Below are 70,432 nucleotides of genomic sequence, written 5' to 3'. Positions count from 1 at the left end.
CTTAGAAATTAACCACGTATACAAACGAACAGCGCCCAAGCCCCCTCTCCATTAAACAATAAAAAATCTGTGACATTAGCATTTAACTTTTAATGGCCAAACTTTATTAACATTACAAAGGATAAAACTTTGCTCTCTTAATTGTAATGTAATTGGTGTTATACATTATCAAATGGGAAAGGATTTAAATGGGCGAAAATATATTATTTTACATTTGATTTTAATTGACACATTTTCATCCATGTTTAATTTTCTTGATAATGTTATCTAATGAATGTTTTTTTATTGATATATTTGTATATATATATATATATATATATATATATATATATATATATATATATATATATATATATGTATATGTATATATATATATATATATATATATATATATATATATATATATAATATATATATATATATGTGTGTGTGTGTATTTATATGTTAATATATATATATACACATATATGTATGTATGAACAGTATATACTATATATGAATAAGTATAAGGGAGAGAGAGAGAGAGAGAGAGAGAGAGAGAGAGAGAGAGAGAGAGAGAGAGAGAGAGAGAGAGAGAGAGAGAGCATATGCGACTGTACGGAAGATAGTTAAATATTTATATGAAATTGATGTTCTCTAATCGGTGCTAATTCAAGGTCCCTTTATAATTCTAAAAACTAAATGTGGGTGAAAGAATACGAGACTTAATGATAGTAATTGGAAATGATTGCTCAATCTAATTGCTTTCAACTTGAGTTAGATCAGAATGTCTTTTATTTACATCTTTGTCTCTATATTTTACTAGTTTATATTTTTTTGAAATATATTTCAACTTGCTTCCTAGATTAGCGAATCAATATACTTAGATATCTGTATGATGTTTTGGTACAATATGTAACGTAACTTGCTCATTTTACCAGTAATATTTTTCATATGGAACTTACCTTGAAAGCAAAAATAAACAATTTAACTCAAGTACTCTTTTAATTATATTTTTCAGGGCTAAATTTCTTGGGAATTTCCTTTGTCTTACAAGTATTCACTTTTATATTACAGTGCATAGTAAGCTAAGTTAAATTATAAGAAAATTAGTCAATGTAGAGTCTAGAATATATTATTTTATCTTACAGTCGTCCAAAGATTAAAAACATTAATAAAAAGAACCAATCATACTGTGTTTTGGAAACAGTTATGTATTATTCCTTAAAGAAAAATTACTCAACAGTCTTCCTGAAATATAACGTAAAAAAGAAAGGAAAAAAAAACATCACGATTAAAGAAAACTAATATCTTCATTTCAAGAATTTCAGAAATTTTACATTTCTGGTACCTGGTTATTCCGCTTTTCTTGAAGTGAAAATGTTTCATAATTCACTGAATTATGCATCGACATTTTGCATGCGCGGCCGCAGAACAGCTGGAAAATTTCTTCCTGCCAGTAAGCTTTGTCATATTTCCTTTTTGCATGCAAAATGATAGTGGCAGAGATGTGGAAATTTGAATTCTTGGGAAATAATATATTTGTTTTGCACCAGAAAATTTTCTTTCTTTTTTGAGAAACAATATAACTGTCGTGATTTAATTTCTTTGGATTCAGTTGATGAAGAATTTTACTTAATGATTAATTTAGTTGGGAAACAATAATAATAATAATAATAATAAAAATAATAATAATAATAATAATAATAATAATTATTATTATTATTATTATTATTATTATTATCATTATTATTATTATTATTATTATTATTATTATTATTATTATTATTGTTCTACATGATCCGTAAAAATGACAGCTAAATATATAGACAGATATGCACACTTATTATTATTATTATTATTATTATTATTATTATTATTATTATTATTATTATTATTGTACAAGGTCGTAAAAAATTACGGCTAAATATTCAGACATATCTGCACACACGCACCCCCTTCATACTAGGGTATGAGTACTCCTTTCCCCTAGCCAAGGTGTGGGGAGAGACAGATTGGTTATACGTCTGGCAATGCCCCCTCTGCGTCACCGGATATATATATATATATATATATATATATATATATATGTATATATATATATATATATATATATATATATATATATATATATATATATATATATATATATATATATATATATATATATATATATATATAGCCTATCTATATATACATATACATATACACACCCACATATATATATATATATATATATATATATATATATATATATATATATATATATATATATAGCGAGACACTAGCTCTTTATTATACGTGGGAATTCATTATTATTATTGTTATTATTATTATTATTATTATTATACGTATATCTTGCGATTATGTATTCATAAGATATGGAAATAGTTATCGTGATTTGATACTATTCGCCTTACGAACTTAACCAGATTACTATTTTTACCGAATCAAACCATCTTGCCCATAAATACTAGATTCACGCTACGTAAACCAATAATGAAAGGGTGTCGAAGCTCAAACTTATAACATAGATTAAGTACCTTTAATTAATCCTCATTGTATTTATGAAAGCATTCATTCAAATACATGATACATCCTAGTAAGCAACCTTAAATTTCACAGACCTCATCAACAGTAGCCTTTATGGAAAACAAAACAAATTCATTAACAATTATGGACAACAATATCAAAGTATCATACTCAGCTGTAAGTGAAAGAGAAAAGTTGCCGTAATTATCAGCGCGATGTCTACATGTTTCGTCATTCGATATCTTGCTGACGTCAGAGCTGACTTCTGCCCTTTTCATTGTCATTAAGAGGACTGATTAGGTGCTAAATCTGTAATAATGATCTGAAACCACAATAATGAATATCACAAAAGGCACAGAGAAGGAAGATTTCTTTAGGACTAATATGGAGAATTATGATAAAGGTTATAAAGGCTTGAAGGCCGCTCATCAATAGCAGAGGAAAGAGACAGTAATTTCCCTAGAGACTGACCATATATACACATGGTCAGCATCCAAGCCTCTTCTCCACCCAAGTTAGGACCAGGGAAGGCCACACAATGGCTTTTGATGACTCAAAGGTAGACCTGTAGGCTCCCCCAAACCCCGCCATGAATAGCTTACACGGATAGTGAGGCTGCAGACACTACAAGAAGCTATCGAGCTTGAGCGGTACTTGAACTCCGGTATGGCAGAATGCCAAGCATGGACGTTTTCTATGGGCTAGTTAGATAGTCTTTGGATACCTGTTATTAGAGTGGAGAATTTCTTAACATTATATTTGACTTGGATAACTTATGGTTTTGATCATTATTTTAGGCAATCCTATACAATTCATTTTACAGATGACTGACACCAGGTAAGAAAAACTACCAGAAACGCCCCAAGCTATCGTCAAAGATGACGCTGCGAAGAGGGAATGGTTCAACAGGAAATGTGTTAGTTGTAGCAAATTGAGATCAGGAGTTATAACGGCTTACTTGCCCACGTATCCTACCCTCTACCTCATCCTTCGAGACAAGGTTAACTCTATTCGGGAAAGGATAACCATGGCTTGTTATTGACACATCCCTGAGTTATACAGGATGTCTCTCCGGATACTCACTCTGGAGGTCAGAACTGCGTTGATACCTCTAAGGTAAAATTTCTCTGGTTATCACCTGCAGAAATATCCCAAGAAGGAGAAGCTGCCAATGAAGAACTTCCTTCAGGACGACATGGCTCGAGCTTAAAAATGCAAGGTAAGAAATGTAAAACGAGATGAAGGAATACTTCAAAAGTGTAGGAAATTGTATTTCACATTAGGTGTGGGCCTCTGAAATAAACAGATTTTGAAATTTGTGCTTAATGTCCCATTGCAAAGAGGAATGAGGAAATACTCTTTTGAAGAGAATTTTCTTGGGGGGATGGGGGGAGGGGGAACCTTGGGGTCACAGGCTTTGAATGACTCTTACGTGTTCAAATGATAATAATAATAATAATAATAATAATAATAATAATAATAATAATAATAATAATGCTTCTATGAGGAATTTGCGAAAGGCAAATTATAAGTACCTAAGTTCCAGCAACACTTCATTGACTCCCTTTGCTATATACTTTTGAGTAAACCCACAAATTCTAAATTTCATCAATTCCAAAAACAAATAAAAGAAAATACCCCACAGTGTAATAAAGATGACCAAGTAAACGGTTCCCGAGATTATAAGTGTAATCAATTTCAGGGGTTACCTCAAATTATGCCAAAGAGCTTAAAATTCAGTTACGGCTCATTCTGGACATTACGTGGATTCCAGGCCAACGGAATGGAATAATTTACTCGGTAATGTATCCAATATAAAGTGTTATTATAGTTGTTAAAGTAGCCGTCGCTGTCAGTAAAAGGAGAGGCTAAATGAGTTGGATTGTTGAGTGCCATTATTGGCATAATATTGTGCTTATGATAATTATGTAATTGTTGGAAATACAAATCTGTAATTGCTAAAAAAAAAAGCGGAGAGGGAATATTATCCTTAGTTTAAAACTATTTCTATATAATGGACGTTTATATTACTTTGCCGGGAAGGGTATAAATGAGGTTACTCTGAAAAAAAAAAAAAGTTATTTTACATGTACAGTTGAACACTCCAATCCATGGGATACCTCGCTCCGAAGAAGTGAACCCTGTCACGCCCTTACTTCACGTCGAGTAACCAAATAGATGGTGTAAGGAGAGATGGAATAGGAACTCGTTGCGTAGTATAGGTGTGGCTATAGTCAATTCTTTTTAGTGAGGCAAATTTACACCGACTCGCAGGGGTGCTCTTTTATCTCGGAAAAGTTTCCTGATAGCTGATTGGTTGGACAAGATCATTCAAACCAATCAGATAGCAGGAAACTTTTCCGAGCTAAAAGGACACCACTGCGAGTCGGAGCAAATGCGCATCATTAAAAAAATGAGTATAGGTGAATTTCTTCAAGAGCGAGGCGTGCCAGGAATTCCTGCGTCCAACTGTACGTTAAAGACATAGATGTCAATTTAGAAAATTATTATAATAATGAGATATGTTAGTTTATCATACATAAATTGAAACCATAAACCCCTTTTAAGAAAAGTTCCCCTGTTGCTAAAATGGATAATGTAAAATGAATAGATACATACATGAATTGATATATAGATAAATATATGAATGAATTAACAAATGAAAAAAAAAAGAATGAAAATACAATATGCGAAATTAAAATTAATACATATATGAATAAATAAATCAGTACATGAGTACATTTTCTATTGATAAATGAATAATCATTAACAATTAGTTACCTTTGAACATTTTTTAAAATTAGCCTTAAATTTATATTGCTTTTTAGATATGAAAGCCTTGTTATCGTATTATGAAAATTTATTTTATTTTATATTGAACTTGAAATATTCCCGTAAATAAGCTGGCGTATTATTATTATTATTATTATTATTATTATTATTATTATTATTATTATTATTATTACTAAAAACCCTTAAAACGCAAATAGGGAAGTAAGCGTTTTTGAAAAAGGATTTTCTATGTAAAACAAAAAAGCTGACATATAAGAAATATTATAAAAGTCAGGTAAAAAATAGTTATAATACATAGATCCACATATCAACTATTATAGTAAATTACACTTTAGAATAGTATCATAGTCTTTCTTATTCTAGTTATTCTTTCGCATACTTATATGTTAACGCTTTTTTTAATCCATTAATTGGATTTATATTTACCCCAATATTACAAAGAACAAGATTAGTATCTCTCTCTCTCTCTCTCTCTCTCTCTCTCTCTCTCTCTCTCTCTCTCTCTCTCTCTCTCTCTCTCTCTCTCTCTCTCTCTCTATATATATATATATATATATATATATATATATATATATATATATATATATATATATATATATATATATATGTACATGTATATTAAATGTATGTATTATTACTACCCTGCTACGACTGGGTAGTTTTTGTAACACCCTGTTTTGTTGGTTAAGATCAACAGATCTTGCTATAATATATTCATAGTTTAGTGTTAATTATAGTTGCAGTCAAAAGGAGGATTATTTGCATTCGTTAATCATAAATTAGGTCTACACTTATTACATCTAAGATATTTAATTAGACCTTGTTCAGAAAACAATAAATGTTGATTGCATTTCATGAATTAAAGTATTTGTGACACCCTGTATCTGGTATGTTTTCTTTGACGGCCCTACAGTTTGTTACAGGACACAAAGCTTTGATTTTATTTTACATAACCCTGTATTTGCCTGCCTGAGTATATAATCATTTGAATGGCCAAGGAGTCTAAAATACTACGTCTTTTGTTTTGATGAAAATCTGTTTCCTGTTAAATTAAGTGTTTTATGGCCTTGGAGAATTAGTTGAGACATTCAAATTAGCTCTCGTATTAATAGGGTTTCTTTTAGTAGCAATGAAAGGACTTTTTCAGTAATGTAAGCCGGTGGTATTGTAACTTCTCTTTGAATTTTTTGTTTTGTGTTACCCTGTAGAAGGAGTGTCTATTCATAAGGACCAAAAAGAACAACTTTTATCCTATTTTTTTTTCAAAACGTAATGAATGAGAAGACCCCAAATGCTTTCAACTTTATTTTTTTGAAAAATTTTAAATCACACTTTTATCAAATTTATAATTCAAGAGGTGACAATCAAACAATAAATATGAGGTTAATGTATTACTGATGACTTTTGTATCACCCTGTCAAGATGTACCGGCAATGATACTGGAGTGCCGAGTACACACTCCAATACTACTTAAGTACACGTATATTTATATCCTTAAGATGCTTATAAGTACAACAGATTTCTTCTTGATATGATAGTTGCATAAATGACATTTTTTCCCACTGATAATAACTTTGTTAGGAATTCACGGACAAATACTAAAGATCCCTGCTGACATTGGAGGGTTTTTGTATCACCCTGTTTTGTTGGTGAAGATGAGATCTTATAAAACTTTATTTCTAAATAGTTCATTACTGATTATATTTATAATTAAGAGGAAGCTCACCTGAATTTTATTAATAATTTATCATAGATTAGACATACATTACGCATAGGATACTAATATCGACTTTGTTTTCAAAACACATACATTTGGGTTGCTCTTCATGGAATACAGTATTTGTGACACCCTGTACCCGGTGCTTTTTTTTATGGCCTTACACCTCGAGCTTTAAACAATAGATTTTTACGTAACCCTGTATTCTTCTGCTTGAAAGATTGTTATTCAAATGGCCAAGGATTCTAGAATACTACGCCTTTGTTTTGATGAGAATATGTTTCCTTATAAATTAGATATCTTATAGTATTGGGAAATTATAAGAGACATTAACTGTATCTCTTTTATCAAAAAGGTTTCATTTGGTTGCAATGAATGAAGTTCATTTGAAATATAAGCCAGTGGTACTGAAACTGAAAATTTAGTTTTTCATTTTGTGTTACCCTGTAGTAGGAGTGTATTCACAAGGAACAAAAAGCAGAGGCTTTTATACAAATCGGATTTAATATTATTCAAGATATAATGGAAGGGAAGACCCTGAATGATTTTAAAGCTTCCGGAAAATGTAAGATCAAACCTTTTCTTCAATCCATAAATTTGAGATACACAATTAGACGAAATCTATGAGGTTTCTATGTACAGCTAACTTTTGTATCACCCTGTCGGGAGGTACCATCAATGATGCTCGAGTGACAACTACTTGCTTTTAAACAACTTCAGAAATAAACTGTATTTCTATCCTAGATATGTTTGTACGTATTACGGATGCCTTCGTAATAAGATTCTATTGCATAGCAGGTGATTTCTCTGTTGATAATAAGTATGTTAAGAATTGATTGACAAGTCTCGTGAACCCGGTTGTCATTAGTTAGTTTTTTGTATCACCCTGTTTTGTGGATGATTATAAATTTTTTCAATATGTATCCATATTGCATAGACTATATTTACGTTCAAATGGAAACTTGTTTATTGTTCTAATTAGAAATTAGGCGTGTTTTTCACTAAATACAATAGTTTAGATATTTGCCTGAAAAGCCAACCACTTTTTATTTACGGCATGTTAAACATTTTGGCAACACCCTGTATCCAGTACATTTTCTTTGATGTCCATAGAGCACACCAGCGTTTCAGAAATGGAATAACATAAGAGGACAGTATTGAGTTTTAATTTGAAAATTGTTTCCTCTTTTTTGTGCTGATGTTCTGTTTAACTATCGAAGATGTAGCTCGGTCATGCAGACATTGACTATCCCTTACAAAGACCTAAGATTTCCCGACATGAGGTTGGTTTGTAATAATAATAATTAGACGTGAGCAGATGATTTTGCTCCACCCTGTATTTCTTGATTTCTACGGTGTGTGTGATTTGAAGGGTGTGAGGAATCTAATATTTTTTTTCTTTCTTAATTATAATAGTCAAGCACAATGTTTATAAAACACTATATTGTACAATCTTTCATTACTGGTTGTCATGTCAACAAGTTTTGGTAGGAGATTTTTTAGGCTTTGCGGCAAATAGATTTTAAGTCACCCTGTATCCGGCGGAATGGCGATGGTATGTTTATTCAAATGACCAGAGCGATTTATCCAATAAATGTGAAATTTGTCATCCAAAGTGAGGATTTATTTTACTTGGAAAAATACCTAAAACTTTCAGTATGGCCTCACGCCTACAGTATGCAACACATGACAAAAATACTGAATATATTATCCTTAACTTTGTTTTGCGTTACCCTGTAGTTGGAGTCTTAGTATTTTGGCAAAGAATACAAAGCATGTGGTATTACCCCCATGTAGAGCTGCTTTCATAACATGACTCAAAAGCTGGAAGTAAGTCGTCTGTTTTTTCCAGAACATTCAGTTAACATTGGTTTGAAGATTTTCTTCAAATACGGAAGCGAGAAGACATTCAACTACTGCAAAGTCTCTTATATTTGCACACCATCTACATCAGCCTGTTCTTCGATTGCCATCAATTAAATTTTCTGAGAAAGGTATCTGATTAGAACCTGCATATGCATGTAATCACACTGAAGGTCTGCCTCATATGATATATATGATACGTAATTTTTCCCAGCCAAAATAGCATCAATGACCATTGCTGTAACGATGCAAGATATTATCTAATAATCAACCAATTGTGCAGGATGTTTTTTCTTTTTTTTCATATCTGATATATATATATATATATATATATATATATATATATATATATATATGTATGTATATATATATGTATATATATGTATATATGTATGTATGTATATATATATATATATATATATATATATATATATATATATATATATATATATATATATATATATATATATATACATATATATATATATATATATATATATATATATATATATATATATATATATATATATATATATATATATATATCAGATGTGGAAAAAAAAGAAAAAAAAAGAATAAGAATAATGAAGAACGCTAAGGAGGTGCCGATGGAAAGGTGAATCCCTTCGCTCAGGCAGATACTGAACTGAGCTGAACTGAACCACCCTGTTGATCTTTATGAAGGTTTTATTTGGACGGCGAAAGATTTCCACGACCTATACTAGATTTATTGTATTAAATCTTTATTGTTATTATCATTATTATTATTATTATTATTATTATTATTAGCCAAGCTACAACCCTAGTTGGAATACTAATAAAGAGCTGATTTTTATAGGAATTTGGTTACCAGTTGTAATATTTTATTGAGATTGAGAATCAAGTGTAAATAGTTTCCGGAATAATATTTTTTAAAGCTTTGTATGATCTAGAATTTATATATCTAATATTGATTGACTAGGGGAAAAACATTCATTATATTATATTGATATTTGTTGTAATTTAGACATCATTTGCTCATAAAAATATCGTTCCAAAGTACCTGACATGATAAATAAACCTTTATTTTCATTTTATGTGACCCTGTACAATGTGAGCAGACGCATGCATTTACAATTAAGCTTATATACATTTTTTTTACTATTATAGTCTAAATAACTTCGGAATACTAGGAAGATACAATTTGATAATTTTTTTCCTCAAATATTATAACTATTATCCAAAAATATATATTCAGGTTATACAAACTGATATCTTAGTTGACCTGTTAACAATCTTGTTATGAAGGTTTGGTGATATATACATACATATATATATATATATATATATATATATATATATATATATATATATATATATATATATATATATATATATATATATATATATATATATATATATATATTAATTGTATTGATTAAAAGGCTAATCCAGATGGATCAAGTTCGTATGTCACTACAATGATAACCTTTTTTTATAAAATATTTCTTTTAATTTTAGTTTAATATATTAAATTGCGATCATTTTGTCAATTTTGTTTTTACAATGGAACTTTTTTTCCACTTTGGTCATAGTTTATTACGATTAGATCCTAACTTTGTCGTAAGAATGTGTACTTTCAGTTAAATTTCGTAATTCCTATTTAAGCTATATTTTATAGTGCGACAAGTACCATCTTTTACATTTTGATGTGATATTATGACATGACAATTTTACACTCATATCTAAAATATAGTAAAGTTAACGAGAATTTTACCACGAACATTTTAATCTTTCAGCAAATTATTGGAACTTGTTTACAAAACAATCTGTTGACTTTGTCGAGGTGGTGACTCTCATTAGTATTTCGACATTCAGTGGGTGCGTTCTGTTCATCGTCTTATTTCTTGTGTTCGTCCACCGACCGTCATATTTCTACACACAAGTTGTTCCTCTGCTCATATTAGTGGGAAGGTAAGTCTTATACAAATATTTTCTTATTCGTAACTAGAATGGAAGCTTAAAGTCTCTCGCATATAGGTTTTAAGTTTACAGATTAGATAGGTGCTTATAGAAAACTGTTCCATGCATCCACAGCCACCGGGCCAAACATAATGATGCCTGCTTAGTCTGATTGTTTAATTTATAAACCTTGGAAAGTGTGTATTATATCTTAAGTAGTTGTGTGAAATGTAAATGAATTTATCTTCCCACACTGATTGTCAAGAGACTGTTTAGTAGACATAGATTATGATTGTCTGTTAGCTTCGATATATTCTATTCGGTGTCGAATTTTTAATGTAATATAAATTATAGGTAAAATTAGTTTCAAACGGTCAAATTTATCATAATAGAATGTATGTTACCTACCTTATACTGTGTTTTGAATTAATTTGCCATGTCTGAAATGAATAAGTTTAGATATGAGACCCCTCAAAAAAACAACAATAGCGGGGGACCATAGTGGGAAATTAGAATTTTCAAGTAGGTCAAGAAATATAAATAAAACAAGGGAAACTAGAAGCCCTCGTAGTTCATTGAGAGTTTAAGTTTTTCCAGGGGGGTGGGGGGTGCTTAAAATGAATAAAGTAAGAGATCTGTGTAACCTAACCACAGCCACCTAAACTAACCTAGGGAGCCGGTGTCTCCTTACTTGCCTCGGGAGAGGTAGTGGTGTTGGCTGTTGTGTTGTGACACATATCCCATGGTTATTCTCTCCCATAATGCCGCTAAACCGTCTATTGGGAAACACAGGACAAGTAAAATAAGGAAACTTGTCTAACTTAACCTTGCCTACCTAGCCTAACCTAGGAACTGGGACCTCATTACTTATTAGCCCATTTGGCATCTCCTTCCTTCCCTAACCCCCATAAAACTTTGCAGAACTCTCAGAGGGGAAAAATAAACTACATATTATGGTTATCCGTTTCACTTCCATTATATGGAATCATAAGTTGCAAAGATGCAGAAGCGTGGAATCAGTTGCCTCTGAGCATTTCCATGAAAAGAAGGAAAATGCTGTGAGCTGGACTGTAGAGATGAGAGGCAACTGGTGGTGATAAGAAATGGTAAAGAAGTAATGATATTTGTAGATAACAATAAGCCAAAATAAATATTATTGGACATATTCTGACATATTACTTAACCCCATCTTTCACCTTACACCAAAGACTTTAAATATTTAAGGGTAGGCCTATCTAAACTAGCTGCAAAGTCTTATCTATGAGTTGTGCAGGATGTAATTTGATTAGACTGTATGATTGCATTGTTTGCATATCCATATTGAATAGAATACTGCAGCCTAGTTTGAAGGGTAAATGTGTTTATGGCACTTTATTGTAACCATGTTGAATAAGGGCGTTTCAGAATATTTTCATTTGTTTCAATCAATTCTGAGATACATTTGTACAGGAAATTTGATGTGTTTTGGAGTTTTGGGTGATATTTTTTCCTACTCCAGAACCGTCAATTTTTATCTCATCACATGTCTAGACTGTAGGTGTAAGTTTCCAATGCTTCTTTCTGCAAATATACCATTTGTGAACTATCCTTAACATTTTCATCACCTGTCTCTTGGATTATGCCATCAACAGTAGTCCGTCTGTAAAAAATTTCTCCCTGATCCCCTTTTCCTGCTGTGTTTTTGTATTTTCCACCCTTACTATAGTAGACTAGAGGCCGACATTGCTTTGGTGCATTACCTTGGCCCCAAAATTTGAGGATTTACCGGAATCATAAAACACGTCCATCTCACATACTGTGATACTGGTTTATTACTCATCTACATTGCTTTGTTCATAGTTTCATATATTCATTTAGTTAGCTTTTATCGCTGTTAGCAGGATTATCATGTTATTTTATTTTATTAGATGCTAACAAACCTCCATTGAAGCTAAAACAAGGAATTGCAGTAGTTTTTGAAATGACAATAAAATAAATCTATTGTTTGCCTTCCAGTGTCACATTCCTGCATGTAAAATACAAAAATTGTCGACACTACACATCAAACTGCACATGAGGATTAAGTACATTTTTACAGACATTGCTGACTTCTTATCTGGTTTAACTTCTTTGCCGCTTATATTTTCAATCCTCGCCCAGTTTATTAAATTTTCAGCCCTCGCCCATTTTATTGAATTTTCAACCCTTGCCTGATTTATTAAATTTTCAGCCCTCACCCATTTTATTGAATTTTCAACCCTTGCCCAGTTTATTAAATTTTCAGCCCTCACCCATTTTATTGAATTTTCAACCCTTGCCCGATTTATTAAGTTTTCAGCCCTCACCCATTTTATTGAATTTTCAACCCTTGCCCGGTTTGTCAAATTTTCAGCCCTCACCCATTTTTTTGAATTTTCAACCCTTGCCCAGTTTATTGAATTTTCAGACCTCGCCCATTTTATTGAATTTTCAACCCCTGCCCGGTTTATTAAATTTTCAGCCCTCACCCATTTTATTTAATTTTCAACCCCTGCCTGGTTTATTAAATATTCAGCCCTCACCCCTTTTATTTAATTTTCAACCCTTGCCCGGTTTATTAAATTTTCAGCCCTCACCTATTTTATTGAATTTTCTACACTTGCCCGGTTTATTAAATTTTCAGCCCTCATCTATTTTATTGAATTTTCAACCCTTGCCCAGATTATCAAATTTTCAGCCTTCACCCATTTTATTGAATTTTTAACCCTTGCCCGGCTTATTAAATTTTCAGCCCTTGCCTGTTTCTTTAATTTTCAACCTTTGCCCGGTTTCTTGAATCTTTAACCCTCCCCAGGTTTCTTAAATTTCCAACCCCCGCCCAATTTCTTGAATTTTCAACCGTCGCCTGGTTTCTTGAATTTTCAATCCTCGCCTGGTTTATTGAATTTTCAACCCTCGCCCAGTTTCTTGAATTTTCCATCGTTGCCTGGTATCCTGAAATTTCAACCCTAGCCCGGTTTCTTGGATTTTTAACCCTCGCCTGGTTTCTTGAATTTTACACTCTCGCGTGGTTTCTTGAATTTTACATCCTCGCCCGGTTTCTTAAATTTTCAACCCTCGACCGGTTTCTTGAATTTTCAATGCTCGCCCATTTTCTTGAATTTTCAACCCTCTCCTAGTTTCTTGAATTTTCTACCCTTGCCTGGTTTCTTGAATTTTCAACCCTTGCCTGGTTTCTTGAATTTTCAACCCTTGCCTGGTTTATTGAATTTTCAACCCTTGCCTGGTTTCTTGAATTTTCAACGCTCGCCCGTTTTCTTGAATATCCAACCTTCTCCTAGTTTCTTGAATTTTCAACCCTTGCCTGGTTTCCTGAATTTTCAACCCTTGCCTGGTTTCTTGAATTTTCAACTCTTGCCTGGTTTCTTGAATTTTTAACCCTCTACTAGTTTCTTGAATTTTCAACCCTTGCCTGGTTTCTTGAATTTTCAACCCTCTCCTAGTTTCTTGAATTTTCAACCCTTGCCTGGTTTCTTGAATTTTCAACCCTTGCCTGGTTTCTTGAATTTTCAACGCTCGCCTGGTTTCTTGAATTTTCAACGCTCGCCTGGTTTCTTGAATTCTCAACCCTCTCCTAGTTTCTTGAATTTTCAACCCTATCCTAGTTTCTTGAATTTTCAACCCTTGCCTTGTTTCTTGAGTTTTTAACCCTTGCCTGGTTTCTTGAATTTTCAACCCTTGCCTGGTTTCTTGAATTTTTAACCCTTGCCTGGTTTCTTGAATTTTCAACGCTCGCCCGGTTTCTTGAATTTTCAACACTCTCCTAGTTTCTTGAATTTTCAACCCTTGACTGGTTTCTTGAATTTTCAACCCTTGACTGGTTTCTTGAATTTTCAACCCTTGCCTGGTTTCTTGAATTTTCAACCCTTGTCTGGTTTCTTGAATTTTTAACCCTTGCCTGGTTTTTTGAATTTTCAACCCTTGCCTGGTTTCTTGGATTTTCAACCCTTGCCTGGTTTCTTGAATTTTCAACCCTTGCCTGGTTTCTTGAATTTTCAACCCTTGCCTGGTATCTTGAATTTTCAACCCTCGCCCGGTTTCTTAAATTTTTAACCCTCGCCCCGTTTCTTAAATTTTCAACCCTCGCCCCGTTTCTTAAATTTTCAACCCTCACCCGGTTTCTTGAATTTTCAACCCTTGCCCGGTTTCTTGAATTTTCAACCCTCGCCCGGTTTCTTGAATTTTCAAGCCTCGACCGGTTTCTTGAATTTTTAACCCTCGCCTGGTTTCTTAAATTTTTAACCCTCGGCCGTTTTCTTAAATTTTCAACCCTCGCCCGGTTTCTTGAATTTTTAACCCTTGCCTGGTTTCTTGAATTTTTAACCCTTGCCTGGTTTCTTTAATTTTCAACCCTTGCCTGGTTTCTTGAATTTTCAACCCTCACCTGGTTTCTTAAATTTTTAACCCTCGCCCGGTTTCTTAAATTTTCATCCCTCGCCCAGTTTCTTAAATTTTCATCCCTCGCCCGGTTTCTTGAATTTTTCAACCCTCGCCCGGTTTCTTGAATTTTCAACCCTCGCCCGGTTTCTTGAATTTTAAAGCCTCGCCCGATTTCTTGAATTTTCTGCCCTCGCCTGGTTTCTTGAACTTTCAGCCCTCGCCCGATTTCGGAAATTTTCAAACCTCGCCCAGTTATTTAAATTTTCCACCCTCGCCCGGTTTCTTAAATTTTCAACCCTCACTCTGTTTCTTAAATTTTCAACCCTCACCCGGTTTCTATTTTCAACCCTCACCCGGTTTCTATTTTCAACCCTTGCCTGATTTCTTCAAGTTTCATCCCTCACCCGGTTTCTTAAATTTTCAACCCTTACCCAGTTTCTTAAATTTTCCTCCCTCGCCCGGTTTCTTCTATTTTCAACCATTGCCTGGATTCTTGAATTTTCATCCCTCACCCGGTTTCTTAAATTTTTAACCCTTGCCCGGTTTCTTAAATTTTCCACCCTCACCCGGTTTCTTCTATTTTCAACCCTTGCTTGGTTTCTTCAATTTTCATCCCTCACCCGGTTTCTAAAATTTTCAACCCTTGCCCAGTTTCTTAAATTTTCCACCCTCGCCCGGTTTCTTTTATTTTCAACCATTGCCCGGTTTCTTAAATTTTCAACCCTCGCCCAGTTTCTTAAATTTTCAACCCTCGCCCAGTTTCTTAAATTTTCAACCCTCGCCCAGTTTCTTAGATTTTCAACCCTCGCCCAGTTTCTTGAATTTTCAACCCTCGCCTTGTTTCTTGAATTTTCAACCCTCGCCCGGTTTCTTAAATTTTCAACCCTCGCCCGGTTTCTTAAATTTTCAACCCTCGCCTGGTTTCTTAAATTTTCATCCCTCGCGCAGTTTCTTGAATTTTTAACCCACGCCCAGTTTCTTGAATTTTCAACCATCTCCCAGTTTCTTAAATTTTCAACCCTCGCCCAGTTTCTTAAAATTTCAACCCTCGCACGGTTTCTTAAATTTTCAACCCTCGCCCAGTTTCTTAAATTTTCAACCGTCGCCCAGTTTCTTGAATTTTCAACCCTCACCCAGTTTCTTAAATTTTCAACCCTCGCCCAGTTTCTTAAATTTTCCACCCTCGCCCGGTTTCTTCTATTTTCAACCATTGCCCGGTTTCTGAAATTTTCAACCCTCGTCCAGTTTCTTAGATTTTCAACCCTCGCCCAGTTTCTTGAATTTTCAACCCTCACCCAGTTTCTTAAATTTTCAACCCTTGCCCAGTTTCTTAAATTTTTAACCCTTGCCCAGTTTCTTAAATTTTCAACCCTCGCCCGGTTTCTTTTATTTTCAACCATTGCCCGGTTTCTTAAATTTTCAACCCTCGCCCAGTTTCCTAAATTTTCAACCCTTGCCCAGTTTCTTAGATCCTCAACCCTCGCCCAGTTTCTTTAATTTCCAACCCTTGCCTAGTTTCTTGAATTTTCAACTCTCGCCCGGTTTCTTAAATTTTCAACCCTCGCCCGGTTTCTTAAATTTTCAACCCTTGCCTGGTTTCTTAAATTTTCATCCCTCGCCCAGTTTCTTGAATTTTTAACCCTCGCTTAGTTTCTTGAATTTTCAAACCTCGCCCAGTTTCTTAAATTTTCAACCCTCGCCCAGTTTCTTAAAATTTCAACCCTTGCCCAGTTTCTTAAATTTTCAACCCTTTCCCAGTTTCTTAAATTTTCAACCCTCGCCTAGTTTCTTGAATTTTCAACCCTCACCCAGTTTCTTAAATTTTCAACCCTCGCCCAGTTTCTTAAATTTTCAACCCTTGCCCAGTTTCTTAAATTTTCAACCCTTGCCCAGTTTCTTAAATTTTTAACCCTAGCCCAGTTTCTTAAATTTTCAACCCTCGCCCGGTTTCTTTTATTTTCAACCATTGCCCGGTTTCTTAAATTTTCAACCCTCGCCCAGTTTCCTAAATTTTCAACCCTTGCCCAGTTTCTTAGATCCTCAACCCTCGCCCAGTTTCTTTAATTTCCAACCCTTGCCTAGTTTCTTGAATTTTCAACTCTCGCCCGGTTTCTTAAATTTTCAACCCTCGCCCGGTTTCTTAAATTTTCAACCCTTGCCTGGTTTCTTAAATTTTCATCCCTCGCCCAGTTTCTTGAATTTTTAACCCTCGCTTAGTTTCTTGAATTTTCAAACCTCGCCCAGTTTCTTAAATTTTCAACCCTCGCCCAGTTTCTTAAAATTTCAACCCTTGCCCAGTTTCTTAAATTTTCAACCCTTTCCCAGTTTCTTAAATTTTCAACCCTCGCCTAGTTTCTTGAATTTTCAACCCTCACCCAGTTTCTTAAATTTTCAACCCTCGCCCAGTTTCTTAAATTTTCAACCCTTGCCCAGTTTCCTAAATTTTCAACCCTCACCCAGTTGCTTAAATTCTCAACCCTTGCCCAGTTTCTTAAGTTCTCAACCCTCGGCCAGTTTCTTGAATTTTAACCCCTCGCCCAGTTTCTTAAATTTTCAACCCTTGTCCAGTTTCTTGAATTTTCAACCCTCGCCCAGTTTCTTGAATTTTCAACCCTCGCCCAGTTTCTTGAATTTTAAACCCTCACCCAGTTTCTTAAATTTTCAACCCTCGCCCAGTTTCTTAAATTTTCAACCCTCGCCCAGTAGTCTTAAATTTTCAACCCTCGCCCAGTTTCTTAAATTTTCAACCCTCTGCCTGTTTCTTCAAATTTTAGCCCTCGCTCTGTTTCTTAGATTTCTAGCCCTCGTCCGATTTCATAAATTTTTTAACCATAGCCTGATTTCCTAAATTTTCAACCCAAACCCGATTTCTTGAATTTTGAACCGTTGCTTGATTTCTTCTATTTTCAACCTTCACCCGGTTTCTTAAATTTTCAGCCCTCGTCGAATTACTTAAATTTTCAACCATTGTCCAGTTTCTTAGATTCTCAACCCTCGCCCAGTTTCTTTAATTTTCAACCCTTGCCTAGTTTCTTGAATTTTCAACTCTCGCCCGGTTTCTTAAATTTTCAACCCTCGCCCGGTTTCTCAAATTTTCAACCCTTGCCTGGTTTCTTAAATTTTCATCCCTCGCCCAGTTTCTCTAATTTTTAACCCTCGCTCAGTTTCTTGAATTTTCAAACCTCGCCCAGTTTCTTAAATTTTCAACCCTCGCCCAGTTTCTTAAAATTTCAACCCTCGTCCTATTTCTTAAATTTTCAACCCTTGCCCAGTTTCTTAAATTTTCAACCCTCGCCCAGTTTCTTGAATTTTCAACCCTCACCCAGTTTCTTAAATTTTCAACCCTCGCCCAGTTTCTTAAATTTTCAACCCTCGTCCAGTTTCTTAAATTTTCAACCCTCACCCAGTTGCTTAAATTCTCAACCCTTGCCCAGTTTTTTAAATTCTCAACCCTCGCCCAGTTTCTTGAATTAAACCCCTCGCCCAGTTTCTGAAATGTTCAACCCTCGCCCAGTTTCTTAAATTTTCAACCCTCGCCCAGTTTCTTAAATTTTCAACCCTCGCCTAGTTTCTTAAATTTTCAACCCTCTGCCTGTTTCTTCAAATTTTAGCCCTCGCTCTGTTTCTTAGATTTCTAGCCCTCGTCCGATTTCTTAAATTTTTTAACCATAGCCTGATTCCCTAAATTTTCAACCCAAACCCGATTTCTTGAATTTTGAACCGTTGCTTGATTTCTTCTATTTTCAACCTTCACCCGGTTTCTTAAATTTTCAGCCCTCGTCGAATTACTTAAATTTTCAACCCTTGTTCGGTTTCTTGAATTTTTTTTTGACCCTCGCTTGGTTTCTTAAATTTTCAATCCTCACCCGGTTTCTTAGATTTTTAGCCCTTACCCGGTTTCTTCAATTTCCAACCCTCGCCCATTTTTTAAATTTTCAGCCATCGCCTGGTATCTTAAATATTCTACCCTTGCCCGTTTTCTTAAATTTTCAACCTCGCTCGGTTTCGGAATTTTTCATATGGAAGGCTATGGGATGTTGATGTAACCCCGCAATTGTGTTTGGCCCCTAATTGAGCTAGAAACTGGAAAAAAAAACGAGCATGTCAGATGTAATGAGAAGAAGCGATTGGTACTTATTTCTAAGGTCCTGGGTAAATCAGTGACCTCAGAGGTCAGGTCAGTGGTCAAATTGAGGCACTTAGTTTTTTTACCGATTACACCTAAACTAATCAAAATATGGAAATGTGGTTTGCATCATCATGCTCCTCTCGCTGAGTCTCATCGAATGATATACCTTTGGACCTCGAAAGGCTGGTCAATTTAACATTTTACCTTGGCTAATGACACGGGTTTGGCACCACTGTTGGGCACTGTATGCAACCATCGAAAACAGTGACCCCAAAAATAAAAGTTTAATGTGTGTTGTATGTCCATAATTTTGTGACCAGTTGCTCTTCTCATCTTTTTATTAGGGCTGACAAAAATAATCCGTCATGGCACAATTAGTATGACTTAACATGTGCCAATCAACCCAAACCAACACCATAAGATTTCCTAGATGTTGGCATGTTGAATGGTGCTACTTCTATGACGACTGACCCAGTCGTTTGGCTTTCAGATACGGAAATGCTTGAACACACCCACCCACACTCCTAAACATCTTAAGCTCAACTTTTCTTTCATCATCCTCTCTAGAAGAAATTTCCCAATCAAAATATTTCCTCCTATTTTGGATTAATATGAAGAGTTTTCTCATTCTTGATACGCATGCCATTACCCTCTCTCTAGATATTTGATTATTAAAGTAACATCATTAGTTGACCAATCTTATTCAAAATTTTGTCTTTTAGGCCATAGATTGCTTTATATTTTATATGTACTGTATATAGTCGTGTGCATATTGTTTCTATCATCATTACTGTTAAGTTTGTTTTCAAGTTTAGAGACCTTTTTGTTGGTTTAATTCTTATTCTGTCTGGAGATATTTAGTAAAATCCAGGATTAGTATACCATAGACTACTGTACACCAGTTATATTCTTTTTTGGGCTCAAGCCATGGCGTCCTGATGGAAGGTTCCTGTTTGGTAGCTTCCTTGGGTATAAGACTACTAAGATATTCCCAGAGAATTTAACCACAGGTTATCACAGAATTCTAACTTCTGGAGCGAGTATCTCAAAGGTTTCCCTTTAAGACATCGTAATACAACAGGGGACACGCATGTCTGATCGTGCCACATAGCTATCTCCACCCCGAACAGAGTTAACGCTTCGGTGTGTAAGGGCTGAGAATAGCTGGGAGCCGTTCCACAGCTAATCTCACTCGTGGCTACTACTGATACTCGAGACGTAAACAAACGGACGCCATTGCTCTAATGACGTCACGCGCGTCTTTATCCTTTGTTTAGTAGCTGCCCTACTTAGACGGATTTTCCCTTGTGTTAACTTTATCGCTTTGCATCTTCGCTATGTCGTTACCTTCAGCCTCGCCTTCTTCTGGAAAGTTGAGTACAAGGTTCTAGTATTGTTTAATTAAGCTCTGGCCGTAAAGTAAATATTATTTCGCGAAATAATTGATGTTTTGTGGCAGAGCTGTGCCTCTACCGGACCCGCCATTTTATGGCGTCGTTGTTGTTTTGCATGTCTTATTTAGTTAGCCACAACAACGCTTCCGGCATTATATACTAATCGAATACATTAGTTTATTTAGTCTTCATAGCTAGGAACTTTTATATCGTGTTTAGACGCTTTTTATCGGTCATCGATTGACCTCATACCAGTCGGCTACTATAGCCCCCAGGCCAGGAGCCTACATACAAGTGTTCATGCATGATTTATTAGTGATCCTAGACTAAGTTATGAAGATAGTGGCATTATTATTTTACAATACTTTTGACTAGTGATGCAAATGTTTTCGCCTTCAGGGACCATATAGGGGATAGGCTAGTCAGTGATTCTTTCTAGCCTAACCTAACCTTAGGACCCCTATATGCTTCCTTCATCCCCTGCCTTGGCACTCCCTCTAATTAGCCTTGATCCCTTTTCTGAGTAAAGGGATTAATTGTCTAATAGAGTATTTATATCGCCTCTCAGTCCTCCCTAAAGGAATGAACCCCCTTTAGGATTGCGTCTGAGAGTGAGGTTAGGCTAGCCTACCTCTATGGCTAGGATAGTCTATGACTTTCCTGCGATAGCGATATGTCTTCTTCCTTGCCTAGTTCAGGACTTTTAGCCCTGATCTAGGCCGGGTTAGGAAGGTTTCTCTGTTCCATGCTGAAACTGTACTCTTGCACCGTTTTAGCCGATCAGCCTAATCTTAGGTTAGGGAGTGTCCTCCCTTCCCTTTGTGGCCGCTCTGGTACAGAAACCCTTCCTGGGAAGACCTCTCTCTTCTCCCTCCCCACCTATCTCTTGTATAGCCTAGCCTATGCTTAGGTTAGTTTATACTCATCTGTCCCCTGTCCTACAAATCCTCCTTAGGGTGGATGAGTAGGGCTACCCGAGCTTCCCTGTGCTGTCCGCTCTGGTACATATACCTTCATAGTGTCCTATAAGGTTAGTTACTAGTGTAGCTCTGCATAGGGGAGTCTCCCCCCCCCCCTCTTGGGTGTTCCCTAGTCCTCCCTTGGGCTTCCTGCTCCCGGTCCCTAGTGACCCCTGCTTATGGATGCTAGAGCCTGTCTCTATCATGGGTACACCCCCTCAGGGAGGGGGAGGGATGTCTGGAACCCTGACGGTACTTCCTGCATCCTTTCCCCCCTCCCCCTGTCTCTCTATCTATCCGGGTGCCGGTCTCTTGCCGCCTCTACTGTCGGCAATACCTGCCTCCCTCTTGGTGACTTCCCTACCCTTGCCGCCAGCCCCCCGTGTACCGAGGGACTGCCGGCTGCCGCCGGCTACTACCGGCAGCTTTCCTACTCCTATCTAATCGTCCGCTTGCCGGTCGATCTCCGGAGTGCCGGCATATACTGCCGGCAACCCGATACTACCTGTACCATCCTTACCCCAGTCACCAATCCGGCATCCTCCGGCTGCCGGAGCCGCCGCTCCCTGCCGGCGTGCCGCCGTTGTGCCGGCGGCCGCCATCCTGGTATCTAACTGACTTTGAAAATTGTCTGTTCTAGTGCCAGAATCTACGCTGGAGCGAGCTCCGGCGTGCCGGCGGCTTGCCGGATGCCCCGGAGGCGTCAAGAATACTTGCACCCCCTCTCTGTAGCTATCATAAGACTAAGATAGCCCTACATTGCAAATAGATAAGCTGCTTTGCTTTTAAGATCAGTACCTAGTACTGCTCTATTAGTGATCATGCTGTCTCTTTGCATTCTTCTATTTCCAGCATGCTATGTGCATCTTAGCGCGGCTGGTTGCCAGAAGCAGTACCCTTAATGAGGCCTTCTGGCTCTTAACTGGGAACCGAATGAATTCGATCCCAACCTTGTCCTTGGCTTTCCATGGAGTGCCAATATAATGGGAATCCTAGGAAACTATATCCAATGATCTCGGTCATTTGGATTATCCCAGGACCAAGCCTATGGTAACCAGCCGGGCGAGATGCATGGAGCGTGTTCTCCTTTACTGTTTCATTCTCTATGCATCACACCTTCTTTAAGTTAAGATTAATGATTAATATTAACTTAATTTAAGAGCCATTCCTATGACTCCCCCATACTCATTTTCTCTTTCTTCCACAGGAGGAGCAGATGAAGTGTGACTTCGCCTACTGTGCTGTGAAACGCTCGCAGTTTTACGGACATACGGCGTGCAGGACTCACGCCCCTTGCTCAGACAAGAAAGGGGATTGGAAGTTCTGGAATCCACTGGAATGTACGGTCTGCCAGGCCTACCTAGTTGAGGCCTTCCATAACCCTCCCTCAGCGGAGGTTAGAGACATTGCTCGTGAAAAACTGCGCAAGTGGGTGCGTGGTTTTCAGAGAAATGCTACTGGACCGTACCTGGCCACCGAAGAACTGAGGTCCCTGTTGTTCCCTAAGGCCTCCCCTGACTCAGTGGTTCCAAAGGAAGCAATCCCCACTGTCCAAATTACGGTGGAACCTGATGTGGTCATGGCTCAGTCCATGCACGAGTGTCGTTTAGATTCCGAGGATGATGAACAGATCTCTGACGTCTCGGAAGACAAGGAGAAGACGCTTATGGCTCAAGGAGCCGAAGAGGACGAAGACAAGGTGGAATACACCGAGTCGGAGATTGGAGCTACTCCCTCGTCCATCCCTCCGCCTACTCCTACACCGACGGAAATGTCCATTCCGTCTACCTCCTCGACCCCGGATCCTTCCTCTTCTACCCAAGAACTGATCCGACTGATTAGAGCTGTCATGGACGACAGACTGAAGGAGAACCAGGAGTCCATCAGGTCTATGATTGGATCCAGAGACCCGAAGAAGATCTCGGTCAAGGATCTCCCAGCTTGCTCTCATGCCAACCCGTGGAGGTATGCAGAGCATATGGTTATTGCGACCGGCAGGATCTTTGTTAGTGACAAAATCGGCACGGTCCCGTTGGAAGATGTGGAGTTCTTCCCAAGCTTCGAGGCCTACCCGGACTGTTACGTCCGGCTTCGTTCCGAACCTGCCTCGAAGGAGGAGACCGAACCTAAAGAAGAGATAGTGTTCAATCTCGCAAAGGCCCAGGCTATGCTAGCCTCCGCATTTAAGAGCAGGGGCTTTACCTGCTCTAAGCTTCCTGCCTTGAGCAAGAAGCATCCTACATATGTCGCACCTGACACTGCGATTCTCCCTTTTTTGGAAAAGGCCTTGGCTGCATGCCTTAAAGCGGCGGAAGAAGGAAAACCCTGCCCTGCACTGGAGGAGTGCAGACCCTTCTCCATCGTGACACCCCCTGACACTAGACAATGGAAAGATGTCCAACATACTTTCGTCGTGGGTAGGCTCGATCCTGACGTCGCCGGACGTCAGTTTAATGAAGACCTCCCTAAGCTCAATGATCACCTCCTTCGCCGGGAACAAGACACGAAGGAGAGGCTTGCGGCATCTCTTTCTCATCAAGTCCAACTTGAAGTTATGGCCTGTGACACAGCAGTACCTGATCACTACATGGTACTGGCCAAATCCCACTTACTCACAGTAATGAAGGACTTGTACCATTTCATAAAGGCTCGTAGAGCCTGTCGTGAATTCGTGTTTGTCGGTGCCACCGTGAAACACGAACCCCGGAGGCTGATTTCCTCCAACATCTGGGGAAAGCACCTGTTTCCTTCTGACCTTGTCAAGGAAATAACTGACAGAGCCGCCACGGAGAATAGGAACCTTCTCCACAAGTGGGGCATGTCCAGAAAAAGGAAAACCTCTCAGGACGATGGACCTCAGCCTAAGAGGAAACCTCAGAAGCCAAAACCCCAGCAACGTCAACAACGACGTCAGTTTCCGGGACCCGCTACCTCCCAAGTGGTTGCCCAACCACAACAGACCTTTCAATTGGTCCCCCAACCGGTGTTGTCACAGTCACCGGTCTTCACCCCTGCCTTTGAGCAGCCATCCACTACCTTTCATGCCAGAGGTAGAGGCTCGTCCAGGGGTGCAAGCAGAGACGCCTCTCGTCGTCCCTCCAGAGGTAGAGGAGGAAAGGGAGCTAGCGGCCGAGGCAACAAGTCCTCGGGACACCAGAAGCAATGAAGTGCTTCCGGTGGGAGGAAGACTCCGCCAATTCCAGGATCGTTGGACCTTCGATCCTTGGGCACACAGCATCATCAAGAACGGTCTAGGCTGGAGTTGGGTGCAACCACCCCCAATCTTCCAGCGGTTCTTTCAACAATCGACCCCCATCCTGGAAGAATACGTTCTAGACCTCTTGAACAAGAAGGTGATAAGGAAGGTAAAGTCCACCAGGTTCCAAGGGAGACTGTTTTGCGTTCCCAAGAAGGACTCAGACAAGCTCAGAGTCATTCTGGACTTATCCCCCCTCAACAAGTTCATAGAGAACAACAAATTCAAGATGCTGACGCTTCAACAAATAAGGACCCTTCTGCCTCAAGGTTCCTACACGGTCTCTATAGACCTGGCGGATGCCTATTGGCACATTCCAATGAACCATCACGCTTCCTCCTACCTAGGATTTCGACTCCAAAGAAAAAGCTACGCCTTCCGGGCCATGCCATTCGGCCTCAATGTGGCCCCTCGGATCTTCACAAAGCTGGCGGATGCCATAGTACAACAGCTCCGCCTAAGAAACGTCCAGGTGATGGCCTACCTCGACGACTGGCTAGTCTGGGCTCCATCGCCCGAAGAGTGTACAAAGTCTTGCGACGAAGTTACCCAGTACCTAGAACACCTGGGATTCAAGATCAACGAGAAGAAATCTCGCCTCTCTCCGGCTCAGAAGTTTCAGTGGCTGGGAATCCACTGGAATCTTCAGTCACACCGCCTTTCCATCCCCCAGAAGAAAAGGAAGGAAATAGCAGGGTCTGTCAAGCGACTACTGAAATCCAAACGCATTTCAAGACGACAGCAGGAACGAGTTCTAGGCTCTCTACAATTCGCCTCAGTGACAAACCCAGTGCTTCGTGCACAGCTAAAGGATGCCGCGGGAGTCTGGAGACGATCGGCATCCATCGCTCGAAGAGACCTCAAGAGACGGCTTCCAAACAGACTTCGACGCCTTCTAAAGCCGTGGTCGGAAGCAATGGGCCTGAAAAGGTCCATTCCTCTCCAACACCCTCCTCCATCACTCAACATCCACACGGATGCCTCACTGGAGGGCTGGGGAGGTCACTCCCACCTGAAACAAGCTCAAGGGACCTGGTCTCCACTATTCAAGACGTTCCACATAAACATCTTGGAGGCCATGGCGGTCCTTCTTACTCTGAAGAAGCTATCCCCGCCGCCCTCGATCCACATCCGTCTAACCCTAGACAACTCGGTGGTAGTTCGTTGTCTCAATCGCCAAGGCTCAAGATCGCCCCAGATAAATCAGGTGCTTCTCCCAATCTTCCGTCTGGCGGAGAAGAAGAAGTGGCACCTGTCTGCAGTTCACCTACAAGGATTCCGCAACGTGACAGCGGATGCTCTATCTCGGACAAACCCGATAGAGTCGGAATGGTCTCTAGACGCAAGATCATTCTCCTTCATCTCTCATCAAGTCCCAGAACTTCAGATAGATCTCTTTGCAACGAGCGACAACAATCAACTTCCTCTGTACGTAGCCCCGTACGAGGACCCCAAAGCAGAAGCGGTGGACGCCATGTCACTGGACTGGAACAGATGGTCGAAGATATACCTGTTCCCTCCCACCAACCTTCTGTTGAAAGTCCTCTCCAAATTGAGAACCTTCAAAGGGACAGCGGCCCTAGTGGCTCCCAAGTGGCCCCGGAGCAACTGGTACCCCCTGGTCCTGGAGCTGCAGCCCAAGCTGATCCCTCTCCCGGGCCCAGTTCTCTCTCAACAAGTACAGAAGTCGACTGTCTTCGCTTCATCATCGAAAATCAAGGACCTTCATCTCATGATTTTCTCTCCCTTGCCGCAAAGAAGAGGTTTGGGATCTCGAAGAAAAGTCTAGACTTCCTAGAGGAATACAAGACCGAATCCACGAGACGGCAATATGAATCATCCTGGAGGAAATGGGTCTCCTTTGTTAAAGCAAAAAATCCTAAAGAAATCACCATTGATTTCTGTATGTCCTTCTTCATTCACCTTCATGGACAAGGATTAGCAGCCAATACGATTTCAACCTGCAAATCGGCTTTGACTAGACCAATTCTATATGCTTTCCAAATTGATCTGTCCAACGACATCTTTAACAAATTGCCGAAAGCATGTGCTCGCCTACGCCCAGCACCCCCTCCGAAACCGATCTCCTGGTCACTAGACAAGGTGCTCCATTTCGCCTCCAACTTGGACAATGATTCATGCCCCCTCAAGGATCTGACTCAGAAAGTTATATTTTTATTTGCTCTCGCCTCGGGAGCTCGAGTCAGCGAAATAGTGGCATTATCAAGAGAAGAGGGACATATCCTGTTTGCTGAGTCAGGAGAAGTGACCCTCTCCCCTGATCCGACGTTTCTCGCCAAAAATGAATTACCCACCAAAAGATGGGGCCCTTGGAGAATATGCCCCCTGAAGGAGGATGTCTCTCTATGTCCAGTAGAGAGTCTCAAGGTCTATCTTCGCAGAACTTCGAACTTTGGTGGAGGCCAACTCTTCAAAGGAGAAACATCGGGCAGCGACCTGTCACTGAAACAATTAAGAGCGAAAATCACCTACTTCATTCGCAGAGCGGATCCGAACAGTACACCCGCTGGTCATGATCCTAGAAAAGTGGCATCTTCTCTGAACTTCTTTCAGAGCATGGACTTTGAGAGCCTTAAAAACTTTACGGGCTGGAAGTCCTCGCGAGTTTTCTTTAAACATTATGCGAAACAAGTGCACGAAATCAAACATTTTGTGGTAGCCGCAGGTAGTGTTATGAAACCTGCACCTAACTCTGCGTAGAACAGTGAGTTACTTGGGACTCTAACTCTTCGGGTGCCTATGTTGACCCTCGAGTGATTCATAGTGATGTCTAAAAACACTTAGTGCTTTTATAACTGTTCTTATCCCAGGTGAAATGTCATAGTGTCACACAAGTGCCGCATGCCTTGAGCATGATGTGTTGTTTAAAGACTTGCGTTCCTCGAGAACGAGTACCTACTAATCCTGAAATTCCTTTTCAGACTCAAGAGCAAGCCTTTATTTCTATGTACATTATTATTACTGTAAATGAACTTTACTTTTGCTGTAAATTATTTAATTTCTGCATTGTGAAATAAAATTTCTATTTTATTACTTATGCGTCTCTTTCAGCTCCTACTTACTATGAAATACATACTGTCATAGTTTTATTTATTCCTCCTTTCCTATGGTCATGAAGAATTTATGATGTCTAATCCTAAATTATATTCACCTTGTCTCAGTAAGGTTCCTACACGAATACTTACTTCGAATAATCAGGAGATGAACTATACACACAGTGCCCAACCACCACTGGCCTACTTCAGAATGTTCCTATACAAATATCAAACATTCTGCTTCATCTCTAAGTTCTAAAAGTTCTTCTGTCAAGATGAATAGCCCTTCAATACCACTTTGACGTCGGCATAGCCCATGGGAACTTCCTACCAATGGGGGGCAGGATACTTTGTTCTTATGGTTCTTACCTAAGATTACTTTGCTGTTTTGTCAATGCCTAGGCACTTAACTCTGGGGGAAAATCTACCACGATACATTGATTCTCTGGTACTCTTCCATCAGGACGCCATGGCTTGAGCCCAAAAAACGGATTTTGAGCGAAGCGAAAAATCTATTTTTGGGTGAGATAGCCATGGCGTCCTGATGGACCCTCCCTACTACTTCGTTCAGTTTGTTCCCACCCTACACAATTGTATCATGGTGATGGGCAGCAACTGGCGCCAGGATAAAGACGCGCGTGACGTCATTAGAGCAATGGCGTCCGTTTGTTTACGTCTCGAGTATCAGTAGTAGCCACGAGTGAGATTAGCTGTGGAACGGCTCCCAGCTATTCTCAGCCCTTACACACCGAAGCGTTAACTCTGTTCGGGGTGGAGATAGCTATGTGGCACGATCAGACATGCGTGTCCCCTGTTGTATTACGATGTCTTAAAGGGAAACCTTTGAGATACTCGCTCCAGAAGTTAGAATTCTGTGATAACCTGTGGTTAAATTCTCTGGGAATATCTTAGTAGTCTTATACCCAAGGAAGCTACCAAACAGGAACCTTCCATCAGGACGCCATGGCTATCTCACCCAAAAATAGATTTTTCGCTTCGCTCAAAATCCGTTTTATGTCCGCTAGATTTGGTTTTTCAAAAAGAGGTTCTTGACTGAGCTGCTTATTTGAAGCTTTAAAAAATGAATAATTCTGAAATAAGATGCCATTCCTAAGGGAAGAGGAATGGCCATGTATATTAGGAATTGGGTACCCTGAGTCTTGTAATTCCTACTGTGTATATAGATGTCTTGAGTTTCCGATTTAATGCGTTTTCAATTTATCAGAATCTAGAATTAGATGATTCTATCTTTGATTGACCTCTTACCACTAGAGCTAAGGTACAAGAAGATTATAGAAAGGCCTCTTTTGTACTTGTTTGGATTTCAATTCTCACTCTATGGAAGGGTTCTATTCTGTTCCTCCTAGCGATCGCCATGGCTGAAGAGCTTTGGATTTTGCTTGAGAATCAGACTGTGAGCAAGTCTTTAATGAAGCTACTCAAATGCGTGGTAACTGCTTAGACCTGGTATACACCAATTCCCATGGTGTTATAACCAGCACAGTTGGTCTTCCAGTTTGGACATTTGATCCGGCCTTGGTTGCGTTAGTAATTACGATTGAGTAGCCTGTCCGTAATGTGTAAGATATTTTTAGAATCTTGGGTAGACTGGAATGTCATTTTGAGTAAGCTTTTGCTTTTGAATTTGTCCCAATTTTATAAAGAGGCTCATCATTCTTGGAATAATAACAGATCAAATTTTATTTGAAAAAAACTATGCTCCACCAGGAGCTGTTATTTGGAAAATTAATGCTTTAATTGCAAATTAATACAATTTTACCGTAAAAGACACCATTTCTCGTATATCCTAGGAATGCAAAGGGTGGGCTTCCCTTAAATTTGCAATCACTGGTGTAAACTTGCTTAACACGGATGGCTCTGTCATTCAATGCTCAAAGGGAAATGCAATGATTTTAGCCGATGTGTTTGACAATAAGCAAGATAATAAAATATTCAGTTCTCATCATAACATTTCCTGAAGCTAAGCTAACTCACTTTTATTAAACCTTGATGCATAATGGTATTTTTCCATTTTTTTTTATTAAGATAGCCTATTCCTTAGGCCCAAATATAGTCTGCTATTTAAGCAAGTTAATGAGAAGAATATCTTTTAACACTTAGAGAGTCTGCATTGTCACTCCATTGGCTCTAACAAAACTGATAACATTCTTTACTTACTACTTTTAGGGGTTTATTTCTCGCCCTCCACCAAACACTAAAGGTCTGTTCAGGCGGGCCTTGGTGTGTGAAAAAAAATAATTTCTTTCCAGTTAATATTTTGCTCTGTATCGTTATCAGTTATTTCGCTAGTATTTGTATTCAGGCTTAATAGTTTTCAGGTCACTATTATAACACTTTCTAAAAAGATAAGTCTTCAGGTTTTTCTTGAAAGCTGCCACATTATTGCTATTCTTGACATCGAGTGGAAAGTCGTTAGAGAGTCTCGGTGCAGCATAACTGAACGTTCTTCCTCCTATTGCATGATTCACACTAATTTCGAATAGTCTATGTGGGTCGTCAGCATGTCTAACTCTTACAGCGGCGCTGGTAGCTTCAGGGTAGGGGACCAAGCAATCACGAAGATATTTAGGCTTATCACTTGTAAGTGCTTTGTGAGTCAATAAGCAAATTTTAAACTCAATTCTAGCCTTAACAGGTAACCAATGTAGATCGATCAATGCAGGAGTTATTCTCTCCCTTAGTTTAATGCCTTTTATCAGTCTAGCCGCCCGGTTTTGCACATTTTGAAGCTTTCTTAGTAGTGTATTGGGCAATTTGTAGTACAGAGAATTGCAATAATCAAGCCTTGATATTACATGACTCATCACTAAAAATTTTGTACTGCCCTCTGTTAAATATTTTCTAATAAATGCTATGTTTCTCAGGTGATAGTTACACACTTTCACTGTGTTCACAATTTGGTCCCTCATTGACAAATTACAGTCTATCAGTACACCCAATTTTTTTCACAACAGGCACAATCCCAACATCAGCATCACCAATTTTTATACTTTGAATTAACTGGTAATTCTTCAAAGCCACCTTTGTGCCAAAGAACATACATTCTGTTTTATCATCGTTTAATTTGAGCTTTTTCCTCTGCATCCATGTTTTGATTTCCGTCATTATCTCATCAATTTTCTTCTCTGTATCTTGCGTTGTTGAAATTGAGAGGTAAAACTGTGTATCATCTGCATATATTTTAAAACCCACTTTTTGTTTTTTTAAGATGTGTGATAGCTCGATAGTATATTTAAACAAGATAGGGCCCAAAACACTACCCTGTGGTACACCCTTCATAAGAATTCTCTCATTGGATCGGTTTCCAGAAACTTCTACAATAGTCTTCCTGTTCACTAAGTAACTTCGCAAGAATTTCAGTGCTTCCCCGGTCACTCCAATAGACTTTAAGTCGTCAAGTAAGTACTCGTGCACAACAGTGTCAAAAGCAGCACTAAGATCTAACATAATCAAAATTCCACACTTTCCCCCATCAAGAAGACCTATCATATCATTCATTATTGAGCACAAAGTAGTTTCTGTAGAATGATTAGCTCTGTAGGCCGATTGATTTTCCGGGAATACCTCTAACTCGTCAATATGCGCCCATAATTGCTCACTTATGACTTTTTCAATAAGCTTTGACATGTAGGATAAATTTGAAATGGGCCTATATGAATTTAGCTCGTTTACATCACCTTTCCCTTTGTAAATTGGTTTGATCAACGCAGTTTTTTCACAGCTAGGAAAACAGGATTGTGATATACTTAGGTTAATTATGTTCAGGTAAATATTATATACAACTTGCTTGTTTGGAGCTTCACTTATTGAACTGTTTGGGAAAGGGTCGTTACCACAATATGTATTCTTCATCTCTCTCATAACCTTTAACAAGTCGCACATATTTATTTCCTTAAATTTTATTAACTTCTTTCCCTCTTTCACTGGCATAGTAGACTGTCCTTCCAAGTGATTTTGGGGGAAACCTCTATAGATTTTATCATTTTTTCATTAAAGAATATAGCAAAACTCTCTGGACAAACATTGTCAGGCAAGACATATTTTTTCTTTAATCCCATCAAATCATCAAGATTTTTGTGAAAGTCCTTCATGTTATTGGTTTTTTTACATTCGCCGTTGTAGAATTTTCTTTTTGTTTTTTCTAACAGGATGTTATAGTCATTTCTGGCCTTATTATATAGATTTCTGGCTTGTAAGGATTTGGCTCTTTTCTATCTACCTTCCATCTTACGTCTGTGTCTTTTTGCCTTTAATAGCTCACTATTATACCATCTAATATTTTTGCGTACCACTATTTGTTTGTTCTTTATGGGACACATGGTATCGTACAATTTTCCAAAATTGTCGTTGTATTTCTTGGTATAACACCCAACACATTCTATGTCTACCATATGTTCACATTGTGTGTTCACACAAGACATTTGCGCTACACTAGCTTCAATAAAATTCTCTGCATCAAAATTTTCCCGTTCCCTATATGTGATCCATTTTTTCAATACTCTGGTGCAATTTATATTAACATTAAAGGTGATGAGTTTGTGTTTTTGAGATCTCAAAGTCTGGTTCCACTTCAAGGTTTTTTATTAGGTCTGAGTCTTTTCCACATATGACCAAGTCGAGTGTATGACCACCTACTGACGTTGATACCAAAACACTGTTTATCAAATTAAACATCTCAAATACTTCCTTGAGTTCTTTAGCCTTATTATCATTTCCATCATCTACCCAACAGTTGAAGTCTCCACCAATTAATGTATTTTTAATATCGTCCACCACACCCACAAGAATACTAAATTCTTCAATGAATTTCGTCATATTACTCGCTGGTGGTCTATATAATGATATTATATTCAATACCTTATTGTTTCTTGTCAGTTTTAAACAGATATATTCAAACGTTTCAAATACTATTTCATTCATGATAGAAACCCTAGAGAAGGTTTTCGACACAAAGACACCCACTCCTCCTCCAGTTTTGTCCTTTCTTGGTACGTGGTAGAAATCGTGAGTACACGGCGTCATCTCCTGAATCTTTGAGTTATCACTAATATTTCCCTGCAACCAAGTTTCCGTTAATAAGCATAAATCTAATTCTATTTCGTTAATAAGATTTCTAATCTTTATGGTTTTATTCCCAACCGATTGAATATTTATCAGACCACACTTAACCAATGAGGCAAGAGCAGAAAATTCAAAAGCCAAATTTCATACTTTAAATATGTTACTTCTGAAATCGTGTGCCTGCTAGCGCCCTTGCTGTTTGTCTGATGTTCCCACATTTAGGCTATCTATGCTCATTGCCACTCCCTGTTGTGTTCTGGTTAGTGGTTAATAGGTTTGTCTGACCAGTACTGCCATGTCGTGTGGACATAAGAAGGATCTAATGGCTTCTATCACCTAATTATCTATTCCCCATCTGTAAGAGGAAGTATCTTCCCTGAGGTATCATGAAAGGGAGAGGGGTTTGTCCTTATAGGCCTACCTATTCCCACCTCTTCTGAAGAGAATTCTGCTTTTAAGAGGAGCCTGTGGCCAACCATACACGCTCTCCTGCCTCATTCGGGAGAGTTACTAAACAGAATTTGAATTTTAAAGCTGCATTCAGGGATGAGACTCACTTTAAAACAAGCTGATTGGGAGCATGCTAAATTCTGGAATAGGACCCTATCAGCCATGTAGTCTGATTAGGTTGTATGGCGGTTTAAAGAAATAAATTTTTTTACAATTCAAACTATATTTTGCATGAGAAAGGACAAAACACTATTTTATTAGAATATGCAAAACTATGAAACATTTAATGAACAAGCTTCGGAAATTGTTGTTAGTATACGACAATGAATAAAATCCTTAACAATCTATGGCAACTGGGCAATCTTCATAACTAGTAGAGTACATTACCTTCTGGACAATTTTAAAATTGGTGAAACAGTGGTTTATGTCTCCATATCAAATGAAACAGTCGTCGGCGATAAGAGACATTCTTAGCTATTAAAAAGTTATAATTATGAAATAATTTATTTATATTTAGGAAATTTTGTATATAAAAGGCTCGTCTTGAAAATATAACTAATATTTTCAAGTTATCTGTCTTTAGACCTTTAGGCTATCCTTTCACTCAGTACCGAAACTCTTATTACTCCACAGTAATGTATGTTATATATTGTACTTTCAATGAAATTTTTTACATAGTAAAATTTTATTTTATTGTCAATACAGTTGCCTGCTAGTGTCGATGATGTAATATAACCATATTCTGAACACTGTTGTAAATTAACCTGCGTACCAGTAGTTGTTCTCTACATGTCCTGTGTTATATTACATAGAATGACTGTACCAATTCTCTATTCACGATCTTTTCACGCCATGTAGTCATGGTTATATTAGCTGCTGCAGCAGCTTGAATATTTATCACTTACTGCTGTATCATATTTAATCTTTGCTTAGGGTCTGGAAAATTTATAATGGGGTCGAGGAAGGCGGAGTCAGGTGGGAGGTATTTGATATCCAATGCACGAGTATCCCTTTATCTGTGGGGATATCCTATCTTGGTGAAAGGGTTTGCGTATCGCTATGATCAGTAATGCTGTACTAGTCAGGGCCACCCATACTAGGCTGGTCTGCTGTGAGCGATCACACGGAAATCTTCTATCGTCGCCAATCCACACTGCCAACGTGGTGATGAAAACTGGGCAAACACCAGACATAAGTTAACATGTCCAAGTCCCTCGTCCTGCAGTGAACTAGAAACGGCTGCAATTGTTGTAAGAATATCCACAGAAACATTTGAAAGGCAAGGGGCATTGTCTACATTGCTTTTATTCTTTTATTGTCGAGAATAACAGAGAGAGAGGTTAGAAAACTCTTGCAAACTTCTCTGTTTACACTCCTATGAAGGATTTCATGATAGACCAAGCCAACTCTTGTCAGTTATAGCAGCAATCACTGTAAAGTTTCTTCCAAAATTATTGCCTACAATTCGATGTACGCGTTTTCTTATGCGAATTCTCCCGAAGTGATCAAGGTCTCTCTTGGCCTTGGAAGTGACGTCTTGTGAAGATTCAAACCAAGTCTCACCAATGTAAATGCGATGGCATTTTGGACCAAAAGTATACAAACACCCTAACCTAACTAACCTATTGATTTGTAGAATGTACAGAATTACAGTAACTACAGAAATGTGTAGTCCTTTTCCTACTCTACTAGATAATTCAGATTAGCAAGTACATTGCAAGATTTCAAACCATTCAACATTCTATCCAAGGCTATTGCTTTCATCGAATCGTAGACTGCTGGTTTATGGGACCATATTTTACGGAACTTTATATTAAAATTCTTCAAGGTTATGGTTACCGTCTTCAATTATCATGATCAGCAAATCTCTGCTTTCATTACTGAAGGTTCAATTGTCTGATTTCTGATGCAGACCGCAGAGATTTATATATGATACAACACGATGTAGTGCAAACAACATATGCATTCCTGCCGATTCACTGAACTCTTCCCCTGCATTATAGGCGTCTGGGATGTTGTTTATGAACTGCCTATACCCTGGGCGTGATGATAACGAAGCTCTGGCCGGTGACAGGTTCAGAAGATCGAATAACACAAACCTTGTCCAGTGCTGTGTAGTTATACATTATACCTTCCTTACCATCTTCACTAAATTTAGAAAGAAGCAAAGCTTCCTTAGCGAGAGGTAGTTTTACTGATAAGGGTAGTTAAGGACCAAATATAATTGTCATTCGAATACATTCGGTTTTATCTATATTACTTAGTCATAAAAACATATTTTGCTATTTTTTTCCGCTGTGATGATTGTTTTCAATTTTGATGATCATGTTTTACGTAAAAACGCCAATTTTTACCGAACTACGAAAACAGTTTAACTCCTGTTACGATTGTCTTATCATTTATTACGTTTGTTTTTTTTTTTTTAAATATGGAAAATGTAGTTTTGCAAAATGTCTAAAAGATATGGTAGTGTTCACTTAGTGTAATGTGAATAGATTCTTATTTCATGGTGCTACGATGATTATCCAACCAGCTTTGAGATATGTTTATTGATTTGCAGAATGTACAGTAATTGCAATAGGATGTAGTTCTTTTCCTACTCTATTGTGCGTACGATCCATCTCTCTCTCTCTCTCTCTCTCTCTCTCTCTCTCTCTCTCTCTCTCTCTCTCTCTCTCTCTCTCTGTCTCCCACAAATTAGAAGATTGTGAAAAATATCAAAGGAAATCCACTGCATATATATACATTTGTAACAGAAATCCAATGACTTTAAAAAATACTGTTTTACACCCTAAGTGTCTGCGTAGATGAGATTACGTAATTCTTTTACATTGGTGGAAGGTATTTTTTGTTTTGATTTTCAACATTACCATAAAAATTGTCTAAATCGCCAATTCTGACTAAATCTGCAACTGTTTGGCAGTGCACGACATAAAACAGTTGACAAATTATAAGTGATTATATTCATCAATGCTATTCATTTTCTTAGAATTTCAGCTACTGAAGTGAAAGCCTTTGTACTGAGTAGGATTAATTGAAGAAGTTGTGTACTCTACAATCAATCAAAGGATTTACACTACTATTTACATAAGTACAGAAATCCAAAACTTTAGTTTGTACATTATAGAAAAAGTTGATTATAACAATGTAAAAGTTCTCATGCTTGAGGGTTGTACTCGGTCTAACTATTCTATCTTGAGCTTTTTTTTTTTTTTTTTTTTTTTTTTTTTTTTTTTTTGTTTTTAAAATTATGTATGGAAAATTTATTCTAACGTTGTTACTGTTCTCAGAATATTTGAATTGTTCATAACTTTTCTTGTAGTTTATTTCCTTAGTTTCATTTCTTCACTGAGCTATTTTCCCTGTTGGAGCCCTTGGGCTTATAACATCTTGCTTTTTCAACTAGGGTTGTAGCTTAACTTATAATAATAATAATAATAATAATAATAATAATAATAATAATAATAATAATTATTATTATTATTAATAATAATTTATAAAATGGTTCAGTTGATGGCCTCTTAGCCAAGGGGTTCGAGCTTTATGCTATTATATTTTGTGAATTTTCCTTCCAGCCAATGTATTATTATTGAATTTCTGTATTTTATTTTGAAATTTATTTCCGCACTAAATTTACTTTTAAGATTTCCTTGTTTATAAAGATGCAGTTCTAAAGTTTCAGTCAAGATATTAAACAAATGAATGATTTGTGCCTTGTTACAAGCCACAACTAAAAAAATTTCCTATATTATTATTATTATTATTATTATTATTATTATTATTATTATTATTATTATTATTATTATTATTATCATTACTTTTATTCTATTTACGGTACTTTTAAGATATCTTTAATGACCTTGCTATTTGTGTTTATGATTTGCCATATCTCCAGTTACATACAATTAATTGACTGCAGTGTCATTGTCTGTAATTCTAGATTCTAGCGGGAGATACCTGTACCTTCTCTTTGTGGGTCCTGGTCATACCAGTCAAAATCTATTCCAATTACTTGCATGTTGGTGAATAGTAATGGCATAACATTCTAGTGAAATAGTGTAATGTCATGACACTAGGAATGGATTTATAAACGGCACGAAAGGAGAAAAGACAGTCTTCTCTCTCTCTCTCTCTCTCTCTCTCTCTCTCTCTCTCTCTCTCTCTCTCTCTCTCTCTCTCTCTCTCTCTGCCTGGTACTAGGGATTAAACAATTAATTTTTTGGTTGAGCTGATGTTGTATTTTGTATAAGCAAAGATTTACTTAGGATTATTTATCTTGCTTCTTTACTACAGGTATTTAAGATGCCTTCTGAGCATGCCATTCAATTTCAGCCGCCTTATATCTAATGTGTGTCATTTTCCAGGACCTGACCAGGCTGATCTGGACATCTCAAAGGTCTTACTGAAAGGGGATTAGAATTAGGAAAAAACAGATTTATGCGTCTCCAGAAGAGTAAGTTTATTGCATTTATAGTATAAAATATTGCAGTACATTTTTATCGCATAGCAGTCACCATATTTGAATTTAATCATTCCTGCTCTTATCATGTAGTAAATTGAAGTTTTCCCCGTTGGGAGTAGTGCCTACAGTGCACCTCAAGCGTGTGCACTGTAGGTACTACTTATTAAAGTGTCTTGCAGCACTCCATCGGCACCTGCCGTAACTTTACTTTGCTTCAAGGTCCTTTGAATATACTTGGAGTAATATTTAAAGGACCTTGCTTTGCTTTATATCCTTCGAACTCTGACTACGTTTCACATGCCTTTTTACCTTCCTGCTGTACAACCTCTTCTAACTTATTCCCCAATTCCAATTGTGCAATGAATGGCCTTACAGATTCCTGCGCTGGACTATTTAATCTAAATTTATAAATTGCTTCCATTCAGTGTAGCAAATTGAACCTTATGGTAGAAGTAGTTATTACTTATATTGGAATACCAGCTGGAATTATATTTCCTAGACTTGTGCTTTTCCAAGAGGCCTTTTTGTTTATACAAAATATGTAAGAATTTGATTAGGATAAAATGAGAGAGGTTACCTGCCAATCTTATGTGTGAGAGCTACTGTACAGTAAGTATTCAAATATGCGTATCAAAGCTTATTTACAAGTTGTGTTTAGTTAGAACCACATTCCATAACGTTATTGTCTCTATTTATGTTCGGCTTTGATGAATGATAAACTTCATAATTGTTGTATATTCCATTGAAAGAAGTTAATGTTAAATACAAGATTATGAAATATTTATTTCCTCACTGGGCTGCTTTCCCTGTTGGGGCCCCTGGGCTTATAGCATCCTGCTTTTCCAACTAGGGTTGTAGTTTAGCATTTAATAATAATAATGATAATAATGATAATAATAATAATAATAACAATAATAATAATAGGTTGATTGTTTTGATAACTGCCTTTGTATTCAGAGCTCAGAAGTTCACATTTTAACCCACTTTATTAGTTATCTTAACTTAAGTTTCGTTTTTTTAGCTGCACTTGATTTTTTTTTTGTTTCACGATACATCTGTGAACTAAATGTATTAATTTATCACAACAAATTCTATAAAGTCCTTGTTTATAATTGCTGTGTAAGGGGGGGGGGGGGGGATTTCTCTTGAATGAATGTTGAAATCGGTTTTATAATTCTTTATAATGTATAATTTATGGAATTTTGGGTCAAATGCCTGGGTAGTGGGACTCGGTGATGTAAAGAAGGTTAAAAAAACACCAATGATCCAAGAGGAATTTGTAAAATAGTTACACTAATGTCATTGCCCCTCTATATTTTACGTGGTCCATAACAGGACAACTGAAAGAGAATTAAGTCGCTCTCTCAACTGATGTTTTGATCGTGTTTCAGAGTTTCTGCAGAAATTTGTATTTTTATTGAATAGTTTTACATCCAGACTTCTGTAGAGTACCAATTAATTTTAGTTTTAACCCTATGGTAAAGAGTTTTTCCTTCTGATTATAGTTTCCAGTACCTATGCCATATTATTGATGGGATATAGTTTGTTTTCAGTTTGGTATCAAAAAGTGTGTTAGTGGGATTCTTTTCAAATTCTGTTTTCCTGCAGGTCAGTTTCTTCTAGCTGCCCAGCCCCATCTTCTTGAGTAATTGCAGGGTTTCCCCCATCCGTATTTATTCACTTCTTGGTCTCACAGGCACAGACACAGTGTTATATAGCCCAAATTTATAAATCCAATCGTACAGTGATATTATTACACTATTTTTCTAGTATGTTATCTTATTACTAGTCATCTTGATGCAAGTAATTGGAATAGGTTTTAACCGATATATGTAGTGCAATTAACCCAAGCACTAGTTTTTTAAACGTTGGATATAGGGTTTTTAGGAGTTTTTAATTTATTAAATGGTCATTTGTACCGTTCCTTTTAGGCTAAGCCCATGTGAAATAGGTTTTTGTACATTCATTAAGAAATCTTTCAGTCAGATGGTAATCATTTCAAAACAATGTTAATTCGGCCAAGTTTTTCTACTGTAGATTTTCTACATAACAATAGATGCTCAAAAGTTTACTTAGTAAATGTAGTGGATGCCTTACAAAAATGTTAACTGACAATTTGTCCTTTTTATCTTATTCATATTTCTGCTATCAACTTGTGATTCCATTAGCAACAGCAGCATGAGTTTTGTAAATCAGTTTAATGATTAAACTATATTGCAGAAACTATGTTGCTGCTCATGTTAGACTTCTTTTCTTAAATGTTTTTTCATTTATATTTGATTCAAATTGCCAGTAACTCCGACGAAGTAAATACTAAAAGACAATCAGGTGAAGTAAATGGCGTTAAAGCAATAAGAAATGTGGAGGCAAGAATAAATGAACTAATATTTTGATAATTTTTTCCAGATTGGGGGAATTGAAGAAACTATGGTTATGGATACGGTAGTGTTCTTTGGGAAATAATTTTGCACATCTTTTATTGCAAAGATGATTATATCACCATTATGTGTAGTGGAACATGGAACTCTTACGCCTCGGTGTTGTCTTCAAAAATGCAATAAGTATGGAAGGAAAAAGGTTAAGAAAATTACCTGGTAAAGTTGAACCCAATTGCTTTTTATTTTGTAGAAGTATTCTCATAATTTACTAAGAGTTCTATTTACATTTACTATAAAAATAAATTTTAAAATAGTTTTCAATTTTCTACGTTCCCGTATATATCATTTCTAGTATTTATTTTTCCATTGCTGTAGACTCTGGTACAATCTATGTTACTATATCTATTCCTGCAGACAGCTGCAGTCTCCATTGATGTAATGTACTATTTGCCTTCAGTGTCAATTTTTTGTGGCCGTGTACATTATCATACATACCTGTGCCCTCTTGGTAATTAATCCTGTAGCCTTGATATTTCACTTCCTGCTTCTGCTTGAAGTACGGTACTGTAGACAGCTGGTGTTATTCCTGTATTCACCGAGGTTTTCTTGCTGCTACTATCTCGCTACCAACTCCAGTTCTGTTTCCATTTCTTCAAGCAGTTTACTACTGCTTTCATTGCTAATTATCTTCCTGCTACCTTCATTTCTGCAATTATTGTTGGCATTTCTTATTAATAATGTCTTCACAGCTAATAGACAGCTGCTATCTTCTAGCTGTTACCAATGCTAGAATCTCGCCTCGCTGCCTCCATTGCTGTTTATTCTGGTGTCATTTGGTGGCATCTTATAGCCGACTTCAGTACCCTCCATTTTCTTCTTCGTTTAGCTCAATTTTCATTGATCTCAGTTTCCCTGCAGCTCCAACTTCATTGCCCTCTGTTTTCATGCAGCTCCGACAATATGGTCCTCCATCCAGTCCAGATTTTATTGGCCTTTATCTTTGTGCAGCTTAAGACTGTGCTCCTCTGCCTTTGTTGCCCTTCACCTAGCTGCTTGCCCAGCCATCTTTGACATTCATATTGATTATGCTCTGCCTTTATTATATTTCATTGCCCTTCCTCATGTTGCTGCCCAACTTTCATGGTCCTTCATCTTCCGAATTCCCAGCCTTCATTGCCCTTCATATGGGGCTATATTGCTTCTGGTCAGCCCGCATTTTGATGCTGCCTTGCCTTCATTGTCCTATATTTCAACAGCTGGTAAGACTTTCTTACTCTTCAATTTACTGCCCAAGCTTCCTTGCCCTTCATGTTACAATTACTCGGCCCTCATTGGCCTTTATGTGATTCTCCTCAGCCTTCTTTGTCCTTCCTTCATCTTGCTGTTCCACTGCTTTTATTGCCTTTCATGATTTTGCTGGTCTGCCTTTGGTGCCCTTTATGTCGGTGCTGCTTTACCTTCATTGGCCTTCATACTGTGTGTTGCCCATAATCTTGCTGGTGCCCTGCCTTCCTCTTGCTTTTGCCACGCCTTCAGTTTCTTAAATCTATCAGCAGCCCTGCCTTAATTGCCCTTTGTCTTTAAACTACCGTGCCTTAATTTTCTCTTTATTGCCCTTCATATTGGTTCTTCTCAGGTTTCATTGCTAGTAGTATTTCATTACCCTTATTGTCTTGCCCTACATCTTGCTAATGCTCTGCTTTCATTGCCCTTCATGTTGGTGCTGCTATTAATTTAGTGCTCTTTATCTTGCTCTTGCTCTTGCCCAGCCTTCTTTTCCCTTCTTGCTCCATCAAAGCTTTCATTACTTCTCTCAGCCTCTCCTCTTGCTGCTGTTCTGCCTTCATTGCCTTTTTTGCTCTACCTCTTGTCTCCGCTTTTCAGTTGCTCTTTAGACTTTTAGTTGTCCGTCTTGCTATGACTGAGGCTACATTAGACTTCATGATATTGCATCTCGGCCTTCATTGCCCTTCACATTATTACTGTTCCATCGTTATTGCTCTTCATGTTTCTGCAGTCATTCTTTAATTGCCCCTTAGTTTTCTGCTACCAATATTGGTTGCCTTTCCAGCTGGTACTGGTCTGCCATCATTGCTCTTCATCTGGCTACCGACCTGGCTTCATTGCCCTTCATCTGGCCTTTGGATTGACTTCATTGCCCTTCTTTCTTATTGCTGTCCAACCTCTGCTAACTCATTCCCCATTTTCACTTGTGCAATGAATGGCCTCACAAATTTCTGTGGTAAGCTGTTTAGTCCAAATTCATAAATTCACTTCTATTGAATGTAGAAAATATAACTCTACTAAATGTAGAAAAAAAAAAAATATCGAATTCTCCCTGAAATCTTATTTCCTAGACTTGTGCTTTTCCAAGAGAGGTTTTTTTTTTTGTACAATGTGAAATACAGGTATTCAAATCTGTAGCATAGGTTATTTACAAAATGTTAAGTTGCAACTATATTTCATGAGGTTATTGTTTCTTTTATATTCGGGTTTGATTGTATGGTAATCTCATAATTTTTAGTATATGCCATTGAAAGGAGTTTCAATGTTGTACGATTAGGTTGAGTATCTAGATGCTCACTGGATTTTCTTTCAGAGCTATTTTAGTTGACACGATCACTAGGGGTTCAATCGTTAGTTTTAGGAGTTTTTAATTCATTTAGGAGTTTTTAATTCATTATATGATAATTTGTATAGTCCCCCTAAGCCCATGTGATGAAATAGGTTATTGTACAATTAGAAATAGTTCCCTTTCTAAGAAACCTGTTACTGTGAGATGGCAATCATTTTAAAACACGTAAGTTCTGTCAATTTCTTCCACTGTTGATTCTATAACAATAGATGTTCAAAACTTTGCCTGCTAATTGCTGAAATACAAAACCTTGCCTGATAATTGTTGAAATATAGATTATACAAAACCTTGCCTGGTAGTTGTTGAAATATAGATTATACGAAACCTTGCCTGGTAGTTGTTGAAATATATATATTTTCATTTGTTATTAGATGTGGATGCTCTACGCAAAAGTTATTTAAATGACAGTCTGTCTTTCAGATTTGTTGATATTAACTCATTATTCAGTTATATTAGCAGCAGCAAATCAGTTTAATGATTAAAATCAATCTTATATTGCAGCTCACCTTACGGATTTATTTTCTTGAATGTTTTCCACTTTATATTTGATTCAAATTGCCAGTAACCCCGAAGTTAGTAAATGCTAAAGACAAATGTTTTTAGGTGAAGTAAATGGCGTTAAAGCAATAGAAGAGTAGAGGCAAGAATAAATGAACTGATATTTGATAATCTTTTCCAGATTGTGGGGATTGAAGAAACTATAGTTATATGGGGGATTGAAGAAACTATGGTTATATGGATACGTCAGTGTTCGTTCTGAAATAATGGCGATGTTTAATCATCTTTGCAATAAAAGATTTGCAAAATTATGTTGAGTGGAACAAAAGAAGCCTCGTTGTTGTCTTCAAAATGCAACAAATATGGAAGGAAAAAAAAAACAAAGGTTAAGAAAGTTATCTGGTAAAGTCTTTAAATTCATTTGTTTTTATTTTATAAAGTCTTTTTACATTTAGTAGAATAAATATAGTTTTCCAGGATTTGTCATATCTATTTATTTATACTAGTTTTGTTGTAGACTCTGGTGCAGTAATAATTTTACTATCCTTCTTCCTCCTCCACCTACTGACTCCATTGCTCTTATTTACTAATACGTTCACTGTCGATCTCTTGCGACTGTGTACATAATCTCCTGCTTGGTATTATAACCCTGCAGCCTTAATTGCTAGCTTCCTACTTTTGCTTAGAGTACGGTACTGTAGAAAGCTTGTCTTTTATTCCTGTCTTCACCGACGGTTTCTTGCCGTTACATTCTCGCTACCGACACCAGTTCAGTGTAATATATCCATCGGCAGTTTACTACTACTTTCATTGCTGTTATCCTTACTGCTGCCTCCATTTCTACAATTATTGTTACCATTTATTGCTGATAATGTCTTCACTGCTAATATACAGCTGCTGTCTTGTAGCTGTTATCAATGCTTAAATTGATGTCTCCTCGCTGCCTCCATTGCTGTTTATTCTGATGTCATTGGTGGCAGCTTACAGCCGACTTCCAGTGCCTCTATTTTCTTCTTCGTTTGGCTCAATCTTCATTGCCCTCTTGTTTTCATGCAGCTCCAACAACATGGTCTTCCTCCTCCATCCAGCCCAGACTTTATTGCCCTTTTGTCTTCGTGCAGCTTAAAACTTTGCTGCTCCGACTTTGTTGCCCTTCACCTAGCTGCTGACCAGCCATCTTTGACCTTCCCATTGATTATGCTCTGCCTTTATTATCTTCTATTGCCATTATTCTTGCGGCTACAGAACTTTCATGGTTCTTCATCTTCATAATGTTCAGCCTTAATTGCCCCTTCATATGGGGCTACGTTGCTTCTGGTCAGCCCTACATTTTGATGCTGCCCTGCCTTCATTGCCCTTTTTCAACAACTGGCAAGGCTTTCTTACTCTTCAACTTAGTGCTACCCAAGCTTCCTTGCCCTTCATGTTAATGCTCCTCAGCCCTCTCTGCTCTTCATCTTGCTGTTCCTCTGCTTTTATTGCCTATCATAATTTTACTTGTCTTCATTTGCTGGCCTTCTTGTCTTCATTTGCTGGCCTTTATGTCGGTGCTGCTTTACCCTCATTACCCTTCATATTGTGTGTAGCCCCATAATCTTGCTGCTGCCTGCCTTTTATCTTGCTTCTACCACGCCTCCAGTTCCTTAAATCTATTAGCAGCCCTGTCTTAATTGCACTTTGTCTTTAAACTATCATACCTTGAGTCTCTGTCGAAGATCTTCGTCTTCATTGCCCTTCATATTGGTTCGTCTCAGTTTTTATTGCTAGTAGTATTTTTATCATCCTTAGTGCAAGTGCCTTGCCTTGTCCTACAACTTGCTTATGCTCTGCTTTCATTGCCCAGCTTTCCTTTCCCTCCTTCTTGCTCCATCAAAGCTCAATGACTTCTCTCAGCCTCTCATCTTGCCGCTGCTCTGCATTCATTGCCCCCGTCTTGCTCTACCTCTCTTCTCTACGCCTTTCAGTTGTGCTTTATACTTTTAGTTGTCCTTCATCTTGCTATGACTGAGGTTACGATGGCCTTCATGATATTGCATGTGTGCCTTCATTGCCCTTCATCTTATTGCTGTTTCATCTTGCTTGCTACTACTTACCTTTCAGATATTCCTTAATTGCCGTTAAGTTTGCTGCTACCACAATTCATTGCCCTTCATCTCTCCTGGGTTGACTTCAATGCCCTTTGTCAAAAACCCATAAGTGTCTCCATTGCCCTTCATCTGGTTCTGTCAATGACTCCATTTGGCTTTATTGCCCTTCGTCTGGCCCTTGTGGTGCTCCATTGCCCTTAATCTAGATGTTTTTGGTGGCTTCATTGCCCTTCGTTTGCTCCTTTTGATGCCTCAATTCCTCTTTGTCTGCTCCTTTTGGTGCCTCAATTACCGTTCATCTGTTCCTTTTGGTGTCTCCATTGGCCCTTCATGTGGTCCGTTTGGTGAATCCATTGCCCTTTGTCTGGTCTTTTTGGTAGGTTCATTGCCTTTTGTAGGGCATTACTAATGGCATCATTGCCCTTCGTCTTCTCTGAAGGCCTCATTGCCCCTTTGTCTGGTCATTTTGGTGCCTCCCTTGCCCTTTGTCTGGATCTTTTCATGACCACATTGCCATTCGTCCCGAATTCGTCCAGAACTTTTGGTGGCTCCATTGCTATTTGTCTACTTATTTTGGTGCCTCCATTGCCCTTTTTCACTTCTTATGGCCTCGTTGCTCTTCGCCTGGCCCTTTTGGTGTCTCCATCGCCCTTCGTCTGCTCCTTTTGGTGTCTACATTGCCCCTTGTCTGGTGGCCCTTTTGGTGCCTTCATTGCCCTTTTTGAGGTGCTTTTGGTGGCTTCATTGCCCTTCATCTGGCCCTATTAGTGGCTCCATTGCCTCTTCTAATGGTTCCATTGCCCTTTGTCTGGCCTTTTTGGTAGCTCCATTGCCCTTTGTCTGGCCCTTTTGGTGGCTCCATTGCCCTTCGTCTGGCCCTTTTGGTGGCTCCATTGACCTTCGTCTGGCCCTTTTGGTGGCTCCATTGACCTTCGTCTGGCCCTTTTGGTGGCTCCATTGCCCTTCGTCTGCTCCTTTCTCTTCATCTGCTCCTTTTGGGGCCTCCATTGCCCTTCGTCTGCTCCTTTTGGGGCCTCCATTGTCCTTCGTCTGCTCCTTTTGGGGCCTCCATTGTCCTTCGTCTGCTCCTTTTGGGGCCTCCATTGTCCTTCGTCTGCTCCTTTTGGGGCCTCCATTGCCCTTCGTCTGCTCCTTTAGGGGCCTCCATTGCCCTTTGTCTGGTTCTTTTGGTGGCTCCCTTTTGGTGGCTCCATTGCCCTTTGTCTCTTCAAATGGCCTCCTTGCCCTTCTAATGGCCCCATTGCCCTTTGTCTGGCCCTTTTGGTGGCTCCATTGTCCTTTGTCTGCTCCTTTTTGTGCCTCCATTGCCCTTTGTCTGCTCCTTTAGTTGCCTCCATTGCCCTTTGTCTGCTCCTTTAGGTGCCTCCATTGCCCTTTGTCTGGCCCTTTTGGTGTCTCCATTCCCCTTTGTCTGATCCTTTTGGTGGCTCCATTGCCCTTCGTCTCTTCTAATGGCTCCATTGCCCTTTATTTGGCCCTTATGGTGGCTCCATTGCCCTTTGTCTGGTCCTTTTGGTGGACTCATTGCCCTTTGTCTGCTTCTTTTGGTGCCTCCATTGCCCTTTGTCTGCTCCTTTAGTTGCCTCCATTGCCCTTTGTCTGGCCCTTTTGGTGTCTCCATTGGCTTTCGTCTGGTCCTTTTTAGTGGCTCCATTGCCCTTTGTCTGGCCCCATTGACCTTTTTCTGCTTCTTTTGGTGCCTCTATCGCCCTTATTTACTTTTAATGGCATCATTGCTCTTCACCTGGCCCTTTTTGGTGTCTCCATTGCCCTTTGTCTGCTCCTTTTGGTGTCTCCATTGTCACTTGTCTGCTCCTTTTGGTGTCTCCATTGTCACTTGTCTGCTCCTTTTGGTGTCTCCATTGTCACTTGTCTGGCCCTTTTGGTGCCTCCATTCCCCTTTTTGTGCTGCTTTTGGTGGCTTCATTGTCCTTTGTATGGCGCTTTTGGTGGCTTCATTGCCACTTCATCTGGCCCCATTTGTGGCTCCATTGCCTCTTCTAATGGCTCCATTGCCCTTTGTCTGGCCCTTTTTGGTGGCTCCATTGCCCTTTGTCTGGCCCTTTTGGTGGCTTCATTGCCCTTTGTCTGGCCCTTTTGGTGGCTTCATTGCCCTTTGTCTGGCCCTTTTGGTGGCTTCATTGCCCTTTGTCTGGCCCTTTTGGTGGCTTCATTGCCCTTTGTCTGGCCCTTTTGGTGGCTTCATTGCCCTTTGTCTGGCCCTTTTGGTGGCTTCATTGCCCTTTGTCTGGCCCTTTTGGTGGCTTCATTGCCCTTTGTCTGGCCCTTTTGGTGGCTTCATTGCCCTTTGTCTGGCCCTTTTGGTGGCTTCATTGCCCTTTGTCGGGCCCTTTTGGTGGCTTCATTGCTCTTTGTCGGGCCCTTTTGGTGGCTCCATTGCCCTTTGTCGGGCCCTTTTGGTGGCTCCATTGCCCTTTGTCTGCTTTTTTGGTGCCTCCATTGCCCTTTGCTTCTTTTGGTGCCTCCCTTGCCCTTCGTCTGCTCCTTTTGGTGCCTCCATTGCCCTTCATCGGCTGCTTTTGGTGCCTCCATTGCCCTTCATGTGGTTCTTTTAGTGGCTCCATTGCCCTTTGTCTGGTCCTTTTGGTGGCATCATTGCCCTTTGTCTGCTCCTTTAGTTGCCTCCATTGCCCTTTGTCTGGCCCTTTTGGTGCCTCCATTGCCCTTCGTCTGCTCCTTTTTGGGCCTCTATTGCCCTTCGTCTGCTCCTTTTGGGGCCTCCATCGCCCTTCGTCTGCTCCTTTAGTTGCCTCCATTGCCCCTTGTATGGTGCTTTTGGTGGCTCCATTGCCCTTCGTCTGGCCGTTTTGGTGCTTCCATTGCCCTTTTTGTGGTGATTTTGGTGGCTTCATTGCCCTTTGTATGGCGCTTTTGGTGGCTTCATTGCCCTTTGTATGGCTATTGCCTTCATATGGCCCCATTAGTGGCTCCATTGCCCTTTGTCTCTTCTAGTGGCTCCATTGCCCTTTGTTTGGCCCTTTTGGGTGGCTCCATTGCCCTTTGTCTGGCCCTTTTGGTGGCTCCATTGCTCTGTCTGCTCCTTTTCGTACCTCCATTGCCCTTTGTATGTTGCTTTTGGTGGCTTCATTACCCTTTGTATGGTGCTTTTGGTGGCTTCATTGCCGTTTGTATGGCTATAGCCTTCATCTGGCCCCATAAGTGGCTCCATTGCCCTTTTTCTCTTCTAATGGCTCCATAGCCTCTTCTAATGGCTCCATTGCCCTTCGTCTGGTTCTGTTAATGACTCCATTTGGCTTCATTACCCTACGTCTGGCCCTTGTGGTGACTCCATTTCCCTTCATCTGGACGTTTTTGGTGGCTCCATTGCCCTTCATCTGGTGCTCTTGATGGCTCCATTGCCCTTCATATGGACGTTTTTGGTGGCTCCATTGCCCTTCGTCTGCTCCTTTTGTTGCCTCAATTCCTCTTCGTCTGCTCCTTTTGGTGCCTTAATTACCGTTCATCTCTTCCTTTTGGTGCCTCCATTGCCCTTCATGTTGTCCTTCCGGAGGTTCCATTGCCTTTTATAGGGCATTCCTAATGGCCTCATTGCCCTTCGTCTCTTCTGAAGGCCTCATTGCCCCTTCGTCTCTTTTGAAGGCCTCATTGCCCCCTTCATCTTGCCCCATTAGTGGCTCCATTGCCTCTTCTAATGGCTACCTTGCCCTTCGTCTGCTCCTTTTGGTGTCTCCATTTCCACTTGTCTGGCCCTTTTGGCCTTTTGGTGCCTCCATTACCCCTTTTTGAGGTGCTTATGGTGGCTTCATTGCCCTTCATCTGGCCCCATTAGTGGCTCCATTGCCTCTTCTAATGGTTCCATTGCCCTTTGACTGGCACTTTTGTTGGCTCCATTGCCCTTCATCTGGCCCTTTTGGTGGCTCCATTGCCCTTCGTCTGGCCCTTTTGGTGGCTCCATTGACCTTCGTCTGGCCCTTTTGGTGGCTCCATTGACCTTCGTCTGGCCCTTTGGGTGGCTCCATTGCCCTTTCTCTGCTTCTTTTGGTGCCTCCATTGCCCTTCATCTGCTCCTTTTGGTTCCTCCATTGCCCTTTGTGTGGTGCTTTTGGTGGCTCCATTGCCCTTTGTCTGGTCCTTTTAGTGGTTCCATTGCCATTAATCTCTTCTAATGGCCCCCATTGCCCTTTGTCTCTTCTGATGGCTCCATTGCCCTTCGTCTGTTCCTTTTAGGTGCTCCATTGCCCTTTTTCTGCCCCTTTTGATGGCTCCATTGCCATTTGTGTGCTCCTTCTCGTGCCTCCATTGCCCTTCGTCTGCTCCTTATGGTGCCTCCATTGCCCTTTCTGTGGTGCTTTTGGTGGCTTCATTGCCCTTCATCTGGCCCCATTAGTGGCTCCATTGCTTCCTCTAATTGCTCCATTGCCCTTTTGTCGGGCCCTTTTGGTGGTTCCATTGACCTTTGTCTGCTTCTTTTGGTGCCTCCATTACCCTTTACTTCTTCTGGTGCCTCCCTTGCCCTTCGTCTGCTACTTTTGGTGCCTCCATTGCCCTTCATCAGCTGCTATTGGTGCCTCCATTGCCCTTCATGTGGTTCTTTTAGTGGCCCCATTGCCCTTTGTCTCTTCTGGTAGCTCCATTGCCTTTTATCTGGTTCTTTTATTGGCTCCATTGCCCCTTGTCTGGCCCTTTTTGTGGCTCCATTGCCCTTTGTCTGCTCCTTTTCATGCCTTCATTGTCCTTCGTCTGCTCCTTTTCATGCCTTCATTGCCCTTTGTCTGCTCCTTTAGTTGCCTCCATTACCCTTTGTCTAACCCTTTTGGTGGCTCCATTGCCCTTTGTCTGGCCCTTTTGGTGGCTCCATTGCCCTTTGTCTGCTCCTTTTCGTACCTCCATTGCCCTTTGTATGGTGCTTTTGGTGGCTCCATTGCCCTTCGTCTGCTCCTTTTGGTGTTTCCATTGATACTTGTCTGGCCGTTTTGGTGCCTCCATTGCCCTTTGAATGGCGCTTTTGGTGGCTTCATTGCCCTTTGTATGGCTATTGCCTCCATATGGCCCCATTAGTGGCTCCATTGCCCTTTGTCTGCTCCTTTTTGTACCTCCATTGCCCTTTGTATGTTGCTTTTGGTGGCTTCATTACCCTTTGTATGGTGCTTTTGGTGGCTTCATTGCCCTTTGTATGGTGTTTTTGGTGGCTTCATTGCCCTTTGTATGGCTATTGCCTTCATCTGGCCCCCTAAATGGCTCCATTGCCCTTTGTCTCTTCTAATGACTCCATTGCCTCTTCTAATGGCTCCATTGCCCTTCGTCTGGTTCTGTTAATGACTCCATTTGGCTTCATTACCCTACGTCTGGCTCTTGTAGTGACTCCATTGCCGTTCGTCTGGTGCTTTTGATGGCTTCATTGCCCTTCATCTGGACGTTTTTGGTGGCTCCATTGCCCTTCATCTGGTGCTTTTGATGGCTCCATTGCCCTTCATCTGGTGCTTTTGATGGCTCCATTGCCCTTCATCTGGACGTTTTTGGTGGCTCCATTGCCCTTCATCTGGACGTTTTTGGTGGCTCCATTGCCCTTCGTCTGCTCCTTTTGGTGTCTCAATTCCTCTTAGTCTGCTCCTTTTGGCGCCTCGATTCCTCTTCGTCTGCTCCTTTTGGCGCCTCAATTCCTCTTCGTCTGCTCCTTTTGGTGCCTTAATTACCGTTCATCTCTTCCTTTTGGTGCCTCCATTGCCCTTCATGTTGTCCTTCCGGAGGTTCCATTGTAGGGCATTCCTAATGGCCTCATTGCCCTTCGTCTCTTTTTAAGGCCTCATTGCCCCTTCATCTGGCCCCATTAGTGGCTCCATTGCCTCTTCTAATGGCTCCATTGCCCTTCGTCTGCTCCTTTTGGTGTCTCCATTGCCACTTGTCTGGCCCTTTTGGCGCCTCCATTACCCCTTTTTGTGGTGCTTTTGGTTTCTCCATTGCCCTTCGTCTGGCCCTTTTGGTAGCTCCATTGCCCTTCGTCTGGGCCTTTTGGTGGCTCCATTGCCCTTTCTCTGCTTCTTTTGGTGCCTCCATTGCCCTTCGTCTGCTTCTTTTGGTGCCTCCATTGCCCTTCGTCTGCTTCTTTTGGTGCCTCCATTGCCCTTCGTCTGCTTCTTTTGGTGCCTCCATTGCCATTAATCTCTTCTAATGGCCCCCATTGCCCTTTGTCTCTTCTGATGGCTCCATTGCCCTTGTTCTGGCCCTTTTGGTGTCTCCATTGCCCTTTGTCTGCTCCTTCTTGTGCCTCCATTGCCCTATGTCTGCTCCTTTTCGTGCCTCCTTTCCCCTTCGTCTGCTACTTTAGTTGCCTCCATTGCCCTTTGTCTGGTCCTTTTGGTGTCTCCATTGCCCTTCATCTGCTCCTTTTGGTGCCTCCATTGCCCTTTCTGTGGTGCTTTTGGTGGCTTCATTGCCCTTTGTAAGGCACTTTTGGTGGCTTCATTGCCCTTTGTATGGCTAGTGCCTTCATCTGGCCCCATTAGTGGCTCCATTGCCCTTTGTCTCTTCTAATGGCTCCATTGCCTCTTCTAATGGCTCCATTGCCCTTTGTCTGCTCCTTTAGTTGCCTCCATTGCCCTTCGTCTGTCCCTTTTGGTGCTTCCATTGCCCTTCGTCTACTCCTTTTGGTGCCTTCATTGCCCATCGTCTGCTCCTTTTGGTGCCTCCATTGCCCCTTGTGTGGTGCTTTTGGTGGCTTCATTGCTCTTTGTGTGGTCCTTTTGTCGACTCCATTGCCCTTCATGTGGCTCTTTTGGTGGCTCCATTGCCCTTTGTCTGGTCCTTTTAGTGGCTTCATTGCCCTTTGTCTCTTCTCATGGCTCCATTGCTCTTCGTCTGGTCCTTTTAATGGCTCCCTTGCCCTTTGTCTGCTCCTTTTCGTGGCTCCATTACCCTTAGTCTGTTCCTTTTGGTGCCTCCATTGCTCTTCATGTGCCTCCATTGCCCTTCGTCTGGCCCTTTTGGTAGCTCCATTGCCCTTTGTCTGGGCCTTTTGGTGGCTCCATTGCCCTTTCTCTGCTTCTTTTGGTGCCTCCATTGCCCTTCGTCTGCTTCTTTTGGTGCCTCCATTGCCCTTCGTCTGCTCCTTTTGGCGCCTCAATTCCTCTTCGTCTGCTCCTTTTGTTGCCTTAATTACCGTTCATCTCTTCCTTTTGGTGCCTCCATTGCCCTTCATGTTGTCCTCCCGGAGGTTCCATTGCCTTTTGTAGGGCATTCCTAATGGCCTCATTGCCCTTCGTCTCTTTTTAAGGCCTCATTGCCCCTTCATCTGGCCCCATTAGTGGCTCCATTGCCTCTTCTAATGGCTCCATTGCCCTTCGTCTGCTCCTTTTGGTGTCTCCATTGCCACTTGTCTGGCCCTTTTGGCGCCTCCATTACCCCTTTTTGTGGTGCTTTTGGATTCTCCATTGCCCTTCGTCTGGCCCTTTTGGTAGCTCCATTGCCCTTCGTCTGGGCCTTTTGGTGGCTCCATTGCCCTTTCTCTGCTTCTTTTGGTGCCTCCATTGCCCTTCGTCTGCTTCTTTTGGTGCCTCCATTGCCCTTCATCTGCTCCTTTTTGTGCCTCCATTGCCATTAATCTCTTCTAATGGCCCCCATTGCCATTAATCTCTTCTTATGGCCCCCATTGCCCTTTGTCTCTTCTGATGGCTCCATTGCCCTTGTTCTGGCCCTTTTGGTGTCTCCATTGCCTTTTGTCTGCTCCTTCTTGTGCCTCCATTGCCCTATGTCTGCTCCTTTTCGTGCCTCCTTTCCCCTTCGTCTGCTACTTTAGTTGCCTCCATTGCCCTTTGTCTGGTCCTTTTGGTGTCTCCATTGCCCTTCATCTGCTCCTTTTGGTGCCTCCATTGCCCTTTCTGTGGTGCTTTTGGTGGCTTCATTGCCCTTTGTAAGGCACTTTTGGTGGCTTCATTGCCCTTTGTATGGCTAGTGCCTTCATCTGGCCCCATTAGTGGCTCCATTGCCCTTTGTCTCTTCTAATGGCTCCATTGCCTCTTCTAATGGCTCCATTGCCCTTTGTCTGCTCCTTTAGTTGCCTCCATTGCCCTTCGTCTGTCCCTTTTGGTGCTTTCATTGCCCTTCGTCTGCTCCTTTTGGTGCCTTCATTGCCCATCGTCTGCTCCTTTTGGTGCCTCCATTGCCCCTTGTGTGGTGCTTTTGGTGGCTTCATTGCTCTTTGTTTGGTCCTTTTGTCGACTCCATTGCCCTTCATGTGGCTCTTTTGGTGGCTCCATTGCCCTTTGTCTGGTCCTTTTAGTGGCTCCATTGCCCTTTGTCTCTTCTCACGGCTCCATTGCCCTTCGTCTGGTCCTTTTAATGGCTCCATTGCCCTTTGTCTGCTCCTTTTCGTGGCTCCATTACCCTTAGTCTGTTACTTTTGGTGGCTCCATTGCCCTTTCTCTGCTTCTTTTGGTGCCTCCATTGCCCTTCGTCTGCTTCTTTTGGTGCCTCCATTGCCCTTCGTCTGCTTCTTTTGGTGCCTCCATTGCCCTTCGTCTGCTTCTTTTGGTGCCTCCATTGCCCTTCATCTGCTCCTTTTTGTGCCTCCATTGCCCTTTGTCTGGTCTTTTTAGTGGCTCCATTGCCATTAATCTCTTCTAAATGGCCCCCATTGCCCTTTGTCTCTTCTGATGACTCCATTGCCCTTGTTCTGGCCCTTTCGGTGTCTCCATTGCCCTTTGTCTGCTCCTTCTTGTGCCTCCATTGCCCTATGTCTGCTCCTTTTCGTGCCTCATTTCCCCTTCGTCTGTTACTTTAGTTGCCTCCATTGCCCTTTGTCTGGTCCTTTTGGTATCTCCATTGCCCTTCATTTTCTCCTTTTGGTGCCTCCATAGCCCTTTGTAAGGCACTTTTGGTGGCTTCATTGCCCTTTGTAAGGCACTTTTGGTGGCTTCATTGCCCTTTCTGTGGTGCTTTTGGTGGCTTCATTGCCCTTTGTAAGGCACTTTTGGTGGCTTCATTGCCCTTTGTAAGGCACTTTTGGTGGCTTCATTGCTCTTTGTAAGGCACTTTTGATGGCTTCATTGCCCTTTGTATGGCTAGTGCCTTCATCTGGCCCCATTAGTGGCTCCATTGCCCTTTGTCTGCTCCTTTAGTTGCCTCCATTGCCCTTCGTCTGTCCCTTTTGGTGCTTCCATTGCCCTTCGTCTGCTCCTTTTGGTGCCTTCATTGCCCATCGTCTGCTCCTTTTGGTGCCTCCATTGCCCCTTGTGTGGTGCTTTTGGTGGCTTCATTGCTCTTTGTGTGGTCCTTTCGTCGACTCCATTGCCCTTCATGTGGCTCTTTTGGTGGCTCCATTGCCCTTTGTCTGGTCCTTTTAGAGGCTCCATTGCCCTTTGTCTCTTCTCATTGCTCCATTGCCCTTTGTCTGGCCCTTTTGGTGGCTCCATTGCCCTTTGTCTGCTCCTTTTCGTACCTCCATTACCCTGAGTCTGTTCCTTTTGGTGCCTCCATTGCTCTTCATGTGCCTCCATTGCCCTTTGTCTGGCCATTTTTGTACCTCCATTGTCCTTTTGTGTAGCCCTTTCGATGGCACCATTCCCCTTCGTGTGGTACTTTTGGTAGCTCCAATGCCCTTTTAATGGTTTCATTGCCCTTCATGTGGTCCTTTTGGTGGCTCCATTGCCCTTCATGTGGTCCTTTTGGTTGGTTAATTCCCATTTGTAGTGCACTCCTAATGGCTTCATTGCCCTTCGTCTTGCCTCATTAGTGGCTCCATTGCCCTTTGTCTCTTCCGATAGCTCCATTGCCCTTCGTAGGCCCTTTTGATGGCTCCATTGTCCTTCGTCTGCTCCTTTTGGTGCCTCCAATTGCCCTTCGTCTGCTCCTTTTGGTGCCTCCAATTGCCTTTCGTCTGCTCCTTTTGGTGCCTCCAATTGCCCTTCCTTTTTGGTGCCGCCCTTGCCCTTCATGTGGTCCTTTTTTGTGGCCTCATTGCCCTCATTCTCTTCTAATGGCCTAATTGCCCCTTATCTGGACCAATTAGTACCTCCATTGCCCTTCGTCTGGTATTTTCATGGCTTCATAGCCCTTCGTGTGATCCTTGTAGTGGCTCTATTACCCTTTGTCTGGTCGTTTTGGTGTCTTCATTGTCCTTCATATGGTTCTTTTCCAGTGGATTCTTTGCCTATTGTAGGGCACTCCTAATTTCTTCATTGCCCTTAGTCTCTTCATATGCCCTCATTGCCCTTTGTGTGGCCCCATTAGTGTCTCCATTGCCCTATGTCTCTTTTGAAGCCCTCGTTGCCCTTTGTCTGGTCATTTTGGTTACTCCATTGCCCTTCGTCTGGCCCTTTTGATGGCTACTTTGCTCTTTGGGCCTTCTAAGTGTTTCATTGCCCTTTGTCTGGTCATTTGATGGCTCCATTGCCCTTCATCTGGCCCCTTTGGTGGCTACATTGCCCTTTGTCTGGTCCATTTAATTTTTCCCTTACCCTTTGGGTGGTCCTTATTGTGGCTCAATTGCAATTCATCTGCTCCTTTTGGTGCCTCAATTGCCCCCTCGCCTGCTTCTTTTGGTGCCTCAATTGCCCTTAGTCTGCTCCTTTTAGTGCCTCAATTGCCCTTTTGGTCCCTCCATTACCCTTTGTCTGGTCCTTTGGTACTTCCATTGCCCTTTTCTTGCCTTTATGGTGTCTCCATTGCCCTTCGTGTGGTACTCTTGGTAGCTCCATTGCCCTTCGTGTGGTCCTTTTTGTGGCTCCATTGCCCTTCGTGTGGTCCTTTTGGTGGCTCCATTGCCCTTAGTTTGGCCATTTTTAAAGGCAACATTGCCCTTTGTGTGGTACTTTTGATGGCTTTGTTGCCTTTCGTCTCTAAGTGCTTCATTGCCCTTTGTCTGGTACTCTTGGTGGCTCCATTGCCCATAGCCTGGTCCTTTTTGGTGGCTCCATTGCCCTTCGTCTGGTCCTTTTTGATGGCTCCATTGCCCTCCGTGTGGTCCTTTTTGGGGTTCCATTGCCCTTCATCTGGTCCTTTTTGGGGTTCCATTAACCTTTGTCTGGTCCTCTTATGTGGCTTCATTACCCTTCGTCTGCTCCTTTTGGTGCCTCCATTGCCCTTCATCTGGCGCTTTTGGTGTCTCCATTGGCCTTCATGTGGTCCTTTTGGTGACTCCATTGCCTTTTTTCTGGTCCTTTTGGTGGATTCATTGCCTTTTGTAGGGCACTCCCAATGGCTTCAATGCCCTTAATGGACTCATTGCCTTTCATTTGGCCACATTTGTGTCCCTATTGCCCTTCATCTCTTCTGAAGGCATCATTGCCCTTCATCTGGTCCTTTTGGTGGTTCCATTGCCCCTCATGTGGTCTTCTTAGTGCCTCAATTGCCCTTCGTCTGCTCTTTTTGGTGCCTCCATTACCCTTTTGGGGCCTCAATTGCCCTTTGTCTGCCCTTTTTCATGTCTACATTGCCCTTTGTTTGGTGCTTTTTGGTGGCTCCATTGCCTTTTGTGTGGTGCTTTTTGGTGGCTCCATTGCCTTTTGTGTGGTGCTTTTTGGTGGCTCCATTGCCTTTTGTGTGGTGCTTTTTGGTGGCTCCATTGCCTTTTGTGTGGTGCTTTTTGGTGGCTCCATTGCCTTTTGTGTGGTGCTTTTTGGTGGCTCCATTGCCTTTTGTGTGGTGCTTTTTGGTGGCTCCATTGCCTTTTGTGTGGTGCTTTTTGGTGGCTCCATTGCCTTTTGTGTGGTGCTTTTTGGTGGCTCCATTGCCTTTTGTGTGGTGCTTTTTGGTGGCTCCATTGCCTTTTGTGTGGTGCTTTTTGGTGGCTCCATTGCCTTTTGTGTGGTGCTTTTTGGTAGCTCCATTGCCCTTTGTGTGGTGCTTTTTGGTGGCTCCATTGCCCTTTGTGTGGTGCTTTTTGGTGCCTCCATTGCCTTTTTTTCTGATCCCTTTGGTGTCTCCATTGCCTTTTTTCTGGTCCTTATGGTGGATTCATTGTCTTTTGTAGGGCACTCCTAATGGCTTCATTGCCCTTAGTCTTCTAATGGCCTCATTGCCCTTCATCTGGCCCCATTTGTGCCCCTATTGCCCTTCATCTCTTCTGAAGGCATCATTGCCCTTAGTCTGGTCTTTTTGGTAGCTCCATTGCCTCTAGTATGGTCTTTTTGGTACCTCTCTAGCCCTTTTGATGGCTCCATTGCCCTTTGTCTGGCCTTTTTGATGGCTCCATTGCCCTTTGTCTGGCCCTTATGATGGCTCCATTGCCCTTCGTGTGATCCTTATGGTGTCTCCATTGCCCTTCATATGGCCCTTTTGATGGCTCCATTGCCCTTTGTCGGGCATGCCTAATGGCTTCATCGCCCTTTGTCGGGCATGCCTAATGGCTTCATCGCCCTTTGTCGGGCATGCCTAATGGCTTCATCGCCCTTTGTCGGGCATGCCTAATGGCTTCATCGCCCTTTGTCGGGCATGCCTAATGGCTTCATCGCCCTTTGTCGGGCATGCCTAATGGCTTCATCGCCCTTTGTCGGGCATGCCTGATGGCTTCATTGCCCTTTGTCGAGCATGCCTGATGGCTTCATTGCCCTTTGTCTCTTCAAATGCCATTTTGCCCTTTGTTTGCCCTCTTTATTAGCTCCATTGCCCTTCATCTGGTCCTTTTGATGGCTCCATTGCCCTTCGTGTGGCCCTTTTGAAGGCTACATTGCCCTTCATCTGGCCCTTTTGATGGCTACAATTGCCTATTGTCTGGATCTTTCAATAGCTTCATTGTCCTTCATCCAGCATCTTCTATGGCTTCATTGCCTAGCACTCTTAATGGTGTCATTGCCCTTCATCTTTTGGTCTCAAAGCTTCATTATCCTTCATCTGCTCCCTTTAATAGCTTCATTGCCCTTCATCCGGCTTTTTAATGGGATAATTGCCCTTCATCCGGCATTTTTAATGTCTCTAATGCCCTTCATCCGTCATATTTAATGGCTTCATTGCCCTTCTTTTGGCTCTTAATGGCTTCACTGCCCTTCTTGTGACTCTTAATGGCTTCATTGCCCTTCTTGCGACTTTTAATGGCTTCATTGCCCTTCTTGCAACTCTTAATGGCTTCATTGCCCTTCTTGTGACTCTTAATGGCCTTATTGCCCTTCGTGTGGCACTCTTAACGGCTTACTTGCTTGTCGTCTGGCACTCAATGGCTTCCTTGCCCTTTTTCTGTCCCTTGTATTTGATTCATTGCCCTAAGTCTGACCCATCCTTCACTACCCTTCCTCTGGCACTTCGCTTCATTACCCTTCGTTTGGCACTATTAAAACCGTCGTTTTACTACCGCCCGAGTTCTTTAATTTGATGCCGCCACCATCTTATGCAATTTCTGCCACTATATAATAATCAACTGCTGCCCGTATTTCACTTCTGCCACTGACTAATGTAACGTCAGCTTTCAACTTGAACTCACTAGCTTTCTTTGCTATGTTACTGATTACTTCCGAGAGGCGATATCAGCTTAATGTAATATAGGTTATTTTGCTGCTTGCCTTCTTCCCTTCTATTGTTGAACTGCTTTTCATGCTATCAGTCAACTTTGTTCATCTTCTTTATTGATAGAGTTCTATTTCTGGAAAAGAGTTCACATCGTAAAAAAATAAATATTATAATTTGATTGATTTAGCTGCATACTAAATGTGAAACTATCTTTATTTTTAACTATGGCATATTGAAAATATATGAAGTGTGATCTCTCTGCCTTTTTATTTATCCTGAAATTGAAAGTATTTTAGCAATAAAAAAACTAGCGACAGTTAAAGCAACTAAAGTTTTAACTAAAAAAGTTTTGTTTGAATCTTGAACACTTGAGAATATTATGTAAAATGTGTACAATAATGGATAGAGTAAATTTAGACGACATATAGTAGTCCAATAGGAGGTTGGTGATATTGAACTGGGCTACAATTGGAACTGTGAAATACTTTATATCATACCACAGGTGTTAAATTTACTAAAAAAAAAAATTAATATTGACAATTAATAAATTTCCCTCATTCTAGTGTTGTGCCTTATGTCCTAAATAATATAAAGAAATATGACCTACTACTTTACAAATGCTGTTATTGTTTATGTCAGTCATCCATGTGTAGCTTTAATTTTCTCAATGCATGTATGAAAACTTGGTAAAATACACGTAGTTTTTCCAACTATGAATGTATAATAGTCTTCGCAGTAAAATGTCATACGTCAATTAGTTGATCTGCACTATGGCAACAAAGTTGATCTGCAATATGGCAACTCTTAAGTTTGGCTCTCTCATTTGGAGTCGGATATAGATGAGACAACCTTTGATTAGAATTTGGGAAATTCAGATTATTGGATTTTTGTCTAGAAGGTTGCCTACAATTCAAGTTTCAAATATTGTTTTGAAATGAAAATAGTTATCTCATTAAATCACCCCTTCTCATCTTTATGCAAGTGCTTTCAGTCCTTTCCGCAACCATTTTCTGACAAGGAAAAAAAAAAACTGCAAATAAGTATTCTTATCTAGTTTGAAGGGAAGATATTTAAATTACCCTTCCATTAACAATATTCTCTATCATCTCATAGGAAACACTTTGTTTTCCCATGTTTTTTCATAGCATCATAAAAACTTCTGACGTTTTTCTAGGCTATATTCATTGAATTTTTTGTTTGCTCATTATGTTTTGATGTTATGGTTATGTTCAAAGATGCACGAAGTATCAGTGACAATAACAAAATGACTGAAGAGTAAAGGTTTCCCAGAAAGGGTGGTAATGAGAACAGTGTGCTAGCAAAATCTTGCTAATGTGGGCTATTGGTACATGTAACATACGTAACACTGGATTTAAAGGAAGGGTTATATTTCTGCTTAGTAAATCCTGAAATAAGAGGGATATATCTTTATGATACCCAGTGGTGAAGTATAACTAAAGCTAAAAGCTCATGCTAACTGAAAGTTGATCATATTTACTGCTTTCTCAAAACATGCAACTTTCAAAATAAGATATTAAACTACTTTTTTGTTTATTGACCAATATTTGTCATTTAAACACGTAGATGGGAAATTTTACAGAATAGTTCTGTAGAACTTTAAAAACATATGAAAAATGGCAATCTTTACTATCATTGCTAATAAACATGGAAAATATACATATGATGAAAGAATTGATAAGAGAACATAAGAGATTATAATATTTTTTGTTAAAGAGATTATCTTTAAAATGATTCTTGCAATATTAAAATTGGTTGAAAAACAAAAGATAGTTTGAAATTGCCCTAAAATAACAATTAGGGGCCTAGTCGTGCCAAACTTTACTTACAGATAAAAGAAAAAACAAAAAATCAACCAAACCTTAAAGCAAGAAAATCTGAACAAACTAAGCCAAATTAGAATATGCTAATGCTGTTCGTGATGCACAACTGCAGGTGGAACTTATTAACGGGTACTTTGGTAGCCTAGTCTCATCCATTACAGAGATCGAAAAAGATATGTTTAGAGAAAATAGTAATTTTTGTTGGCCAAGAAAGCTGGGTAAAAGCGCAAGAGACTTGCCACGACTATCATTAAGATAAAGCAAAAGCCATTTTAACTTTCCTCTATGACAGAGAGGCATGATGCTATCGAGAAACTAGCTCTCCAGTTTCTCTATTTGCAATGAATTAATTGCCTAACTTTGACACAGACTTTGGAACCAATAAGAAGAACAAGCATGGAAGCTATGATCACCCAACTTCAACTATTCCAGCTTGTCAAGTAACCCGTAAGCCTGAAGAACAGCTTCCGTGAATTTTAAGATTATAGATAAAATACACCTATGGAGAGCCTGGCGGACATAATTAGATACTCAGAGACCAAGCAAAATTAATCTTAAAGATATCCGGAATCACACCTGATCCAAAAACTATTGCTAGCAACAATATGGTCTTGAGAAAGTAAAGTAACTTTCCTGGAACATGGTAATGCAGAAACACCAAATAAGAGATTCCAAGACTCCAAAATGCTCATCGAAAGTATCCGGCAGTGGTGAGAATTACAAAATTTAAATTGATCTGTTAAGCCATAGCAATACACAGATGCAAGGTGCAATAGCACCATGTTTGAAAACTGGTCCTACCATCTATTATCATCACCTAAGGATTTGTCAAAAGGTCACATTGGCAACGATGGACCTCTATTCGATTAGAGTACTATCGTTTAACATATACCAATCATTTTATTTTTAGAATACTTAACCTTGGTGAGAGAGACTGGTAGCGATTTTCACTGCTTTTGTCTGGATTAAAAATGATAAGATAAAAGCAGGGTATTTTGTTCATATCGGAAAGGCTTCCAGAGAAATTTACTGTAAAATGATAGAGTACTCCTCTCTGAAGGTACTAAATCCTCCAGTCCCAGATTTGATTTTTTTATTCATGGCCATGTGAGGAGATAGATTTTCTATTAACATGGTGCTCTCACATTCAAATTCTTGATGAAAGATTAGAGGGGCACAATTCTCTGCTTTCACTTGAGAACACAAGCTTAATGACTTTTTTTTTATTAGTAGTAGCTTTTTAAGTTTGTAAGATTGATTTGGTAACTGGAACAAGTGTAATTTTTAGAGAAGCTGATGTTGGAAAATTGATCAAGTTATTGTGAGTTATTGATATGACTGCCAATGAAATAAGAAAGCCTGGTGTTGAGTGGAATAAATCAGTAAGTAAAACCTCAAATTTGGCAACCAACCAACAAACACTTACAAAAATTAGAGTTATGTTTATCCAAGAACTTTGCCAAGGATGTAACTTTTGAGAAGGACCTCTAATCCGTGACACTGGAATCTCCAGTAACAGTATTGCCACATCAGCACAGCAAACAATGATTTAAAGTATATAGACTCCATTTTGAGACTTTTTACAATTATAGATGTGTAGGTCTAAGATAATTTACCATTTTTGCCTTAATTTCCAGGGTCCATTGAACCTTCCAAACAAAACTTTTGGCACTTTTACATTTGGCAAGCAGTTAGTGACTAATTCAGTGGAAAGTGATTAGTCAACATATGGAGACATACATAGCTGCTGGTAAATCAAATGCCGGCAAAATTGTTTTTTCTTTTTCTTTTTTTTACACTGGCCAAGAAGACGAGATTTCCCTAATAATTTCCAAAGTTCATCCACTACCCTCAGAGGAAGTGGTATTGCTGTACAACTGTCAGAGAAAATCAGTTATTTGAGACAAAAGTTTGATGAAGCTCTAGGCATCAAGGTATCTTCCATTCAGATCTCTTTAGGGCTAAGAAAAATCTCTACTTTCTAAAACATGACCATATATTAAATTGTTTCTGAAATCGATAAGCTATCTTAGAACTTGTACCAGCACAAGAAAGAATAGAGTTTTATTTAGATTTGCATTGATAACCGAGCATTATTTTACATGAAATTTACAATTTAAATTTTATAAATACTTACAGAAAGTATTTGATACACATTCTCATATACTCCCTTGTCATTGAATCCTGTGGTTCGATCTGTTATTCTATGTTACGCTGGATTTTCTGGCAGTGCGATTCAAAACCACGTCTTCTATAATTCTGTGAAAATAAAGAACATTTACTACAAATTACTTTGAAATTACATTACGAGAAGCAAACTTGGTTTACACTTTAATATTGATGACATTCATATAATCTTGAGAATTTAGTTTGCAAACGCCAATAGTTTGTTGAAAACAGCCGATTTTTTTTTTTTGTAAAAGCTGTTAAAAGACCAGAATACAAACCTTGTGCATAAAGTTAATGATGCATTTTTATCACTGTAGGAAGGAGAGAGAGAGAGAGAGAGAGAGAGAGAGAGAGAGAGAGAGAGAGAGAGAGAGAGAGAGAGAGAGATTACCTGGCTTAATTGCCCTTCGTCTTGCTGCAGCTCAAACTCCATAATCAACTGTCGTTTCGCAGCTCCTACTTAATTGTTCTATTGTAACTTCTGGTCCTGGTTTCATTACTGTCAAGTTTTATTTCATTAGATACTGTAGGTGTTGTCTTTTAGTTACTGCTTTTATGTGAAATTCGTACGGGTGCTTTCAATGTTACTCTTGCTGTCTATATTTAGTGCCTGCTTACTTTGTAGAATTTTCTATTCTAGTAATTTTCGATAATATTACATCTGGTGAATTTCTTAATGCCCTCTGATGCTGCTATTGTTAATTTCAGACATTCAGCTACCAGTTGTATATTTTTTCTGAAGCCTGCATGCCTTAGTCTCTTCTGGCATTGTAATTTTTCTTCTGTGAAGCTTAACTTATTCCGCCAGCTTTATATATAAAACTATTCCTTACTCAATTTCTTATACTGTTAATGCAGCTTTCATTATAACCTGGGCTCCTGTGGGCTTTTTGTCATGCGTTGCTGCAGCCGCTACAAGATTTATATTAAACTCCTTCCTACTTTCTTTTAACCATGTACACCTTTCTTAATACCCTCTGCAGCTGCTCATTCAAGCTACTGCTGACAGTTTTTGTCTTTTTCTTTCTCCCTTGCCATCATACTTCTACCTACATACCTTAGTTAACAGTTGTATATTTCACAATCATCGTTCTTCATTTTGCTGCCGCTGCCATTATTTGCAATTTCTGCTACTTTATTTTATATACAGATGTTGCCAGTTTTTTTTTTTAACATCTGCCACTGCCTTCTATATAACTTCTGCTTATCACTTAAACGCATGAGCTTTCTTGGTTACGGTTACTGCCTACTTGCAGTTTGCCTTCTTTTCCTGCTACCTGTCTTCATCTTTATCTTTGATAGCGTTCATTTCTGGAAAATAGTTCACATTGTATATGAGAAATTTATTTCAAATTTACTTATAATCTAATCGATCTGGCAGCAAACAAAATTCTTAATAATTATCCAAGTTTTCAACAATGGCATATTACAAATATATTTGAAGGATTTCTCTGCGTTTTCATTTATCCTGAAATTATAAGTATTTGAGTAGTAAGAAACTAGCGACTTAAAAAAATTGCATTTAAATCTTGAACAATAAGAACGGTATAAAAATGTACAATCATGGATATAGAGTAAGTTAAGGCCACCCCCCTAGTCCAGAGAGGTTGGGGCCTATTCAATGCAAGTGGGAGTGAAACCAAAAAGTTGAAAAGAAAACTGGACAGCAAATTACAAGAAAAATATCTGAAATAGTAGTAAAGCGAGTTTAACTGTGTGCAGGTACAGGCTCAAAGTTTATTCGTTACAAACACTCAAGTGCACCATGTTACAGCAATTATAAGATTTGGTAAATATTGTTTAAAACATTTTTCTTAAGTTCTTGGTTACACTGTTAATCTTTATCTATGAAGATTTAACGCCAGAAAGTTTAGTTTTCACTACGGATTTAAGATAATAACATGACATTTCGCTACCGTTAGAAAGGTAAAAATAGGAGCAAAGCATTCTATATAATACAAGGCACTAAATTCCATGGGAGTAGTGTCCAATTTATGCAAAAATAATTCTCACTCGATTGATTAAATCATTGATTTGTTTAACAAATTTTTAGCTGTGGTAGGGTTGATATCTGTTTATCCAGATTACAGGTCAAGCTTGCTTCAATGAATTAAGTAACTAGGCTCATTGCTGGAGTCTGACCGATTCAAGTACATTTGCTCTTCGAAGTAGAAGTTAAAGAGGCTGGACAGTAAGGACGAAGAGTTGTAGTAAAAGAATTGATAATAAACGTCCTATGAACTGCAGCTAGGGCCAAAGGCATCCTGGGAGAACCTTTAGTAATGCTTCAGGTGCACTGTGAGAGCATTACTACAGCACTACCCCCTTAAAAGGTAGCATAATAAAGTCATCATTACCTACTCGGGCAGGGTTAACCACATGGAAGGTGATAGAATTTGCAGTCTTGTGGATGTAGACGTTACTGCTATATTCTATGAAGCATAACAAAGAATACAGTTAATATTACATTGGAAGTAGTTAACTTTTGTATCCAAAACAGAAGATAAAAGGGCGCAAGATTATGGAGAAAACTCAAATTCTATACTAATCAAATAATTTTTGTATTAAACCGAGATTTATTTAGCAAATATAGTAAAATAATTCATTCAAATTACTTTATAAACAACTGTCCAGCTAGTTATTGACAACTTTAGTCCATAGTAAAAACTTTAATATAATTATATTTTGCAACTACAATATGGTGCAAGATCTTAATAATGAACGAATATGACTTATTTATAAACAAAATGAATAGAATTGAATAAATAAAATTTAATAGCTATTTCTTTTGTTAATGTACCACACTTAAAAAATCTTGAAATGGGTTTCCAGTTTAACTGTTCAATACCATATATCATAATCCCACAGGAAGTAAATTTTATGTTAGTAATAGAATTTATAACCAATCGGCAATGAATGAATTTCCCCCATCCCAGAGCTTTGTTTTATGTCCCAAATTCTATTAAATAATAAGTCCTGCAACATTACCAATAGTTATTATTGATGTCAAGTCATCCATGTGTAGCTTATATTTTCCTATTATGCCTGCATTAGAAAGGGTCTGTAAAATATACTTAGTTTTTCCGACCACCGACTGTATAATGAACAGGCTTTAACACTAGATTATTACCCGCTATCCCTTCAGTTTGGCCCGCACATTTGGAGCCAAATACGGTAGCGACCCACGACCTCAGCTTTGAATTTTGAAAATTCAGATTATTGCATTTTGGTTTGACGTTGTTTACTATTCAATATTTATAAATATAGTTATTAATGAAAACTATTCATCTAATCACTAAAACATCCCTTTCTTATATTTATTCAATTGCATCCGGTCCTTCACATATCCCTTTTCTGATCAAAGTAGCAGCTTATTTACTCTTTTGTAAACAGTTTGAGGGAAGGATATTTATATTAATCTCCCATCAGAAATTCTCTAACACCTCATAGTAGTCCCTGTTTTCTATGTTTCTTAACCCTGGATAGGTATGCTACTCTGACACCCCTTTAAGGGTATACTCGGTCGTGAGCGACCCCGACTCCGAAAAAAATTCAGGAAAAATTCAGTTATGCATCAATCTGTATTGTTTGACTTTCTAAAAATACTTCAAAGAATGCTAAAAACTAATAAAAATATAAATGATACCCATCTACAAAATAACTATTTATTGGAAATATATTAAAAATTTAAGTATACAAAAAAAGGACGATGTAAATATTCACAAAAAATAGAAATATACATATACACATAAATCCCTTTAGGGACACCTTCCTAGATGGCAAAGCAACAGCGTGTAATTGCTGGAAATGAGTTGGACCCATAGAAGTCAAGATCTGAAATGAGAAAAAAAAGGGTAACTTTTTTTTGGCCAAAAAAAAATTGTCCAAATTTCATGAATTTTTTTGGGTACCCAAATGAAATAGGAAGAAGCTAATTATTTTACAGAATAAACTCATATTATCCTAGAACAGAAATACATAATAAAATGTGCACTAAGATGTAATTTACTGTTATAACAGGGGCGAAATCTAAAAGGTCATTTTTGACGGCCTAGTTTCACAATGTAAATTTCTTATGAAAATAATTGTATCTCCTATAAAATATGATATTTATGCATTAAAATATACCAAAATATCACGAATTCTATACAGAACAAGAATATATAGAGATATGCCAACTTACCTTTCGGGTATGTCAACAAAATGGCCGCAGACCGCAAAAACTCTTACAGCCCAATCTACCACTTGAAATGAAGAATGGGGTTGCAAGCTCCATATTATCATCAAAATCTCTTTTTAACTCCATTAGAAGTGTTTTTTATGACATCCATGCCGAGGTAAAACTGCCACCTGGCCATTATTGAAGATAAATTCAAAATAAATAGAAAAAAATGAAATTTGCAAAAAATAAACAAAATTCAGAAATTAGCATGCGAGGGAAAATGGACCTCATGGCAATATATGGCATCTAAGCCAAAACCAATGTCATGCAAGTGGTAGACACACCATCCACCCACACTTTCCAACTATAAAGAACCAAACAAGTATCAACACTGTTAGACAATTTATAATTATGTAATAACTTTGCTGTTTGATCACTTACCCCTATAAAGGTATGTAGGGTCGAGGTCGACCCCTTGGGGAGGTAAAAAAAACGGAGAAGGAGGGAAGTTAGACGAAAATCAGTCTTAAAGCAGACAACAGGTTTTGAAAATGCTGTAGGGATCGTGTACGACCCATCATACTTCAGATTATTGCCTTTTGGTTTGACGTTGTTTACTATTCAAGATTTATGAATATAGTTATTAATGAAAACTATTCATCTAATCACTAAAACATCCCTTTCTTATATTTATTCAATTGCATCCGGTCCTTCACATATCCCTTTTCTGATCAAAGTAGCAGCTTATTTACTCTTTTGTAAAGAGTTTGAGGGAAAGATATTTATATTAATCTCCCATCAAAAATTCTCTAACACCTCATAGTAGTCCCTGTTTTCTATGTTTCTTAAATAATAGAATCGTAAGGTAAACTTTCGTTGCAATTCTCTCTAGGTTATATTCAATATAGTTCTTTGTTTGCTCGTTATTATATTTAAAATTTTTCTATGTTATACTTATGTTCATAGCTGCAGAAAATACAAGGCAATAAAAAAATATGACCGAAGCATAAAAGTGTTCCAGAGAGCGTGTTAACGAGAATATATTGTGATTGTGTTAGCAACATGTTAATTACGTGTAAGCTTTTGGTACATGCGACATATTTCTATATTTGAAGGAAAGGGCTCATCAATTAATAAATAATCCCGGAAAAAAGGATTATATCCTTATGATTACCGATGGTGAGAAATAATTACCGATTGAAGTTTATCAGACAAACTCCAGACAATTTTGAAAAAAAAAAAAAAAAAAAATCACATTACTGATTTCACTAAACGAGAAAAAAATTGTAATTTTTTTTTTTGTATATTGACCAATATTTACTATTTAAACATTGAAATATAAGAAATCTTAACTCTAAAAATTCACAAAACGGTTTTGGAAAGCTAGGAGAAAATAAAAAGAATTGAGGATTGGCAAGAATAAAATTCCATAATTTTAAGAAAATTATCTTTAAAATAGTCTTCAAATTGTGAAAATCAGTCCGGAAAAAGAAAACTACATGCAATTTTAAATTACCTCAAATAACATAATGGGACAGATTCATACCAAATATACCAGGCACTTCACTTGCAGATAAATCAAAGAAAAACAAAAAACAGAATCGTAATGTGACAATCTAAACAGTTTGATAAACAACTGCAGGTGGTACCAATTTCCATGTACTGTACTGAGATCGAAGATTTGTCAAGAGAAAATACGTAATTTTGTTGGCTGAGAACCCAGGAAAAATGTACAAGAAAATAAATTATTTTTGTTGGCCAAGAACCCAGGTAAAAAACAGACTTGCCACTCGCATTAAATACGACAAAGTAGCCGCCATCTCTACTCTCCTCCATGATACAGAGACAGACTCTTATAGCGATGCCATACAAAACTAAACCATCAGATTTCTTATGTGGCGTGAATTAAGGGTCCAACTCTTACTCCACAGATATAGGACTGAACAAGAAGCACAAGCAGAGAAGCAATGAACAACTAATGCTAACTAAACTAGCTTGTCAAGTACTCCGTAAGCCTGAAGAACAGAACAGCTTTCGTAAACTTGCCTGAGGAACCGAGAACAGCTTCCGTAAACTTCCCTATAGAACCGGGAACTGCTCCCGTAAACTTGCTTGATGAACTGAGAACTGCCTCCGTAAACTAGCCTGAAGAACTGAGAACAGCTTTCGTAAACTTGCCTGAAGAACAGAGAACTGCTTCCGTAAACTTGCCCGAGGACCGGAGAACTGCTCCCGTAAACTTGCCTGAGGACCGGAGAACAGCTTCTGTAAACTTACCCGAAGAACCAAGAACAGCCTCCGTAAATTTACCTGAAGAACCAAGAACAGCCTCCGTAAACTTGCCTGAAGACCGGAGAACAGCTTCCGTAAACTTGCCTGAAGACCGGAGAACAGCTTCCGTAAACTTGCCTGAAGACCGGAGAACAGCTTCAGTAAACTTGCCTGAAGACCGGAGAACAGCTTCCGTAAACTTGCCTGAAGACCGGAGAACAGCTTCCGTAAACTTGCCTGAAGACCGGAGAACAGCTTCCGTAAACTTGCCTAAAGACCGGAGAACAGCCTTCGTAAACTTGCCTGAAGACCAGAGAACAGCTTCCGTAAACTTGCCTGAAGACCGTAGAACAGCTTCCGTAAACTTGCCTGAAGAACGGAGAACAGCATCCGTAAATGTCAAACAGATAAATACAACACACCCAGAGAAAGCCTGCAGCTTCCATGGAGAGACTCAAAGACCAGGAAAAGTAAATTTTAAAGCAATCCAGAATCCCAACTAACCCAGAAAGCACAGCTACCATTAGTATGGTCTTGAGAAAGTAAAGGCAACTTCCCTCAAGCAGTCATGAAGAAACCAGATGAGAAATACAAAGATCTCAAAATCCCAGCGGGACTTGAAAGTATCCAGCATTGGTAAGATTTGCAGGTCTTGAATTAACCTGTTAAGCTATACCATTTCACACTGATATAAGGTGCAGCATATATCTCATCAACCGGAGAATTTCTAAAAGATCATCATAGGTAATGATATCGGCTTATGTTAGATTATTAGATCATATTACTATACTTCACCATATACCATATATGTGAATACTAAACATTGGCAAGTGACACTCCAATCGAGCAAATATCGTATTAAACATGGTCCAGCAATAGGTTGAAAAAAGAAGAGAGCAAAAGCACATAAATACCACAAACCTAATTGTATCGACACCAGCAT

At 39.3% G+C, this 70,432-nt stretch overlaps 1 protein-coding gene and 2 long non-coding RNA genes across 4 annotated transcripts; 1 reads left to right on the top strand and 2 right to left on the bottom strand.

Moving 5' to 3' along the window:
- Positions 1 to 10,738: 10,738 nt before the first annotated feature.
- LOC137643458 (uncharacterized) lies at positions 10,739 to 43,993 on the top strand. Of its 2 annotated transcripts, XR_011044949.1 has the most exons (5): positions 10,752 to 10,837; positions 36,539 to 36,640; positions 37,914 to 38,002; positions 40,418 to 40,605; positions 43,704 to 43,993. It is a non-coding gene; the product is annotated as an uncharacterized lncRNA (long non-coding RNA). The 2 variants fall into 2 exon arrangements; XR_011044948.1 differs by lacking the exon at positions 36,539 to 36,640 and having other exon boundaries at positions 10,739 to 10,837.
- Positions 43,994 to 57,032: 13,039 nt separating this feature from the next.
- LOC137643778 (uncharacterized) lies at positions 57,033 to 57,533 on the bottom strand. Its single transcript, XM_068376467.1, has one exon. The coding sequence runs from the start codon at positions 57,531 to 57,533 to the stop codon at positions 57,033 to 57,035; it is 501 nt and encodes a 166-aa protein (XP_068232568.1).
- Positions 57,534 to 58,838: 1,305 nt separating this feature from the next.
- Positions 58,839 to 64,943, bottom strand: LOC137643457 (uncharacterized). The gene is made up of 3 exons (XR_011044947.1): positions 63,448 to 64,943; positions 63,025 to 63,146; positions 58,839 to 59,179 (listed from the first exon to the last, which is right to left on the bottom strand). It is a non-coding gene; the product is annotated as an uncharacterized lncRNA (long non-coding RNA).
- Positions 64,944 to 70,432: the final 5,489 nt, after the last annotated feature.

Source organism: Palaemon carinicauda, chromosome 7 (genome assembly GCF_036898095.1).
Source record: "Palaemon carinicauda isolate YSFRI2023 chromosome 7, ASM3689809v2, whole genome shotgun sequence".
Taxonomy (NCBI): Eukaryota; Metazoa; Arthropoda; class Malacostraca; order Decapoda; family Palaemonidae; genus Palaemon; species Palaemon carinicauda.
Note: the sequence above shows the minus strand (reverse complement) of the source record. Positions and strands in the feature narration are given on the sequence as shown.

Bases quoted from the DNA above. Each gene is read 5' to 3' on its own strand.
- LOC137643778 (XM_068376467.1), bottom strand. From the start codon at position 57,533: ATGGAGACACCAAAGGGATCAGAAAAAAAGGCAATGGAGGCACCAAAA.